Genomic DNA, 72,089 nt, shown 5'->3' on the forward strand with positions numbered 1-72,089 from the left:
TATTTGTCAATCCACAATTCTTAACGAAGAACTATCCATAAATAACATAATAAGTAATGAAAAAAGAAATACAGAATATTTCACAAAAACCCCATATTTCAAACCTACAATCAACATAAATAACTATACAGAGGATCAACAGAAATTTTTAACAATGTTTAACTTCCAACATTCACAAATAACACAAGACGAATTTGATAAGTTAGCCAAACAGCTAATAAAATATTCATCAGTATATGCAACATCCAAATTTGATGTTGGCAAAATCAGTTCATCACTACACCTCCCGTTAAAACCTGACGCAGTTTTCAAAAAACAAAGAGCAAGTAAAGTACCAATTCATTTACACGATAAAGTAAACAGATTACTCGATATTTTAGAGCAATTTAAAATTATCTCACCGGTAAACAAAGAAGAACAACCAAAAGGTAACACATTTATTAACCCTGTTATCATATTAGCAAAAGGAGAATCATTAAAAATAGTTTTAGACGCTAGATATCTTAATTCACTAATAGACGAATCAAAATGCAATTGGCCTATCGAACCAATACAAGTTATTTTAACAAAAATAAACGGAAAATATTTTACAACCGCAGATATGATTAGTGCATACAATCAAATGCCACTAGATGAACAATCACGACGTTTAACACAATTTGTTATTGGAAATCAGCAATATGAATTCAACCGCCTATTCTATGGATTATCCATAGGACCAGCAGCATTTTCAGCTTTTATGAGCAAAATTTTTAGACCACTAATACTCAAGAAAAACGCAATCACCTATTTAGACGATGTTTTTATGCAATCACAGACAAAAGAAGAAAAGTTTACAGTTTTAGAACACTATCACAAAATACTTCAGAACGAAAATTTTTAGGACATAATATAGAAAGAAAGACAATAACTCCATTAAAATCACGCATTGATGCTATTCAAAAACTTCAACCACCAACAAACAAAAAGAAAATCCAAGAATTCCTTGGAAAGTTGAATTTTTTAATCAAATACGTTTATAAGATGCAATTATATTTAAGACCATTCTATAATATCCTCAGACAACAAAATAATTTTGAATGGAATACAGAACATCAAACACGATTTGAAGAAATTAAAAAAATTCTAACTGAACAAATTTCAAATCAAATTCCGGATCCAAATCAACCATTCTATGCAATGTGCGATGCTTCAAAATTTGGCATCGGCGCAGCATTATTACAATCACACAATGGTACAAATAAAATGAACCTTATATCAGCAAATTCTCGATTATTCACTCAAGCAGAGCTACGACTCTCAACTTTAATGAGAGAATGTACAGCTATAATTTATACACTTACAGAATATGAATTTCTGATACTTGGATCAAAACATCCAACAGTTCTATTCACAGATCACAAACCAATCATTTTTCTCTTTACACAAAATTAAACCCAAATCACCGAGTTTATAGATTTCAATTAATTCTAATGAAATTTCCAAACTTACATATAGTTTGGACAGCAGGAAAGAATCTTGCATTACCAGAAACATTAAGTCGAAATACACTACCTGAATTACTTACACGAAAAACTACAGTTGAAATACCCAAAACTATAAAATTTTATCTTGCAGACAACGAAACATCACCCCGACTAGAATGCAAATATGCAGTAAAAACTGACATTGAAAAATCACAGATAAATAACCTACAACACTTCCCACTTTACTTAGATTGCCAAAATTACCACTACGAAGTTGACCTACTTGGAACGTCAACTTTCAAACCAATTCCATACTCACAATGGATAAAAAATAACACCCAACAAAAAAGAGTAAAACAACACTCGCATAAAAAAGACCTTTTTCCGTTAATTGAAAAAGAAAATCTAACTGATCAAATAAATTTATCAGGACCACAAACAAATGATTCAAAATACACAATAAATCAAGTTTTTGACCTCCATGACCCATTTGACACAATTCCTTTATCTAAATTAGAAATTGAAAACATTTTTCTCCCCCCAACAGATAAAATTACAATTAATACCTTGAAACAATATCAAAATCTTGACCCAGTAATTAGACAACTGATATCATGGCATAAATACAAAACTAAACCCGTAAAGCAGATACCACAATTTAAGGAAATAAAACACTCCTCCGATATTTTCGAAAATTTAATAATACAACAATCAATGAAAACACAGACCTTCTAGAATACCAATTAAATGAATCTACAGTTCCCTGTCTCCCTTTAAGTATGATTCTCATAGCTTTTAACATTTCACATACACAAAACATTAAAGGACACTCAGAATCAGAAAAAAATTATTCAAATTTTATACAAAATTTCTATTTCCCAAATGCACCAATTTGGATAAAAGTACTATGCAATGATTATATAGTATGTCAGCTAAACAAACCTTATCCAAATCAAAAACAAATAGCACAAAAACAAGATTTTAAAGGACAAAGTTTATACTTTAACCATCGTATCTCATTTGATACAAAAGGACCAATTTCACCATCATCTGAAGGAAACTCCTACATTATGGTAATTGTTGACGCATTTACACATTATGTAGCACTCAACCCAGTACCACATTGTAACGCTTATTACGCTTACACAACACTTTATGAACACTGGATAGCCAAGTTCGGACTACCCGAAATTTTAGTTACAGACAACGGTACAGAATTCATAAATAATGAAATTATCACACTATGTCATTTATATAACATTAAGCTCAAACCACGTACATCTCATGCACCTTGGACAAACGGCTTAGTCGAAGGTATGAACCGTTCACTACAAGAATATCTTAGATGTATCATCACTGGAAATGATACAAGATACACCGATTGGTCAGCAGATGCAAAAATTATTCCCCTTAGTATAAAATTCACAAATTACGACAACTCTAGGAATGTCACCATATGAAATGGTTTTTAATCAAAAGCCACGTAAACCAATTATGTTTACAGCAAACTCTCATAAAAATGCACAAAGTCATTGTCAACCGAATAAAGACTCAATTTGTTATAACCTACCTTTACACACACATGATGAAGATCATTTTCATCACCCACAAATCCTTAAATTAGCCTCCGGTGCACACACCGAATGGATTTTAAATAGAGATAAAAAACACAATGAAATTTACCAAAAAGTAACAAAAAAGTTGTTACAAAGGCAAAACATTAATGAACAAATAAATTCACGCTTTACACCAGCCTCCGATTTGAAAATTGGAACACTTGATTTAATACCTAATTTTAACACTCAAAAAGGAATTTCTAAAAAATTACAACCCCTTCGTAAAAGACCATACCAAATAATTGCCAAACCCACTGACGTAACATACAAAATCACCGACTCAGACCAAAAAGAAATTGTTCAACATCGAAACAATTTATTACCTTATTACCCAAAAGAATACGCACTACGCGAACTAACTCAATTATATTCTTTCACAGGTTTAAAGGTTATTCCAAATCACCCACATACGGAAAATGAAACAAAAGAGCAAAATGACGTTCACCTCGAAAAACAAAGTAAAAAATCAACTACAACGAAAAGCAATACAAAAAAGCTAGATCAAAAAATACCTCAAAAAGAAAAAAAAATAGAAAAATGACAGAAAAAATTATACCCCAAGAACAATTAGAGAAATCAGAACATAGAGAGTCATCACGACTTAGAAATCAACCACGCAAAAACTACAAAACATTCATTCCACAATCTAAAATATTAAAGAAAGTTGAATTTCAAAAACAACTTTAATTTTACAATTAATAATCTTTGCACCTCTAAAACATTTTAAACTTTCATTTTTCAAAATAACATGCTGACAAACACGCAGCGATTTTAGTTCAAAATTAGCCAATAAGATTCATTCAATCCGTCACCTTCTATAATTCTAACACAAACCAATTAGACGAAAAATATTAAACTCCAGGCATATCTATAACTATAACTTTACGACCTCCAGGTCAAACATAAGCAAACCACTCCAACTTGACAACTAAAATAAATATCACCATAATATCATAACCCTCCCTTATCTAATAACGCAAAGATCAACAATATTTCCCCAACTCAGACCTCAGATACCCCCCAAACAAAAATGTTAAATTAGCCTAAAGTAAAAGAACGACCATATTAAATTAGCCTCAAGTATAAAAATCTCAAAAATACCCCAGATCACTTGACAAATAGAAATAAAGTAAAAGAAGACCTCCCGAACACCATTAAATTCGTCCCCAACAATTTTTCACTAAACCCAACCCACTTGTCAAAAAACCAATAAATAACTCGACCACACTTGAAAATTGCCCCAAACAACAAAAAATATTCGATCAAGAAACCATTTCTTAAATGCTCTTCTCTCGATCAGTCAACATAATACTCAACATTTTCATAAACTTTTTAACAATATTCAAACCTTTATTCATATTTCTTTTTGATATCTTTGAAGCTTTTGTAATATTCTTAATCATTTTTTGCAATATTTTTTTAATTTTCTATTCCATATTTGAACTTTACCTCCAACATTCAAAAGCCATTGACCATATTCACAGGTACGAGACACAAAACTTACCTAAATGATACGAACCATTTTTAGTAGAACAGATATTTTTTTACTATTTGTAATTTTTATAACATTTTTATCATCCCTCATCTTGACAATATGCAAATGTATAAAGAAGGCAGTCATAACATTCGCCTTAGCAACAATCCTTTTAATTCTTTTTCTAGAAGAATACTACAATAAACATAAATTTTTTCACTAAAAATATCAATAAAAAACCCTCAAAAATTGCTAACCAACAATCACACAGTCAGTCTTCACCGACATCATCCCAGGAAAACCCAACACCACCTACAAATACCCAAAACCCCCAAACATCTACACGAATTTCTTTCCAAGATAACCCATATACCTTTGTAGAACGACACGCTCGCTTATCTGAACCACTAGAACCAGTTCAACGACAAGCACCTCTAAGTGAACCAACATATAACTTGTACCCAACACTACCACAAGAATTAAGTAGAATACGAAATCTTAGTCAAAATCAAAATACAGTTGAAATAAATAGACAAATTATACATCCACGACGAAACAGAAATTTTCAACCCCCCCCCCCCCCCGAGTTCATTTTGATATACCCCAATCCCCATCACAAAGTACTCCAGAAAACCCAATTACCGGAAACCCCTACGCTTCTTTCACAACGTAGCACCTCGAGTCTACCCTCAGATTACCTAGGTTCAACACCAACATCTGAACAAATACGTGAAAATCCCTGTAACCCCCCAAACCAAACATCACGACTACCATATTGGACAACACAATCATTCACACAAGGTGAACCCAATTTAATAAATGATCCAATAGATATTTCTACCGATACAACAACATCATCATCACTACCAGAAACATTATCACTACCATCAACACCATCAATAAGCCAAATTTCACCGACACCTTTTCCTTTAAATTTCCCAAATAATCTCGACGCTAGATATCGAGAACAATCATCAACAAATATCCCTCTAAGATTAGACTGGAATACATTCACAGCACCCCCACCATTATTTGGACAGCACCCAGAAAGTAACCGACTACACAACTGGGCACTTAAGAGATTACAATATAGACAAGATATCCACGAATACATTCGTGATCATAACATCCAAATACTCCAACAAAATAGTCTACAATTAAAATTTGAAATCACGGTTAAGCTAAACAACATTGCTCAACATCCTTACCCATTAAACCCACCAAATATAACAGCTCAATCACTACCACTACCATTTATAACAACTGAAGTAATATATAAGTACGACAGATATACCAAAAAGACAATTGGTTGCATCACATTTTATAATTCATACTCAGGATTATCATACACATGTATATTCTAAATATATTAATTTTTCTTCAACTCTTTTTTCTAGTAATCTCCAATCAGAACATAAATCCTTCACCCCGCACAGGACCCCAAGACCTATTAGTATTACATTACGATTGTGAAGAAAATGAACAAAAAACACTACACAAATATGCAATAAATCAAGTATCACAATGCGAAACAGAACCACAAGCTATAGAAACTACAAATGTAATAGCGACACTCTATTCAAAAGCCCGAGCAACAACAGTTATAGGATATAAATTCACAGCAACATTTTCCGAAAAGAAAGTACATTGTTCACAAGTCTCAAACGGAAATAAAAACCGACTTGACCACGAATCATTCTACCAAAGTAATATCGAACGACTTTTACATCTCAATCTCGATGATTGTAAAAGCGAGTTACTCAGACTAAATATCACAAGAAATAAAAACACCGATAGAAAATTAGTATATTTCCAAGTTTTTGCAGATTCTGTACATCAAGCAGAACTTGAAAGATACCAAGGACATATAAAACTAGATAAAAAATACCCATACAACGGCGCACACGGCAGATTAACTTATGACATACACGATAAACACTGGATACCACACATTGGTATAAATAACCCGTCAAACTGCAAAGCAGACACAAAAAATAAAGGATATCAAGAAATAATGTTTTTCGATTGGAAAATACAACTCGAAAAAATACAACTCACACGTGATTTATCTGACAACACAATGATCTATCAAGGAATTAGATTACCTTGTAAAAACGATCAAGGCTATTGTGACCCTACAACACGAACACAAGCAACAATTGTTTGGTTTCCCGAAGATACATGTACAACATTTCAAGTAGCAAAAATACACGCCCGAATGATAAAATTTCACGAGAAATATTTCATACAATCAATCCCATATGAACAAGTAAATCCATCACTAAAACAAAGTACTGATTTTAGAAACATCCACAATATAGAAAATAAATTGACACGTTTTCAAATATATCAAGAAACAGAACTTGCATGCAAATACAGAAACCCACTTTACAAAACACAATATTCTGAAATATTAGTTGAATACGAAAAAGGTTTCGACATGACCACTGGAAAAATAAAAGTTGACCCTTATGCCACAGGTCATCCCCTAAATGAAGGAACATCATATATACCAGTTAATTTTCAAAAAAGTAATGGTCAAACTGGTGGATTTCTACAGCCACATGACACTAGCAGCACACGCTTACAAGAACTATCACTAATGAATAATTCTTATTTTGGTAATATTCACTATGATATTCATTTAGATATGAAACTAGACTACACAATTAGTCGAATTTTTCAGGAAATGTCAATCTCTGAATTAGAAACACTTCACCAACTATGCGAATTAGAACGGACACAAATCCTACAATCACTTGCACTAGCAGTATTAAAAATACCCTACGCAGGATATTTATTATCAGGAAAAAGATCAAATTTTTTAGACTACGAAGGAAATGTTTTATGGTTTTATACCTGTACCAAAAAAGTATCACCACTATATAATTTTGAAGATAAACGATGCTACAAAAGAATGCCTATCTTTTATAAAAATAAAGTACATTTCGTTAACACACTTTCAAGACGAACACATTTCTGGAATACCGCAGTCCCATGTGGATCAGAAATAGCCACAATGTAGTACAACTGAACCCTGATGAAGATAAATATTACCTTCTTACCCCATACCCCACATTAATGCAATCATTCAAAAAATTTTCACCCGAAAGCATTAGAGCTATTGCTCGAAAACCAAATATCGACTTACAATCAATTGGAATATATTCAAAATCCGATATCCAACATCACATTAGAACACAACAATTCCAAGAATTATTAACACAAATGGACACTATACAAAGGCAATCAATTGACCAAAACTTACGCAAACTTGCCGAAACAGCAGGATTTGCAGATATCTAATCACAAGATTATAGCGGATATTTTAAAGACATTAAAGACTATATATATCTAAACGGTGAAAAATACCGACCACAAGATATCTCACCTATAAATATTTTTAGCTTTGTTACACTAAAAAATGAAATTCTTGATTTTCTACGATGGCCCTATTACATCTTAGAAAAATTGACTATGCAATGTTTAACTTTATAGGATTTCTTTTTTCACTTTTAAAAGGAATCTATAATACATGCGCTATACACACACAAGTAAATAGACAAGCAAGTGTAGCACGCATACTATTTGCAGTATTTTTTGGAATTTTTTCATCATCAATAAACAAAATTCTTTTAGACGCACAAATAAAAGAATATAATACAAAAATAGCGACAAGACAGAACACATACGACGAAGAACATAATAATATAGAGGTAACGCCTACAGCACCACAGTTACCACCCCTACCACATAACCATCCATTATCCCTAGTCCCACGAAATTTCCGAAATTTAGCAATAACACATAATCCAAATTTTAGACCAAACATATCACAAAGTCCCATACAACATATAATGACACATCATTCACAAGAGGAAAATACATATGAACAAATTATCGAACAACCCCATACCACAGCTTTTCAGTCTCAAAATAATAATTTTTTTTAGCCCACGATGAGCCGACAACTTGGATCCCTACACCGCTCAAATTCCCATCCAACCAACCTCAACACTCCAATTACAATAATTCCACTTTTTGCTTTCCCGCCACCCGATTTCCCCACTAGTAATATAACATCAGGCATGAATTCAGACACTAATTCAAATATTTCAGTTTTATACTCCATTTCACAACTCAATAACCCTAATATTGAAACCCCTGATGAATTTGCAGACTCCGAACCATCTCCATCCAATAATTTTCAAACCAACTCCTCAGTTTTTTCAAAACCCCCTTTTCAACCAATCCCACCAAATAGCCCACTCCCATCCATTTCTACACCCTCTTATGCTTCACAAGTAACCCCAACCTACTCTTCATTTCATTCAGACCGATCATGCAATTCTCCAGATATTCCCCAAATCTCCCAAGAACTCGATAATTTTATCACCCTACAACAACAACTATTACACCCTAGCACCCCCACTATAAATCAGATTTCTTCCACAATAGAATCCTCAAACCCACCTACCCCTACACCCTCTTCAGCTTATTCTGCATCATTAGCACAATCATCCACATCCACCGAATCCTCAAATAGCACTAATAGAGCTTATCGCACTTTTAAAAGAAAATTCCCAAACCATCCATTCCCAACCAAACCAGGGACAGCCCGTAAATATATTAATCATCCACATCACACTAACACGAAAGATTTTCTAGCAATCACCTTACCTTCATTCCCACAATATACTTTAAACACCCCTCATGACACTAACGACACACGTAGTTTTGTAGATGAACATGTTTTAATGCCTACACTTCATTGGACATCATATTATCATTTTACTAATCCCCTTTGCCTACCATTATCTAATACTCATAACGATATAGAAAGAAATCAAGATATGCTATATCGACTCACCACACCACTAACACACAGACAATCTACTTATATAGGATATAAAAACTCACTAAAAACATTCACTGCACCCCGAGCTAACGAATTTACGCTAGAATATTACGATCATAACATCATCCGAACTAACCAAGACCAATTTTTAGATGATGATCGCTTCGCTAACCCACAACTATGAGAAAAAAAATTTTTCATCAAAACACCATATGTATTAACACTCAATATATTTGATCGAAAATTTGATCACATCATTTCTGAAGCACTAACCGACATGCAAGCTTACGAAAGTTTTAAAGAAAAATTTCAATTATTTACACTAACCTTCCACTTCCTTGCACCACATGAACGCGATTTGCACTGTTCACACGACATTATGTTACGCACTAAACAAACGCACACATATACATATTATCGCTTCATACAAAATCATTTTGATCTACACACTCCATCAAGACAACCACACCACCGTTTTCAGTTTCTTAACTCTAAATACACTTCACCATTTTTTTCTAAATTTCACATATTGCATCAAAGATACTAACCTCCACGGCATCCTCCGCAATTATGACCCAATAACACAGATGTATATATTTTGTCCCATCACGAAGACCCTTAACGCAGAAGAATCCAGACCCTTCCTTATTCCACATGAATTTATCCAACCTATAGAAATCCTTATATTAGAATTCATCCACAATACTAAATACAATCACAAATTATATAACCTCATTCAAAACACACCTTATGAGTTTGCAGTTGGCACTGAAGAACTAAAAACAATTAAAGCACTTCAATTGCTTTGGCCACTGCTTCAAACTAAAAACATCATTCGCATACTAGCAAAATTACTAACAAACTCCGACATAATACACGACATCTTTCCCCACGGTTTTTTACCCGACGACTAACAAGTAAGTATAATTTATACATATTCTTCACTAATAAATTTGAAATAAATACTAACCATTCTTTACTCATGTTTCATTTAGATCTTTAGCCTTCATACCAGAATCATCTGAAGCAACAAAAAAGCAAAATAAAAAATAAACTTGTTAAAATTCTTCATTTCACTAATATTTTCCACAAGATAAACTGATAAAATTTATAATGTAGTAAATTGATTTATAAATTGTTTCCCCAAAAGCAGTAAAATTCATAAAAAATGAAAATTTGTAATTTAATTTTTTCCCAAAACCAGCAGTAAAATTCAAATTCTATGTAGTAAATTGATAAAACGAAAATGCAGTACTAACTTTTTGATATTTCCATTCACTCGCACAAGAATTCTATCCAAACATGCACAGCTCGCCCACGAAGAATTGTTTAAATAATGAATTTCAGTTTCAAGTTTTCACACTCAACAACTCTAACACGCGATAACAAGTTTCAAACTTTCCTTTAACCCGGTTGGAAAGGAATTATATACTAAATAAAACTAACCAACGCAGCTTACTAAACACCACAAATCATAGAATAACAGCATGACTAAGAAAAGAAAACCAAAGGTACCCAAACCGGATTAACCCAGTTTAAAACTGGATAATTTATTCTTTTGAAGACTATTATAAAGTCTAAGAAAGAAATAATAAAACACAAAAAAGTCGAAAGACAAACCCATACCAAAAACAATTTGATTTTTAAAAAAGGACACAACCAACGAAACATAAGAAAAACCACCATAAACCCAACATAAAACGTTATCACATAACAGGACCTCTCACAGAAACCGCACGAAATCATACTCCCATTCCTGGCCTAACCCACCAGAGAGGACGTCCTGAGCATGCTCTATAGCCGGCCTAACCCACCGCGCTACATCCACGCTTTGTGACCACACTTCTATTTTTAATAAGAGGTACTCAAGGGTGAGTAACTCTTCAAAATAACCGAACTAAAACAAAATGCTTTTGTGAAAACAACTAACCAAAATCATAATTAAAACACTGAACTAATAAAAAATTTTATAAAATGTAAACTATACTTTGCAGTATATAGATCAGAACACAACAACAAAGACGAACATCCAAAGACAAAATGACCCCACTACACTTAAAAAAGAATGGCCAACCACAAACCGATATGCCGTCCACAATGACAAACTCAAAGGATTTACAGTACGACTTGACTTCGCAGAAAAGGACTTCATTGAACTAGACCAATGACCACCTCGATGTTCAAGTATACGTACAAGATCCGAGTTACAAGACATCCCCTCCACGCACAATCTCCACGCCATTCCCAGACGAGGTCGAACACAAAAGAAGTTCTCTACATAAAACAGAAAAACCCGTCATAGCAAACCATTCTGAAATCAGATTGATTTCATTGGGAAACACCATCGTTGTCACAAGAAGACACGACGATTGATGCCCCTCACTCCAGCGTCCTGGAACTTCTCTAACAAAGAGAAACCGGACAAAAGTACGATGTTCGCCAAATACCAACGTCCATCATCCATCCTTTGAATTGCAGAAAGATAATTCTAAAAAACTCTGTAAAACCCGGATGGGTGGAACCTGATCTAAACTATATTTTATGATTGGATAAATTAGATATTTTACCACTGTAAAGTATTTACTATTGACCAATCATGATCCATCTAACTAACAACCCACTTATTTGTAAGTGCTGAAATTACTTATAATTTCAGCACCAGAGAGATTTGAATTTAACTTAGAAATTAGTTGCCTCTCCAAGAGAACTTCAGCAGCCGCAATAAACCAGTGTACCCTAGATCTATTGAGCCTAGCAGAGACTAGTTAAACAACCCGAAACTAGATAGTATAAGAGTAAGATTAGGATCGGTATTAGACTAAGAAGTTGCACGAATCTATCCGGCCGAAAATAAGATAGCGTGACGAGCAGACGGTGTACCCTATCCGAAATTACTCTATGAGTTAACCACTCCACACTTAACTCAACTAAGCAGACAAAAATCTCGTCAGTTTGATCAAAAAGTAAAGTCCTTAATTGTTGATAATTTTCAAAAACCAACAGACTGAAGAAATGTTTGCTTTTTTGTTATAAATTCCATCTTTGAGATCTGGTTACAATTTAAAAGCAATACGTTCAGATTAATTCATTGGTGTTTTGTTTGATTTACTGCTTACACTTTTAACTATTTTATCGCTTTTACCTAATTGATTGATTTTCTGCTTACTCTTTTCTGCGAATTGTTTCACCCAATTTGATTTTTTATGTTCGAATTTGACCCAAAATGAACCCCTCAACTGACCAGTTTCGAACTAATTTTTTTTGCATCAAGATTTTTCATACTCCGTTAAAAAACCGGTCAAAAGAAGAAATTTGTTCATAGAAAAAACTCCTAGGCGCAACTTCAACGATCCTTGTCCTAACGAAAATTATCCGAGTCTTTGGTCTTCTGCTCATACAAAGTGACTTCATCACAAACCTTTAAAGACTTCTGTAATTTTGCTGAAAACCGAACAACAGTTTGTTCCCGTGGGTTAAACCAAATTTTTGAAGATAAACCATTTTTTTTTAAATCAGTATCATTCAATCAGATTCCAAGTTGAAAATAGATGCTTTTTATACGTACATAATAAAGTGCCCATACCAGGGCGAAACAATGATTGTTGCTATTGTCATTTGATGACGATGAAAAAAATTTTGTATATTGAAACAAAGTTCATGCATTTTTTTAAATTTTTACATCCCCACAGTCAATTTAGTGACACAATTTGTAACAAATTGGCAATGACACCATTTTTCAGGGTAAAATGATTGCCTTAATGCTCCGACCACTGAAAGTGGGGAGGAACATTCTCTTCGGGTTTTAATTATTGACTCATGTTTTTCAAAGCCGAATCAGGTACCACAAAAATGCATGGAAAAATTTATCAATCTACGTACTTTGCAGTTCAACTTAAAGCTTATTGATGTGTCTTCATCAAAAATTTCTAAAGGTAACGAAAAAAATTGTCAAAAAATTTTTCAGTGTTGATTTGAATTTTTGGATTTTTAGTATAACTTCCAGCGAAACTGGTTTATAATTTTGAGCAAGCAGTTGTTGTGATAGAGGAAAAAGAAGTCAAAACTTATCAGTACTTTAGGAAAAAAATTCTTTTTTGATGTTTGTGTAAGCTCCTTTTTGTCAATAAGTTATTTTCAATTTGTTTTCTTTTTTTCAAAATTACGTTGATTTTTTTGATATTGTTTGTTTATATATTTTTTTTCACTAAAACTGTTATCAATTAGGCTTAATATATCCATACTGTCAATTAACAATAAGTAAAAATGACCTAGACAATTTTCCTAAGTGTTATATTATGATTGATATCGGAACATTTTGTGCTATTTGCACAGCAGCGGGCTACCTTTTTTCTGATTCTAAATAACTTTTTTGGGCACAACAAAATCAATTTATGCGAAACTTTTTAATTGTTTTTCTCAAAATGAGACTTCTATAAAAAATCATAAATGGATATAAAATCTCTCCTAAAATTCTCTAAAAAATTTGGGCTGGAAAATTTTTTAAAAACAAAATAAAGTGTATACTTTTGAAGTTGCACTCCTAAGGACATCAAGCCATACAAAAAACTTTAACTGCGCTCTGATGCTCATCTTATTTTGAGAAAAAAAATTGTGTGTTTTTTGGTTATTTTTATCTCTCTGAGTATATTTTTTGAACCAGTTGTGAAAACGCAATCTGGTATTGGTCTTATTATTAGAGCAAAGCAAAAAAACGTGTGTTTTTGGAGTAGTATAATCTCAATGAGTCTATTTTAAGAACCAGTAGCGTAACCTGTTGTCACCGTCGTAAAAATAAAAAAATTTAATTTAAAAAAATTTGATTTTCAAAGTTTTCTGTTCGAAACAAGCAGAATTTCAACTAGACCGACCAAACGAAAAAATCATCAAATTAATCAGTAAGTTAAGTGATCTTTATTTTTTCTAAGTAAATAGAAACAATTAAAACGGCTTCTGTTAACACAGGTAGAAGAAAAATTTGAAAAGTTTTTTGTGTTTTCTGATCGGTTAACAAAATTAGATTAAGTGACTGCTTACACTTCAAAATCACAAAACTAATCACGAGCGTTACCTAGGCCAATTTGAATGCTTCTTTCCATTTGATTTTGGTCTTTTTTGCGTTTTCCAAGTTTTTTTTATTATTATTTTTTAATTTCTGTGTTTTTTTAATCCGGCAACAATTTATGCCCAGTAAACTCCACTAAGTTCAAGTGGCAATAGTTTTTTCACTGCTTATGATATGACAAAATTATTTAAATATCGCCAGACATCAAATCCAGCTTAAATGAAACAAAGAAGCGTAAATGAAATAATGAAGACTAAAGAGAAAAAATTTGTGTCCCGCAACGTATAAATAAGGCAAATCTATTTTCGCGAATTCAATTAAGAAGGTATATTGAATTTTATTTTTCTAGAACCAAACCAAAACTGAAAAAATTTATAATCTTTGAATTACTATCTTACGCTAGCAAACCCTTGAAAGCATTGAATTGTAAAAAATATCTTCCGAACGGATATTAAACAACCCTCTCGCACAAGCAATACTTTGAAAACTGTAGAACAACTTGTCCACTTTGAACCATTTCAAGCCTATTGCTTTAGTGTTTCTCAAATCAGGATCTTAAAGTAGACTATTTGGACATATAAAGTCTTCCAAATGTCATCTAACCCGCAGTTTGGGCTGAATTTTTTTTCGGAACAACAGCAAAAAATGATTGAGTTAAGGGATGAGGCTCATATCAAAAAACCCCATTGAAAAAATGAAATGAAAATGGATTTTGAAACGTAACCAATATTTTGAGAACAACAAAAACAACTTGTTTTTTGTCGAAATTCATTTTTTCTGCTTCTATTCTAGATCTACAAGAAAAATCATTTTTTCATCCCAATTGAGGTTTTTGAAATTGTTCAATGTTAACAAAAAAAGTTTTAAAGTTTTCTAAGTTTAGGCTTGAGAATACTTTTAAAATAACAAAAATTGTGTGTACTTTTTAAATTGCACTTGAAAATAGGAAACTCTCTCAAGAAATTGAATTGGTGAAATAGAGTCACCCAAAAAGCTTAAATGAAAATTGACAATGCTCTAATTTTCGAGAACAAAAAAGGCGTGTTATTTTTAGCGTAGTTAAACCTCTTTGATGCTTTTTTTAGAACCAGAAGAGAAACCCGTTGCACGCACACATATGAACCCCTCTCAAAAAGTGGAACTGGCGACATAAAATCATCCGGTAAGAACTTACGTGCAATCTGGTACTGGTCTTTTTAAGAGAGCACGACAACAAAAAAAATGTGTGTGTGTGTGTTTGGCGTAGTTCAGTCTCTCTGCGTCTATTTTGAGAACCAGTAGGGAAATCTGTTTTCAACCGGGCCAAAACAATAATTTTCACTCTAAAAAAATTTCACTCGAAGACCAGTTGATTTTCAAATACTTTTAGTCACAACAAGCAATTTCTTCCATCAAAGATCATCAAAATCAAGCAGACGAAAATGTTGTCTATCGCCAAACTTATCAGTGAGTAAATTGCATTTTTTTTCAAGTATACAGTAACAAGTTTTTCTTATCATCGCAAAATAATAGGTGTCCCAGGTGATCTTTAACGCCGAACAAACTGTTTAGAGGAAAAATGTCTTGTTTTTTCGCAATTTTTTTTTCATCGGGTAACAAATTAATACCAAGATGCTCGCTCTGATTCATTTGGATTTGGATCAATTGACTGCATACATTTTGAAATCACAAAACAACGGTTATACCACATTGGCTAGCCCAATTTGATTACTTTTTTCAATTGATTTTTTTTTTAGTTTTCCAATTTTTTTAAAGTTTTTTTGTAATTTATAATGAAATGTTTTTATTCTGGCAACGAAATATGCCCAGCAAACTCTGCTGAACTTATTGGGAATAGTTCGTTCTACTGCCTATGCTTCGGAAGTATTAAGCAAATAGCGCTATTTATCTAATCCAACCTAAAAAAAACGAGTAGTTTGAAAAATAAGCTCTAAATTTAAAAGCCTCTAATAACTTTCAGTTCGCAGATCTCTGCAAACTAAAATTTCGTGAAAAACACTGTCAGGGATTTACAAGGTGATTTTGTCGTGACATTTGTGAGTTTGTTTCGAAGCTGTCCTTATCAGGGCAAAAACTTTTTAAATTTTTTAAACTTCGAATGCCTTTAATTGTCAATGAAAATGTTTCGACTAATTGAAGCAATTGAAACTTTCTAAGTGAGATTAAAAAAAAAATCCTTTTTTTGCATGGACTAAATCAACAAAATGAATTTGCGTCAAAACAAAGTTTATCAGACACAGCAATTTTCATTAGCTCTTTTTGGTATATATATTTATTGACTTTTGTTCTTCTAGAAGAACGAAGTGCTTTGTATGTGACTTTTCAAAGAGCTAAAAGCTGAAAAAACTCAATTGAGTTTCTCGCAGCGGCACTCTCCCCCACCATTCCTCCTATGAGAATCAGTTTTTTGATCTGACGAGTAGTTTTCCTATGTTAATTATGAAGAGCCAATTATTGTCATGGCCTAATTTTTCTGAATATCAGTTTTCATGAGAATCCGGCAATTTGAGCAGAAATTTTAATTAGAAAAACTAGTAAGCGGGAGGTGGGGAGGGGGGAGGTGGGGAGGGGGGAGGGTAAGAGCCCTCGCAGCTTCGGACAACAATTATTTCAACTGATATTGAAAATTACTATAAAAATTGTCTTGATAAAAAGTCAAACTTGTTTGGAAAAAAAACGAGTTCGAATAAACAATCAATTAGTTCTAAAAACGGAACAGGAAATGCAAGCTTTTCCTGGAAACTTTTGAAACATTTGTAAGAGAAAACAAAAAAAATTCAACAAATCTCTGAAAAGCAATGGCAAGAATTCTACTGTTGTAAGAAAAAATAACTCGACATTCGTTGCTTAAGGAATTTCAATTGAATTTTCACATTCAACTGTTTAAATTATGCACTTTCAATTGTTTAAGTTAGGTTCTTGAACTCCTCTTAGTAGAAAAAAGTCTACTCAAGCAATAAAAGCTTTCTAAACTCTTTATAAACTCATGCTACAACGAAGAAAGGACTCGACCTCTGAAAAACTGATCAATTTTGAAATACTACTTCAGCTAGCAAACCCTTGAAGCAGTTGAAATTAAAAAAAAGTCTTTCGAACGGATTTTAAACAACCACCTCGCACAATCATTATTTTAAAAACAATAAGACAACATGTCCACTTTGAACCATTACAAGCCTAATGCACTAGTGTTTCTTAAATGAGGATCTTTAAGTAGTTTATTTGCAGATATAAAGTCTTCCAAATGTCGTATAAACCGCAGTTTGGGCTGAAGACTTTTTTCAGATGAAGAAAAAACATGAATGAGTTAAAGGCTGCAGTTCATATCAAAAAGCCCCATGCAAAAATTGAATAGAAAAATAGAAGCCTTCTAAATGTTTTTTGACTTGCAACCCCAATATTTTGAGAACAGCAAAAACAACTTTTGTTTTTTCGTCGTAGGTCAATTTTTCAGATTCTGTTTGAGAACTACAAAAAAATTCAGTTTTTCATCAAATATGAGTTTTTGAAATTGTTCAATTGTACCGAAAAAGACATTGTCTGTAAACTCAATTTGGGCATGAGAATATTATAAAAACAAAAAAGTGTGTTTACTTTCCAAATTGCTTTCAAAATTAGTAACCCCTCTCGAGAAGTTGAATTGGCGACCAAAAGTCATCCAAACAAAAAATGAATGGAATCTGGTATTGGTCCTATTTTAAGAAGAAAACAAACAATATCATTTTTTGGCTTAGTTTAGTCTCTCTGAGTCGTTTTTAGGAATTAGTAATAAAACAAGTGGCACCTCAAAACAGGAACCCCTCTCTAAAAATTGAATTGGCGATATAAAGTCATCCAAGAGAAATTAAATGCAATCTGGCAATGGTCTAATTTTTGAGAACCAAAAAAAAAATTTGTTTTTCTACTTTAAAAACCAGACGGAAAAACCGTTGCAATTAAAAATAGGAACCCTTCTCAAAAAGTGAATTAGCGACATAAAGTCATCCATGAAGAACTTGAATGCAATCTGACACTGGTCTTTTTAAGAGAGCACAGCTGAAAAATGTGCGTTTTTAGGCAAAATTCAGTCTCTCTGCATCTATTTTAGGAACCAGTAGAGAAATCAGTTGCACTTCAAAATAGGAAACACCTTTCAAAAAATTGAACTGAAGACATAAAGTCATCCAGAAAGTTCTTGAATGCAATCTCATATTGGTCTTTTCAGGAGAACAAAACATAAAATGTGTGTTTTTGGCAAATTCAGTCTCTCTGCGTTGATTTTAGGTAGGGAAACCCGTTTTCAAACGGGCAGAAGAAAAAATAAGTTTCATTTTTAAAAAACCTAAGTGAAATCCAGTTGATTTTCATAAAATTTTGTTCACAACAAGGAACTTTTTCATGAAAATTCATCAAGACCAAGCAGACGAAAATTTTGTCTATGGTCAAACTTATCAGTGAGTAAATCGCAATTTTGCTTTTTTTTTTCAAATAAACAGTAACAAAAATTTCTTATCATCGCAAAATTATGGGTAGCCCAGGTGATCTTTAACGCCGATCAAAGCGTTTTCGCCTAACACATTTAGAGGAAAAATGTCTTGTTTTTTTGTAATTTCGTTTTTTCATCGAGTAACAAATTAATACCAAGATGTTCGCTCTAATTCATTTGGATTTAGATCAATTGACTGCAGACATTTTGAAATCACAAAACAACGGTTATGCCACATTGGCTAGCCCAATTTGATTACTTTTTTCAATTGATTTTTGTTTGTTTTTTAATTTTGCAATTTTGTTTAAGTTTTTTTGTAATTTATAATTAAATGTTTTTAGTCTGGCAACGAAATATACCCACCAAACTCCGCTGAACTTCTTGGGAATAGCTCGTTCCACTGCATATGCTTCGGAAGTATTAAGCAAATAGCGCGAGTTATCTAATCCAACTTTAAAAAAACGAGTAGTTTGAAAAGTAAGCTCTAAATTTACCAGCATCGAATAACTTTCAATTTTTAGATCTATATACACGAAAATTACGTGAAAACTGTCAGGTTCAAACAATGTGATTTTGTCGTGACTTTTGTTAGTTCGTTTCAAAATTTTCCTTATCAGGGTAAGCAATTTTCAAATTTCGAATGCCTTTAAGTGTCAATGAAAATATTTCAATTAATTGAAGCAATTGAAACTTTCTAAGTGAGATTAATAGAAACTTTTTTTTGCATGGACTAATTTAACAAAATGAATTTGCGTCGAAACAAAGTTTATCAGACAGAGCTATTTTCATCACCTCTTCTTGAAATAGAATGATTGATTTTTGTTCTTCTAAAAGAACGAAGTGCTCTGTATGTGACTTTTCAAAGAGCTGAAAGAGCTGAAAAAACTCAATTGGGTTCCTCGCAGCGGCTCTTTTTCTCCAACAATTTTTTCAATTGATATTGAAAACTGCTATCAAAATTCACTTGCTGGAAAGTCAAAATTGTCTGGAAAAAAAATGAACTCAATCAAACTATCAATTAATCACTTAGTTCTAAAAACGGAACAGGAAATGCTATCTTTTCCTGGAATTTTTTGAAAAGTTTGTAATCGAAAACTAGAAGTTTTCACAAAGCTCTGACAAGCAATGGCAAGAATTCTCCTGTTTAAGGAAAAAATGAGTCGACAGAAGTTGCCTCAGGCATTTCAATACACTTTCAACTGTTTAAATTAGGTTCTTGAATTCCTCCTAGTAGAAAAAGTCTACTCAAGCAATGAAAGTTGTAAACTCTTTATAAACTCATGCAACAACGAAGAAAGGACTCGACCTCTGAAAAACTGTTGAATTTTGAATTACTACTTTAGCTAGTAAACCCTTGAAGCAGTTGAAATGAAGATAAAACGTCTTTCGAATGGATTTTAAACAACCATCTCGCACAATCATTATTTTTAAAAACAAAAAGACAACATGTCCACTTTGAACCATTGGAGTTTTTGAAATAGTTCAATTGTATTAAAAAAAAACACTGTCTATAAACTCAAGTCACCTAAAGTCATCCAAAAAAAAATAAATGGAATCTGGTATTGGTCTTATTTTAAGAAGAAAACAAACAATATCTTTTTTCGGCTCAGTTTAGTCTCTCTGAGTCTTTTTTAGGCATTAGTAGAGAAACAAGTCACAGCTCAAAATAGGAACCCCTCTCTAGAAATTGAATTGGCGACATAAAGTCATCCATGACAAACTAAATGCAATCTAAAAAGGTGTGTTTTTCAGCATAGTTCAGTCTCTCTGATTCTATTTTAAGAACCAGACGGAAAAACCGTTGCAATTAAAAAAAAGAACCTTTCTCAAAAAGTGATTTGGCGACATAAGGTCATCCATGAATAACTTGAATGCAATCTGGCACTGGTCTTTTTAAGAGAGCACAGCTAAAAAAAAAGTGCGTTTTTGGCAAAGTTCAGTTTCTCTGCATCGATTTTAGGAACCAGTAGAAAAACCAGTAGCACTTCCAAATAGGAACCCCTCTCTAGAAATTGAATTGGCGATATAAAGTCATCCAAGAGAAATTGAATGCAATCTGGCAATGGTCTAATTTTTGAGAAACAAAAAAAAATTTGTTTTTCTACTTTAAAAACCAGACGGAAAAACCGTTGCAATTAAAAATAGGAACCTTTCTCAAAAAGTGAATTAGCGACATAAAGTCATCCATGAAAAACTTGAATGCAATCTGGCACTGGTCTTTTTAAGAGAGCACAGCTAAAAAAAAATGTGCGTTTTTAGGCAAAATTCAGTCTCTCTGCATCTATTTTAGGAACCAGTAGAGAAATCAGTTGCACTTCAAAATAGGAATCCCTATCGAAAATTGAATTGGCAGCATAAAGTTATCCAGAAAAGTCTTGAATGCAATCTGGCACTGGTCTTTTTAAGAGAGCACAGCTAAAACAAAATGTGCGTTTTTAGGCAAAATTCAGTCTCTCTGCATCTGTTTTAGGAACCAGTAGAGAAATCAGTTGCACTTCAAAATAGGAATCCCTATCGAAAATTGAATTGGCGGCATAAAGTCATCCAGAAAAGTCTTGAATGCAATCTGATATTGGTCTTTGCAGGAGAGCAAAACATAAAATGTATGTTTTTGGCAAACTCAGTCTCTCTGCGTTTATTTTAGGTAGGGAAACCCATTTTCAAACAGGCTGAAGAACAAATAAGTTCACTCTAAAAAAATCTAACGGAAATCCAGTTGATTTTCAAATAATTTAGTTCACAACAAGGAATTTTTTCTATCAAAATTCATCAAGACCAAGCAGACGAAAATGTTCTCTATCGTCAAACTTATCAGAAAATAAAATGCACTTTTATTTCAAGTAAACAGTAACAAGACTTTTCTATCATCATGTGTCACAGGTGCTCTATAACGCCAAACAAAGTGTTTTCGCTTAACAAATGTAGAGAAAAAAAATTGATTTTTTTCGCACTTTTTTGTTTTTCACGTCGGGTAGCAAATAATACCAAATGCTCACTCTAAAAACAATTGTGTATCCTTAAATTGCGCATCGTCAGTTGCGTATCGTCAAATTTATCAGTGAGTACAGTGCTTTTTTTTAAGTAAAACAGTATCAAGAAATCCTCTGAGAAGAAAAACTCTACTCGTGCAGTGAAATTATTATGAGAGCAACGAAATTTTCACTCGTCCTCTTTAAAATATGAAAAAATTTGTGAAAATGATTAACAAAAGAGATTGCTTGATAGATTTGAATATTCGAAACATCGTTTTCCGGACGAAAATTAAACAACTTTCACGCACAAACTTTTTTATAACCAAAAAGACAAAATTTCTACTTTCAACCACCTCAGGTCTTTTGAAGTTGTGTTTCTCAAAATGAGGATATTGAAGTAGTTCATTTGTTGATATTAGTCTGCCAAACGATCGCTAATCTTCCATATGGGCTGATGACTAGAGTAAAAACAACAAAAAATTGTGCCTTTTCACGGTTGCTTTTCAAATTTGACTCGGTGTCATGAAGTCTTCCAAATGGTCTCAAGTACAATTTTGACGTAGATAGTTTAAAGTAACTGAAATGGAAAAATTTGTCAAAATTAATAGCTGTTTTTTTTTTGTATTTAGCTAAGTATTTCACTATGTCTGACCTTGAAAGTGCACACTCCTTTGGAATGAAACTATCACCGTTTTTTAGCTCGCATTTTATAGAAAATTTTAATAATACAGTCTTAGTTCGTATTCTTATATATTAATTTAAATAAGCTTAGTTTTTAGGGGCATACTATTTTAACATTTTAATAAGATAGAATCTGTCTAGGTACGTCTTCCTTTTCTTTTTTTTCAGTCAAACAAATTGATTTAGGTTTTTCTTTAAAAAAACCTAATTGTTTATTTAAAATTTAAAGAGCCCCTGTCATTGTGTAACTGATCTTAGATTAAATTTTTGCAATTTTTTCCCCATAAGTTTTTGGTTTTTTTTGTCAACAGGATCTACTAGAAGCCGAAAAGATAATGAAATGTTTTCAAAAACTTTTTTAAATATTTTTTAGCACAGCATGTTTCTTGCACCGAAGAAACATAAAAAAAATTCCTCAAAGTTTTGTACGTTTTCTCGTGTGTAGGATTCGAAAGTACTATTACTGGCTCTTCAGTAAACTGAATTTTTGCATTTTGTATAACAAAAAACTAGGATTTTAAAAAAAATAAATTCAATTCAATTCAATTATTCGATACAGTGAAGAAATACATACTTAATCACTCACTGCATCAGGATAGCTAGAACAGGCTTTTCAACCTAACAAGTAGCTACCCTCCGGGATAACTATCACAATTAAGTAACGACAACGGGTAAACAAATCAGAAAAAGTTGTCGACCAGCTGTACATTGTCTAAAATGTAATTTCTTTTGAAAACCTTTAAAAATTTTGACAGCTGTTCTTGAGAGTAAATATCAAAAAGAATCATATAGTTTCATTTTTTTAAAATTTTTTCGGTGCAAGGCGGTTTAAGCTAAATGATTGTTTTATAGCTTTTTATTTTGTACGCGTTGCGCTCGCCCCTCTTTCTCCGCCCAAAATTAGACTAAAACATTTAAAAAAAAACCTCGCACCAATTTTTCTCAGCACTGAGAAGCTTAGTTGAAAGTAGTTGTATGGAGTTCGAGTCACGATTACAAGCACATTCCGTAACCGAAACTGAAATTTGAAAACGAAAAAAGTGCATGTTTGATTGAAATGCAGCTACTTAGCTCAGATTGATTGTAAAATGTTGCTTAAATGAACTGAAAAAGGATGTTTAAGGTCGTGTTCTGCTGATGTGTTCATTGGTCTGCATCGGAGGTTTGAAAGGGTGGACTTGGCATTCTCTGACGACAGGATCATGTGGCTATTCTGACTGGATCCTTCTCGAAGGCAAATGTCACTTTATCAGTCCGAATTATTACCAGAAGCAGGAAGAGGCAGCAGCTTACTGTTCGAAATGGCGGTTCGTTCAAAATAATTTAAATAACACCAAGACCCTTTAACTTTTTCCTCGAGATGGCTTATGAACTGTGCGTTTGATCCCTGTGAACATGCTTTTGACTGCTGTTTTTAAGTGTAATCTTCAAATAATTCAAACATTAAAACATACCGAAAACAACAAATCGTATTGAGAATACCTAGTTACTAAAAACAAACCAAGTGGATGAATTAGAAACAATGAACAAAAGGAGAAATTCAACGCCACGAGCAGTTCGAAATTATCACACACTTTGCTAAATTGAAATCACCAATTTTTAAAGATATAAATTGTATGACCATAACTTTTTTTGATGGCGACAACAAATTATTAAGTAATTTTGAAATTGCTCCGAAAAATTTTTTTGTTTTTTTTTCAGCCATTTCATTTTGTACTTACATTAAATTTTTCCAAAAAAAAAAGCAAATTTTAATTTTTTGTGTGCATAATTTAATCCTGGATAGACCAATGTTAGGTTTTTTTTTCGACGTTTGGCTTTTTTCAAAAACGTTTCAAACTCCTATTGCTTCTGTGTGGCATGTTTATGTTTGCCTTGATCAATATCTAGTAATTTAAAACATCAAATTTCAAAAATTATCATCTTCGGAAGTTTTTGACAAAATTTGAAAAAATCATGCTCTCAGGATATCTTTTGTAAAAGGAAACTTTTATAAAATTCAGGTCGCTTCCAATGCATTTTAATGGGAGACTGTCAAATTTTTGATGACTCTAAATTTGAGTAACCAAAGTTTTTGTTACCTCTGATGATTTACGAACACAGCCCAAAAACTTCTAACCTAAAAAACCTTTAATTTTGGTTTTCGGGAAAATGCTAGTCATACATTTTCCATATATGAAAAATCAAAAGTCATGGACTTTTCATGCAACCTTCTCTGTACCTATGGAAAAAAAATCGAAAAGTGCATGCTTAGAATTTTTCTATAATGAAAATTGTTTGATTAGGATTGGTCAACATGGGAAAGTTGCAAAATAAGAGATACACATGAGGTGATGTAACAACCAATTTTGAGCCTCCTGTCGGGTTCGAAAATCGGCGTAGTGCGGTCCATGAGTTTGAGTTCTCGTTGTTTTATGATTTGAGTCCAGAACCAAGGGCCCAATTTTATATCAATTTCAGATCGATTATTTTAAATTGCTTCAATATTTTCATTATGAATCAGGGAGCATACGAAAAAAAGAAAGCGAGAGAAAACTTCATGCATTGTAGATAATCTATGAAAAAATTAGGAGACAGAAAAGCTTACGATTAATGCTTAAAAAAGGTTGACTCTTATTATTTTACGATTGGTGCTAAAGAAAAAAGATGGTTATGATATTTAGTTTACCTTGCAGATGAAAAATTGCTAGTATACTTGAACCTCATTGAAAAATTGTTGTCTAAAAGTTTTTCTAAGGAGGTTTATTAAAAAAATTTTAGTCATCATGAAACTTATGAATAAAAAAACAACAGACATGCAAATACTTTAAAAGATCGTCTGAAAAAAAAATCTAGTCATCAGCTTCAGAAGTGCAGGCATGCAAATACAACAACAGACATGCATATACATTCGAATACCGTATGAAAAAAATTATTGTCATCGATTTCATACATGCAGCTTTTGAAAAAAAAAACTATAGACATGCAAACCCATTCATGGATCGTATAAAAATAAACTAGTCATCGACTTCATACATGAAGCTTATCAAAAAAACCACAGATTTGCAAACATACTCATGAATCCAATAAAAACAATCTAGTCAACGTCTTAAAACATGAAGCTTATGAAAAAACAACAGACATGCAAACACATTAATTGATCGTGAGAAAAAAATGTAGTCATCGACTTCATAGATGCACTTTACGAAAAAAAAAAGACATGCAAAATCATTCATGGATCGTATGAACAAAAATCTAGACATCGAGTTCATACATGTAGTTTTGAAGAAAAAAAACAAACATGTATATAAATTCATAGATCGTAAGAAGAAAATAAATCTAGTTATCGACTCCATATATGAAGCTAATAAAAAAAGTAGCAGACTTGCGAGTACATTCACGGATCGTTTGAAAAAAAGTTTAGTCACCGACATCATACATGAAGCTTATGAAAAAAACCACAGATATGCAAATATATTCATGATTCTTATGCAAACAATGTAGTCATCGTCCTAATACATGAAGCTTATGAAAAAACAACAGACCATCAAACACATTCATAGACCGTATGAAAAAAAAACAGGCATCAATTTTTTACATAAAGCGTAAGACAAAAAACCACACACATGCAAAGACGTTTATGGATCATATGATAAAACATCTAGTCATCACTTCATACCAAAAGCTAAAGAAAAAAAAACAAAAGACATGCGAGAACAATCATAGATGGTATGAAAAAAATTTAGTCATCGACTTCATCAATGAATCTGATGAAAAAAAAACAACTGATATGCAAATGCATTCATGATCATATGAAAAAAAAACCGAAAAAAATCTTCTCATTGACTTCATACATGAAACTAATAAAAAACAACAGACTCGCAAATATATTCATTGATAGTGTTAACAAAAACATTTGGTCATTGACTTCATACATGGACTAAGAACAAAACAACATATGCAAATACATTCATGAAACCTTTGAAAAAAATCTAGTAATCGACTGCATATATGAAGCTATTGAAAAAAATCAAGAGCCCTGCAAAAGAATTCATGTGTAACAGATTAAATGGAAAAAAATAGTCATCAAGAAATTTTTTTTACATGAAGCTAAAAACAAAAATGTATGCAAATACATTTATGGATGGTTTGATAAAAACATCTAGTTATCGACTTCATACCAGAAGCTAATGAAAAAAAAACAAAAGACATGCAGGTGCATTCATTGGTGGTATGAAAAAAATGTAGTAATCGACTTCATACTTGAAGCTAATGAAAAAAAAACAACTGATATGCAAATGCAATCATGATCATATGAAAAAACGAAAAAAATCTAATCATCGACTTACATGAAGCTAATAAAAAAAACAACAGACATGCAAAAGAATCCATGGATCGTAAGAACAAAATTTCTAGATAGCAACTTCATACATAAAATTTTTGAAAAAAAAGACATGCAAACACATTGGTGAATTGTATAAAAATTTCTCACCATAATTTTCATACTTGCAGCTTATGAAAAAAAAACAGATATGCAAATAATTTCATTGATTGTGTTAACAAATACATCTGGTCATTGAATTCATTCATGCAGCTAAAAACAGAACAACAGATATGTAATTACATTCATGAATCCTATGAAAAAATGTAGTCATCGACTTCATACATGATGCTAATGAAAAAATCAACAGCCATTCAAAAGAATTCATGGTTCGTAAAAACAAAAAAATCTAGACATCGACTTCATACTTGTAGTTTATGAAAAAAAAACAACAGACATGCAAACACGTTCGTGAATCATATGAAAAACTCTAACCATCCTTTTCTTACATGCAGCTTATGAAAAAAACAACAGACATGCAAATGTATTCGTTGACTGTGTTAACAAAAACATCTGGTCATTGATTTCATATATGGAGCTAAAAGCAAAACAACAGATATGCGAAAACATTCATGAATCCCATGAAAAAATCTAGTCATCGACTTCAGACATGAAGATAATGAAAAAATCAACAGACATGCAAAAAAATTCATGGATCGTATTAACAAAAAATCTAGACATCAATTTCATACATGCAGCTTATGAAAAAAAAAGAGACATAAATACAAACACATTCACGCAAACACATAGATGCAGCTAAACACAAAACAACAGATAGGTAAATACATTCATGAATCCTGTGAAAAAATCATGAAGCTTATGAAAAAAAAACAGACATGAAAAATTTTCATGGATCGTATGAAAAAATCTAGTCAACGACTTCATCCATGAGGCTTATGAAAAACAGCAGACTTGCAAAGACCTTTTTGATCGCATGAAAAAAAATTCTAGTCGTCGACTTCATACATAAAGCTTACGAAAAAGAACAGACATAAAAAAAACTTTCGTGGATTGTGTGAAAAAATGTTAGACAATGTATGACATATCAAATAAAACGACTAGACAACGACTTCATACAAGAAGCGTATGAGAAAAAAACAAGAGACGTGCAAATACATTTATGGATCGTCTGAAAAAAAATCTAGTCAACGACTTCATACATGAAGCTAAAAACAACAACAGACATGCAAACACTTTCATAGATCTTATCAAAAAAATCTAGTCATCGGCTTCATACATGAAGCTAATGGAAAAACAAAACACATGCAAATATCTTCATAGATCGTATGAAAAAAAAATCTAGTCAACGACTCATGCATGAAGCTTATGGAAAAAAACCAACCTGAAAAAACATTCAAAGATCGTATGAGAAAAACATCTAGTCAACGACTTCATACATGGAGCTTATGAAAAAATCAACAGATATGCAAATGCAATTCTGGATCAATTGAAAAAATATCTAGTCATCGACTTCGTATATGAAGCTAATGAAAAACAAGCAAAGACATGCAAACAAATTCATAGATCGTAAGGAAAAAGATTTGGTCAGCGACTTTATTCATGAAGCTTATAAAGAAAAACAACAGACATGCAAACACTTTCATAGATCTTATCAAAAAAATCTAGTCATCGGCTTCATACATGAAGCTAATGGAAAAACAAAAGACATGCAATACATTCATAGATAGTATAAGAAACTAGTCATCGACTTCATACATGAAGCTTAGGAGAAAAGCAACAGACATAATAATACATTTATTAATCGTATGAAAAAGCATCCAGTCAGCGACTTCATACATGAAGCTAATGAAAAAAAAGCTAATATGCAAACTCATTCATGATCATATGAAAAAAAAAGAAAAAAAATATAATCATTGACTTCATACATGAAGCTTATGAAAAAGACAAGAGACATGCAAAAGATTTCATGGATTCTATGAACAAAAAATCTAGAAAATGACTTCATACTTCTAGTTTTTGAAAAAAAAACACACAAGCGAACATATTCATGGATCGTATGAAAAAAAATCTTGTCATCGAATTCATCCATGAGGCTTATGAAGAAAAATTTTTCATGCAAATACCTTCATAGACCGTATGAAAAAAAATCTAATCATTTACTTCACACATAACTCTTAAAAAAACAGACATGAAAAAAAAAATCCTGAATCGTCTGAAAAAAGGTCTAGTCAACGACTTCATACATGAAACTCATGAGAAAAAAACATGCAAATACAATTACGGTTCGTATGAAAAAAAAAACAAGTCAACGACTTCATACAGGGAGCTTATGAAAAAAAAAAACAGACAGGAAAAAACATTCATGGATCGTTGAAAAAAATATCTAGTCAACGGCTTCATACATGAAACTAAGGAAAAAACAACAGATATAGCAAATGCATTCAAGGATCAAATGAAAAAAAAAACATCTAGTCATCGACTTCATACATGCAGTTTATGAAAAAAAACAGATATGTATACACATTCGTTGGTCGTATTAAATAAGTTCTAGTCATTCACTCCATACTTAAACCTTATGAATAAACAACAAGCACGCAAAACTTATTTGGATCGTATGAAAAAAAAACATATAGTCAACGATTTCATACATGAAGCTAAACAAAATACAACAGACATGCAAATACCTTCATCGGCTATATAAAAAAAATATAGTCATCGACTTCATACATGAATTTTAAAAAAAAACTAGAAATGAAAACAGATTCATGGATCGTTTGAAAAAAGTATCTAACCAACGACTTCATACATGAAGCGAATGAAAAAACAACAGACATGCATACACCTTCATAAATTGTGTGAAAAAAATCTGGTCAACGACTTGATAGATGAAGCTTATGGAAAAAAACAGACATGAAAAAACATTCAGGGATTGTATAAAGAACTAGTCAACGAATTCAAACATGAGGCTTATGAAACAAAAACAACAGATATGCACAGATATGAAAATGCATTCATGATTATATGAAAAAAAAACATCTAATCATTGTCTTCATATATGAAGCTAATGAAAAAATCAAATAAACTCAAATAAATTCATGGATCGTATGAAAAAATCTAGTCACTGACTTCATACATATTGTTTATGAAAAGAAACAACAGACAAGTAAACATATTCGTGGATCGTATGAAAAAAAGATCTAGTCAACGACTTCAGACTAGAAGCTAAAGAGAAAACAACAGGCATGCATATACATTCACGGATCATATTAGAAATACACAGTCATCTATGTTATGCATGAAGCTAATGAAAAAAGCAACAGACATTCAAATACAATTATGGATCGTATAAAAGACTTATCTGGTCATCGACGTCATACATGAAGCTAATGAGAAACCACCATATATGCATATACATTCACGGATCGTGTGAAAAATATACTTAGTCAACGACGTCATACTTGAAGCTGAGGAAAAAAGCAACAGACATGCATATACACTTATGGATCTAATGAAAAATCATCTAGTCATCGAATTCATACATTAAGCTAATGAAACAAGCAACAGACTTGCATATACTTTCACAGACCGTATGAAAAAAATACTTAGTCATCGACGTCATACATGCAGCTGATAAAAAGCAACAGACATGCATTTACATCCATGGATTGTATGATACAAACATCTAGTCATCGATGTCATACATGAAACTTATGAAAAAAGCAACAGAAATGCATATACATTCATGGATCGTATGAAACAAATATCTAGTCATCGACTTCATACATGAAGCTAAAGAAAAAAAACAACAGACTTGCATGTACATTCATGGATTGTATGATACACATACCTAGTTTTTGAAGTCTTACTTGAAGCTACTGAAAAACCAACATACATGCGTATACATTATTGAATCGTAAGAAAAAGAAACATCTAGTCATCGATTTCAAACTTGAGGCTTATAAAAAAATCAACAGATATGCATATGCATTTATGGATCATTTAAAAAAAATTATCTAGTCATCGACTTCGTATATGAAGCTAATGAAAAAAAAACAACATACATGCAAACAAATTCATAGATCGTATGGGAAAATAATTGGTCGGCGACTTTATTCATGAAGCTTAAAAGGAAAAGCTACAGACATTCATATACATTTATGGATTGTATGAAAGACTTATCTAGTCATCGACTTCGTACATGAAGCTCATGAAAAAAGTAACAAACATGCTTATACATTGTTTGGTCATATAAAAAACATCTAGTTATCGACCTCATGCATCAAGCCAAAGAAAAAATGCAACAAATATGCATATACATTCATGGATCGTATGAAAAAAAAACATCCAGTCATTGACCTCATACATGAGGCTAATGAAAAAACAAGAAACATGCATATTTTTTCATGGATCGTATGAAATAACATCTAGTCTTCGACGTTATACATGAAGCTACTGTAAAAAAAATCAACATACATGCATATAAGTTCAAGGATCGTATGAAACAAATATCTAGTCATCGAAGTCATGCATGAAGCTAATGAAAAAAAAAGAAACAGACCTGCATATGCATTTACGGATCGTTTGAGAAAAAACATCTAGTCATCGAAGTCATACATGAAGCTGAAGAAAACAGCAGAAGACATGCATATACATTCATGGATCGTATGAAACAACAATTGTCATCAACATCACACTTGGAGCTAATGAAAAAAATAACAGACATGCATAAACATTCATGGATCGTATGAAACAAATACCTAGTCATGGAAGTCATACATTAAGCTATTGTAAAAGACAACAGGCATGCATATACTTTCATGGATCGTATGAAAAAAATATTTAGTCATGGAAGTCATACATAAAGCTATTGTAAAAGACAACAGGCATGCATAAACATTCATGGATCGTATGAAACAAATATCTAGTCATGGAAGTCATACATTAAGCTAATGAAAAAAGCAACAGACATGCATATACACTTACGGATCGTATGAGAAAAAACATCTAGTCATCGAAGTCATACATGAAGCTAAAGAAAAAATGTAGATATATATGCATATACATTCAAAGATCGTATGAAACAAATATCTAGTCATCAACTTCATACATGGAGCTAATGAAAAATTATATATATAAATGCATATACTTTCATGGATCTTATGAAACAAATATCTAGTCATCGAAGTCATACACGAAGCTAATGAAAAAATTTACAGACATGCATAAACATTCATGGATCGTATGAAACAAATATCTAGTCATGGAAGTCTTACATTAAGCTATTGTAAAAAACAATAGGCATGCATATACATTCATGGATCGTATGAAACAAATATCTAGTCATGGAAGTCATACATTAAGCTATTGTAAAAAGCAACTGGCATGCATATACATTCATGGATCGTATGAAAAAAATATCTAGTCATCGAAGTCATTTATGAAGCTGATGAAAAAAAGAAACAGATATGCATATACATTTAAAGATCGTATGAAAAAAAAACATCTAGTCATCGACTTCGTACACGAAGCTAAGGAAAAAAGCAACAGTCATAACTATACAATCATGGATTGTAAGAAAAAAAATCTGGAAGTCTAAGTTCAGACTTCTATCCTGACAAAATCAAGTGAAACATAAAATCAATCTATTTAAGTCATGCCGCAATTTAGTACATGTAAACGCTCAAAATTCGTAGTTTTTTTATCCAAATGAAAGAACTTTTTTGGTCACTAAAGGGTTCTGTGTGAAAAAATAAGCTAATTTAGATGGAATTTATCCATAAACAGTTTATATGTGAAATTAAATTCAATTAACAATTGAGTTTTCTACATGTGGGAAAACTTTTAAGTTTGGGGCTGTAGAACACAATCTTCTAAGTGGAACTCCAGAACAACTGACTTGCATTAAGGGAAAAAAGTGTTGGAAAATTAGAATTTGTTGGAAAATTAGAATATTCAGAGCCAAAATGTTCACGCCCAAAGAAAAAGAGACGGGGCGCTTTGCAGTTGACTTCGTGAAAATGCAAAAAACAAACAAAGCGCAATATGTTTGGACAAGCTGGAAAATAGAACCCGAGTCTGTCAACAATGGAAAAGGACTCGTGATCAAAAGTTCTTCCCGCTCCGACTGGGTGTGGCCCGAGAATATGTGGATGCCTAAAACAGGAGAGCCACACTCTTTAAACGGAGGAATAATACAGGATGATTATCATCGAGAGCTGTGTGTCGTAATGGGGAAACACGGGGCTGCTGATATCATGTGTGGAGACGCATTGGTGTGGTGGCGACAACATGTGTATGCCCTCTGCACATACGACTGAGAATTAAGCAGCAATGATGCAGCCCACAATATCAAGCAAAAAGTAAACAAGCAACACAAACCCTAAAAACATATTAAGCGTAGACGAGGGGAAGTTATAAGTTATAACTGGACTCGATGACAACACTTGCTCACATTTTATGCTATCAATTTGACAGGATATGGGTAAACAGAGTTCAATTTTGGGTTTAAAAGCGCCTAAGCTTTGTTGTTGAAAAAGGTATAGTCTGGGTATAAGAAATAACTTTCATCCAGGTCTGTTTTTTAGTAGTTTTCTAGCATATTTTATACACAAAAGCATTGCAAGCTAGCAGAAAAGAAATAAAAGGAGAGTCACTAAAACCAAAAAAAAAAGAATAAAAAGGAAAAATGACTAAAATTTTGGCTCTATATGAGAATTAAAAAAAGTAAATTGTGCGACAACTAGGCCGACAAACCTTAAGAACATTCCCGTAGAACCAAAAACAAAATTGTTGTGATGAAAAAGTTTGAATTTTAATTGTATTCCAGGACTTTTAGCACTAATTGCGTTCTATAAAAGGTATGTTTCCTAAAAACAAATCCAAATAGATCATCAGGCCGATAAAATAGAAGCCGAATTTTTTTGCGCAGAATAAACTTTTTAAGCGAGAAAAAAAGAAGAAATTATACGAACCCAAGCACAGTAAAAATACCAATTGCAGCAGTGATTCAAAACGCTAAAAATAACTGAGAAGAAAACTGCCTACATAAGAAAACACATTTCTTAGACATGGCAATTAAGCGGACAAAACATAAGAATTGAATAATCGTCAAAAAATTTTTTGAAACGGCTATATTCCGTTTGAACAAAAACAGGACTTGATCAGATTTCAACATAGAACTTCGACGTTCTAGGCGTATTCATTATAAACCAAGATGTTATATGATTCAAGTGATTCTGTTGAAAAAGTGATTAACCAGAAAAATATGACTAAATAACAATTTGATATCGCTTGCGATTAGCTGGTTATTTTACATTGTATGATTTTTTGTGGTTGTTCAAATCGTTGAATTGATCAGCAATAGTCTTTCTTGTTGCCACGATATAATATCTGACTACCAGTGGTCCTAACGTAAAAACACTGGTAAAAATTATTTCCCAAGTTTTTGCAAGGGTGGTGTGATGTAAATGGAAAAGTGTTGAATTTCGTTAGATCGGCCGTTGCTTTCCGTTTGTGACAGACGACATTTTAAATCTCATTGCAGCCGAGACTGTTTCAATCTGTAGGTTTTTTTGCGTTCTGGTTGGTAGTTCGTAGCGTTGGTTTAGTGCTAGGTTGCGTCTCTTTCAGCGGTTCCTGAGCTGAACGTTGTTAGAACTTCAGGGAAGAGTAATTTAGCATAGTTGACTACTGATTAACATAGTAGCGGAGTTTGGATTGAGTCAGTTGTTGAGTTATGTTTTTCTTTTTCAGAGAGCACAACCTTTTCTTCTGAGTTTTGACGGAAGATCGGCTCAGTTTTCAGACTCGACAAGCTTTGTGTACTATCTAAGTTTTCGGTTTGAAATAATTGAGCTAGAAAAATTTACAATCATCGTCATCTGACAGCGATGTACTATTTTGAGATCCCCCTTTGTACTATTTTGAGATATCCATTTTTGGTGACGGACCATAAAATTTTTCTAAAAGCGCCCTTGGCGCCAATATATTTTAATTTTGAGGGGGGGGGGGGGGGGGGAGAGCTCGCGCCGAAAAAACGCGATTTTTTCGTAAAAATTTTCCAAAAAGTGCCTAAAAACGCCTTTTTTGACCTTTTTTTTCAAAATTTTGCCTGCGGCGTTGAAATTTTTGCCAAAACAGTGTCTTTGTAGTGCTTTAAGAGAGCTCAATAAATCAATTCGGTCGACCTAAAAAAAAAAGGTCGACCTAACTTTTTTTTGAAATTATACCCACACCCCCCCCCCCCCCCCCTCGGGAAAATCCTAGATCCGCGCCTGTTCAGAGGGATTTGCATGTGGGTTCTAAGTTTTTGTTCTTCTTCTCTCAGCAATGATTCTTGAAAGAGAAAATCAGCGATTTTTTTACTTGTAACAACTAACTATTCAGATCTGCCCTACATGTTTTGCTTGTGTTGGTGAGATGCCCAACTATTGAAATTAACGTTTCTGGACATTTTTAAGTGCTCTGTGTGCTCTTTTTGCAGTGCTCTTTACTGTTATTTGTCGTATATTTTATGGTTTTAGGAAAATGTGATATTTCGGTTTTTGAATATCTTTTATTTCGACAATGTGGTCTTAAGTTTAAAAGCGTTTAAGCATTGAAGAAGGTATTTAGGATTTTATATGGCTCCATCATTCGTGATTTTTTTTCAATTTTTAAAATCGATGAACCCATTTGACTTTTAATGCCAAGTCAACATAGTGGTGCAGAAGTAGCTTGCACTTCAAAAATGAAAAAAAATTTCGCATGGGGTTTGACGGAGTTTCTGTTTATCTTTGTTGCTTTTTTTTGTGTTTGTACATGGGTGTGTTTGGTAAATTTTCCTGATTTTTGCGCAGCAATTCCGACAACACAAGTGCATTAATAGGTGCCAGTGGAAAAATTAGGTGATGCTAGCGAAGATTATCAGAAAGTTCGATATTCACTACAAACAAATACCCAACTTGCGAGTTTGTGGCTGCGGATAAAACAGTTTTCCACGTTGAACGTGTCATTTAGCTCCACAGATTCGTTGTTTTTTTCCGATTCAGAACGTTTTATTCTATGCTGTTCTATCGTAATAGTTTTTAGCGTCAACCATAAACATACTAGTCTCTGGTTGACTTTTGTCGTAGTTCTGAAGCGCCGGGCATTGGCTTTACTGTGGCAACAGTCGAAAATGTTTCACGGTGAAATATAATAAAAAATTAATCCCTAAAAAACTAACAAAAACTAATCCATTAAAATGACAGATTTAAATTATCCTTTTTTCCTCATAGCACCTTTTTAATCATTGAATGGTAATTTGAACTAATAGCTCTATTGTAATCTAACCTCATCTGATAATTTAAAACCACCGCCAATTATAAGCTCGAACACCACTTTTGAAAGTTGCAGTTTCTAAAAAACTGATAATAAAAAAGAAACTTTTTCTTAGGGTCCATAAATTGAAATAGCAGCGAAAGATTTAATTGAATGAATTAGTTTCCCATTTTTAGTATCAAGAGATTAAAGATCATGACTTCAGAGATTATTCACATCGGTATGAACGAATTATTACTTCAGATGAAAGTCAATTGGTTTTAATTAGACAGTGTGCTAAATATATATAATGCACAGTTGAAACCCCCACTCAATTGGCGAACATCTGAAGCCCAAAACGTTTGCACTTTGTCTTGCCCAAATTCTTAGTGAGAATATCAGCCACCATATTGTCAGTCCCAATATAGTTCAAATCCAACTGTTTCTTTTGAATTAAGTCCCTGATGAAATGTAGATGAATAGCAAAATGTTTTACGACTCCCTTGTTAACGTCGTTTTTCACAAGAGAAATACATGCTTGGTTGTCCACAAACATTTTGAAATCAATTAAATCGAGTTTGATTTCGATCAGTAAATTCAACAGGAATAATCCTTCATTACAGGCTAACGAAAGAGCTGTAGCCTCTGATTCAGCTGTAGATTTTGCAACAGTAGTTTGGAGTTTGCTAGCCCACGATATTGCACCGCTGTTTTCAAACAGGAAAAAGCAATATCCACTAGTACTGCGTCTAGTGTCACTGTCACCTCCCCAATCAGAATCAGAATAGCCATACAAGATTGGCGTAGCAGTACATCGTCTGTAGATAAGTTTATACGATCTAGTTCCTTTCAAATATCGTAGAACTCGTTTTGCAGCAATCCAGTGTACTTCAGTAGGGTCGTTCACATATCTACTCAAGCAATGAGCGATGAATGAAATATCAGGCCTTGTAGTAATTGACAAGTAACTTAGACTGCCGATAAGTCCTCTATAATCTTTGTCGTTTGCTAATTTCACCTCATTTGGTAGCCGTTTACAAAGTTTTAAACCATCAGCTGCAGGTGTAGACACTGGTTTACACTCAATCAAACCAAATTTTGACAGTAGCTTGTCAATATACGCTTCCTGAGAAATTTCTAACCCATCCCCACAAAAGTTGAATTTCATCCCCAAAAACCAATAAAGTTTTGCTGTTTCGCTGATTTTGAATTGACTAGATATTTGTTGTTCAAATGATATAAACTTGTTAGCATCATTGCAAGCGTAAATTATATCATCCACCCAAATGCATACGTATTCCAAAACATCTTTTGAAATTCTCATGAAAAGACAGGGATCACTTTTTGACGCTGTAAAATCTATTGACTTAAGGAACATCTGTAAGGTATAGTACCAATTTCTTCCTGACTGCTTTAATCCATAAATAGATTTATTTAGCTTACAAACAAGTTGATTACCCCCACTGTCTTTCTGCTCAAAACCTTCAGGTTGTTGCAGGAAGACATTCTCTTCCAAATTAGCGTTTAGATAGGCTGTTTTTACGTCCCATTGTCTTACATCAAAACCCTTAGCTGTTGAAATTGCTAAAATAAGTCGTAATGTTGTCATTTTTACTGTAGGACAAAAGGTTTCCTTGAAATCAACGCCTTTGATTTGATTGTAGCCTTTAGCCACATATCTTGCCTTGTATCTTGAAATTCCCCCCTCATTATTGTATTTCAAAGTAAAATGCCACCTTCCCCCAAAATAGTTTGATCCGTTTGTGGAACTAATTCCCAGACATTATTGTTGATCAGAGAATTATATTCATCCTGCATTGCTTTTTTCCAATTGGGGTTAGAAAGTGCATCGTTAGCATTTTTTGGCAAATTATCAACATAAAAAGTTGCATCAGCTAGCCAACACTCATCAAAAATTGTCTCATTTCTAAAAAATGAAATCTCAGGCGCATTTAATTGTTTGATCCGTTCGCTGCGGCGTAATTGATCATTTTCAAGGTTTCCGCCATTAACATTATCCGCAGAATTTTTCTCAGAAATCTCAGAATAGTTTTCAACGCTTATTTCCAATTCCCGTCCAGAATCATTTTCATCGTCATTTTTGAAAGGAAAAACTTTTTCATCAAAAGTAACATTTCTACTCTCCAAAAATTCAAAGTTTCCATCAAGCTCAGTTCCTACTATATAACATTTACTGTTCAGACTATATCCAAGCAGAAATCCTTTCACGGCCCTTGAATCAATTTTTTTCATGTTTACTTTTTCGACAAACATATATGCAGCACAACCAAAAAATTTTACGTGTTTCAAATCAGGTTTGCTTTGGAAAAATTTTTCGTATGGGGTTACCCCAATTGCAGAATGATAAACTCGGTTTTTCAAGTAGAAAGCTGTCTTCAATGCAAAAGACCAAAATTTCTTTTCCATGCTGGCAGTTTGTAAAAGACATCTAGTTATTGCCATTACACTACCCCAAGTTCGCTCTATTTTACCATTTTCCTCTGGTGTATAAGGCGCAGAAAATTCAGTTCTTATGGCATTATCAAGACAAAACTGTTTAAACTTTCCAAATTTGAACTCTTTTGGATTATCACTAGCTATTGTTTTTGGTTTACCATAATCCGCTATGAACTGTTTGAGCATCTGAGTGCTATCACTTTTATTTTTCAATAAGTAAACCGCAGAAAATCTTGTGTAGGAATCAATAAAACCTATTGCGTACTTAAAATTGTCTACAGATATCGTATCAATTGGTCCCAAAATATCCGTATGAACAATTTCTAGTTTTTCTGTAGCTCTAGTCCCCCAAACTTTTGGTATCGCTTTCCGCTTAGCTTTTTCAGTTTGACAATCAACACAGTTATTATGTTTCTTTTGGCTAAATTTAACTCCCTCCGTTAGATTTTCTAATTTCTTGATGTCATCAAAATTATTATGACCAAGCCGTTTATGCCAAATTTCTATGTCCGAAACAACCATTGCAACATTTTCCACAGAGTGTTCATTTGCCAGTTCAATTTTCATTTTGAAAAGATCTCGTTGATTTTGAAGCAAAATTTCAGAACTATCTGGTAAAATTATTCTGGGACAAACATCATCAAACATTACATCAGCTTTATTTCTGTTAAGTTTAGATACAGAAACTAAATTTGCCGTATACGTAGGTACAAACAGAGTATCTTTCAGTTCTATAGTTATCAATCGACCATCACTTGTTTGAACTTTAAACGTTACTTTTCCCTTTCCCACAATTTTTGAATTACTTCCATTTGCACAGCCAACATTTCCATTAATATTCGTATCAAGTTCCGTAAAAAATTCGCGTGTTTTAAACATATGCGCAGAGCAACCGCTATCAATCAAGCAAAATTTGTCGGAATTTACGCCAAAATCATTGTCATTAGAATGAAAACTGAAAAAGTCGACAGTGTTTTCATTTTCTGAAGTAAAATGGCTTTTGTTTTGTTGATTTTTTGATGTAAACTGTTTTTGATGGCTGCTATTTGAATGGTTATTTTGGGTATTTTTCCTACAATCTCTAGCAAAATGTCCCATTTGATTGCAATTGTAGCATTTTATGTCTTTCTTGCAATCCTGTTTTCTATGACCTTGCTTTCCGCAACTGTAGCATTTAATAGTTTTATTACTAAAAAACGTTTCATTTGTTGAATTTTTCTGCAAAAAAGTCTTGCTTGTTTCGGCAAAATTTGACAAATCTCTTTTAATCTCGTCCAAGCTTTTTGCATCTTTCGAAAAATTCACCACAGTTGTAAAATTATCAAATTCTTTTGGTAGTCCTTTTAAAAGCATTGCAATCATCATTTTTTCAGAAATACCCTCTCCCGCTTCTTGTAGATTCATTTGCAAATTTTCCGATCTAAGTATGTAGTCCTTAATCGATTCGCTCGCCTCTAATTTCAAATTAGAAATTTCATTTAACATTCTTTGAACACGTGGTCGTTCCGTACTTTTAAAGTAGCTTTGCAGCCGATTCCATGCCGCTGAACCATCTGGTTTATCGCGTTTTATTAGCATTACAGACTTTCGATCAAGGCATTGTATTAATTCACACCACAATTGTTCGTTTCTATCATTAACATTAGTCTCATTTTCACTACTTCCTGGAACATCTGTTCCCTTCAACGTTTTCTTTAAATTCAAAAGAACTATACGAGCTTCAAATTGCTCAGCAAAATACTCCCAATCATTTTCATTTCCCGAAAAAGTCAATTTTTCCAATCTTGTTTGAATACTTCGTGCCATGGTTAAATGTCACTTCAAATTTCGAATTGTAAAACTTCTCTTTCAAAACTTCTCTTTTCTTTCAAAACTTCTATTTTCAAAGTTGTAATTCATACAACCAATTCTTTTCTTTCTCTTGAAATCCTATTCATACAAACCACCGTAGAATTTTACTCTCTGATGCTGTCAGGCGTAGAGTCTCAATTCTTCACGAAATCTCCCATAACCTCTTAGGGTCCATAAATTGAAATAGCAGCGAAAGATTTAATTGAATGAATTAGTTTCCCATTTTTAGTATCAAGAGATTAAAGATCATGACTTCAGAGATTATTCACATCGGTATGAACGAATTATTACTTCAGATGAAAGTCAATTGGTTTTAATTAGACAGTGTGCTAAATATATATAATGCACAGTTGAAACTTTTCGAAGAAAGTCATTTTAACATGCCGGAATCAACAACAAAACATTTTTTCAGATATATGTAATTTATGGGACGGCTGATTTTTAACGGCTTCGTCGTCGGAAAAAGTTTTTCATCCTGCTCGAACTATACTTTCCAGCAACTCTTCAATCCTCTCGAACTGTGGTCTTCAACCTTCTTGTTTTCCTTCACATGAAACTTTTTGGGCCACTTTCGAATTTTTGTTTGGTAAACTTTGGGCTATTCAAAGATTTGCGAGCTATGGAAGAATTGTTCAAATCTTTATCGTGATTTCAATTTATCGTGATTTCAACTTCTGGCGTGTTTCGATAAGTTGAAATTGTTTTGGAAAGTGCTTTTGTACTCCTCAAGTGATAGACTTTCTCTCAGTAGTCTTTTGGCGATTTTAACTGCAATTTCGGCGCGCCTGTTGGAGTGCGGGTTGCCAACAGACGTTTTCCTGTGATGTTTATAGCAACTCCTGCAGGTGTCGCTTGTTTTTGCGATATCTTTTGTCATTCCTGGCCGGAAGGAAAACTGACTCTTCTGCTCTGAGGGTCTTCCTGGTTACACCTTGGTGTGCACTGTGTAGCAGTCGTAAGACGGTTGTTGAAGTGACTTTGGGTTGACAGTACGCCCTCTGACAAACAGGCCGTCATCGTTTACGCTCAAGTAACTGCGGTGCTTCCAAGGGGTTAGAATATCATCTGTTTGGTCCACTGGGGCTGTTTTATCAGCAATCTGATGAATAAATGTTCTGATAGTCGAATCTTTTGCGGAAGCGTCATTGATTTTGGGAGCATCGAGTGGACCTTCGCTGTCTTTAATCTCGCGCAGTGACTAATCCCACGTTCCGTAGTTGTCGTTGATTGACAGATATGAAAGCGAGCGTGTTCCCAAGCGTCGCGTTTTCTTTGAGATCATCAGTACCATATCTTGATAAGGAGTCTGGTTCTCCGTGCTAGCGGCCTGGTATTTTGACCAGTTTGAACTTCCACGATAGCGTTTTGTCTTTAAGCCTAGTGACATTTGCCAAAATTTTAAGGACAAAACTTGGTTGTTCGTAATAGTGAGTTGATAAATTAGTTGTTTAGATACTTGGTTCCAATTTAATATTTATTAGTCAAGCTCCGACTAAGAGGAAACATAGAATAAGATTCAGAATAAATTTACATCTAGCAACCGATGTATCAAAACAACAGAGTGACCACGCACAGCGTAACACTCAATATAGGGCAAGCCAGTGACCTTGAACACAACTGGTAGTGAAATCAGCAGCATAGCTGCAAAAAGGCAATGAGTAAGCAAGGTACCGAAGGTCACCTCATGACATTCCCCGCGGAAAGGAAAATTTTTGAAATAGAAATCAAAAATTTTGTAATCAACAAACTGCACCCAGATAAAGTTTTGCAAAAGTTTTGGATAGTTTGATAGATAAACGATAGTCAATTTTCATCTCGAGTTTTATTGATCAATGAGGAGCATGACGCCTCCGGCGGAACCAGTTGAGGTCTGTCCCGAATAAGCGGTCTTCTAGGTGAATGCGAGGACGGTAAAATGCTCTGAGAGGGTAAGTCACAAGCCTCCTCCCCCAATAATGTATCCTCTTCCACAATTTTACCGGAGTGCCGTAAAGGATCCCCAAAGAATTTCGTAGCCTTCTTGCTACGTGATGAGGTCCTGACAGCTTCCGAGTCATCCACTACAGGCTGAGCGGGGAGAGAATAAGAAGGATATGACAAGTGTGATTCTGAAGGTACATGTTGTGCAGGTTGAACAAAACCCTCGGAAGAGACATCAGTGGGTGACAAAAACTCAGATCGGGCATTCACTACTGTAGGATTAACAGACTGTGTGATAGGCGTGGAAGAGACAATAGTATCCATTGTAGACTGGTTCGGAGTAAAAGTCGAGTCAGCAAACATTAAAGGCGGCAAACCTCACTGTTGTCTTAGTCGCATCTCCACTGGGGTAGGTTCCCGAACCACCTGCAGAGTATTCGGACCAGATGAGCCCTCACTAGACGACTCGGCCGTGAGATCCACCACCATTGGCTGTGATACGCTAGGGTCATCCGGGCGTTTCTCTAACAGAGTTGGTTGAGAGGAGCGAGTAACTGGCCTTTTCCCCACACTACGTGAAGTCGGTCCTGGTGTTTGGAGGCGATCACCTAATGTGCTTTGAGTTGCTGAAACATTATTACGGAAGTTGGGCTTAAGAATAACTTGGTTTTTACGATAAACTTTTCCTTTGTCAGTAACATAATTGTGATCGGTAATGTGAGTAATCTTGAGTTTTGCAGGCTTAAAAAGAGGTTTGCCGTCCTGGCGATCTATAACTTTCCTAAATACTCTAACACGGCTAGGATCGGATAATAGAAGGGTTTCCAATTTTATTTGTTTTTGACAGGTGTCGGGTTTGCAGAGTCGGTAAACGACGGGAACTAGCCTGAGCCCCTGGGGGCGTAGTACCTGATCGATCCTCCGCAAAACAGAGTGTTTTGCGGGTAAGGCCTGTTTTGAGCGAATGAGCCAAATCTGAGTGACGACTCGACAACTCTTGAAAGACTCGTTTGCCCCCATCCGGCGGAAGGTTTCTCTTATATTGTGTCCATTTATTGGCCGCCCGAGCAAGATCAGCTAGCGCTTTGTAAGGCTCACTCTCAGCAACATTACCCTGCAGAGAAAACATGGGTTTGAATCGTGGGGCCATTGGAGGGCTGGCACTTCCTCTTGGCACCACCTTGGCACGATCCCGACTGTAGTCCTGGCTAGTAATTTGATCCGGCGTTAAGAGGTTGCGCTCAAGTCTTTGTGCTGAAGTATCAGAATTAACGACATTATGAAAAGCCTGTGACCATTCAGTATTATGCTTACGTCCAAAATGCAACTCAAAATGCGACTTCTTAAGTATAGAATGATTACTCTTGCGAATGTCTTCAATTATCCGATGGAGTATCTGTTTAAAATTATCAAAGTTAGGATCAAGTTTCGCCGTGCCCAATTTGCGTTTTATAGTCTGTATCATACGTTCAACTAGACCAGAACCTCTATGATCTCCAACGGGTGAAATGATATGTTTAATACCTCTAATAGAACAAAATTTTTGTACTAAATTGTTTTTAAACCCAGAGCCATGATCAGTCCTGATATAATGAGGTAAGCCATGAATACGGATGTAAGATTCAAGGAATTTAGTAACCTTCTTAGCCCCAGTAGTTTTCGTAAGAAGAACGGAAGGAAATTTCGAGAACCGATCAATAGCTACTAAAAGGAATATCTTCGCACCTTTGACATACAATACAGGACCAGCAAAATCTAACTGTAGTTCCTGATTTGGCCCCGTTAAATTAGGCAAGGGTTGAGCGGTATGAAAAGTTTTAACAGGCTTAAGGTTCTTACCATAAAACGTGCTTTCGCGGCATTTCTCACCAGTTTTGACACTCTGTCAGTTTAAAAACGGCCATCAAATGTACTCTGAGGCTGACATCATGGCCTCTTGTCCGGGATGAGACCGATGAAGACGAGCGAGGACAGCTTGTCTCAAAGCTTCAGGGATTGCCAACTTGTTGTCAATTATCACACAATTAATGACGACCGCTGCCTTGGGCCAGAATTGAGCCATGTAGGCCCCGAGTTTGTTGAAGTTGGTAACATACTTAGTGATAATGGCCCGTTTCATCGGGCCCAGGAAACGATCTTCCTCCATGAGCTCTGCTAAAAAATCGGCGTCGAACAAACCTGGTAGTCCCACAATATCTTTCTTGGACTTTTAGAGGATAGGTTTACCTCCGTTAACAGCAAACACGCCAACTTTGGCAGCAGTATGAATTTTCCCCGGTCGCGATAAGCGGCACCTCCTCATAGCCTCCAAAAGTTGGCTGTGTCCCTCTTTTCTGGAGATGGTCCTGGCGGCAACAAAACGAGTTTTCGCTGCACGCTCCCGGGTCCGATTATGCTGTCGTACCTGATCCAGACGAGAGATTCGTCCTACCTGACGAGATCTCATTGTGGGACGCGGGCTCGGTCGTCTGAAGTACGGGGAACTCAAAAGAAAGTTTTCCACAAATGAGAGGAGGTCAGTTTGTTCCGCCGTCGAGTTGAGTAGTGTTTGTGAGTCAGGGGGTTGAACAAGTGTAGAATGTAGATCGTCGGCAGTAGGTTGGGGGAAAGTATCTGGTGGTAGAATAGGATTCGAGGAGTTCATGATGTGACTATGAGATGTTATATAAGAAAAAGATGAGAAGAGAGAGTTATGACTGTTTCTTAGCAACTCAGGTCGGAGACAATGATTTAGAGCGAGCGAAACCGTTCAACGATTTTTAATTTGCATACCCTTTTCTGATTGGTCGACACTTGAAGAGCATAACGCAACGCCCTCTTTCGGTGAGATACTTGAAGCGCGTATTTGCATAACGTGATCTGATTGGTTGACAGGACGAGTTGATTTCAAGACACCCCCTACCGGAGAAAATTTTGATGAGGACAAGGAAAATTTCAGAGTGTGAGAAGCAACACCCTCTTGCGACGAAGACCCTAAACCGTCTCCTGAATTAATGACGTTAAATGAATTTATAAATGTCAAGGCCGAATTAAAAGCCTCAATGGACTTAACAACAAAAAGTTCATCATAAATCGAAGGTGCTGGAGCTGAAAAAGTAGGATAGCGGGATAAATAGTCCACAATACCCAATGTAACCCCAGGGACATGAATAACTTCAAAATCAAAGGGTAACAAACGATCCGCCCAACGCGAAAGGCGCGACTGAAAAGACTTGTTTTTATCATTTTCACTCAATGCCGAAATAATGGCTTTATGTTCCGTCAACACTTGAAAACGATTACCCAACAAATACTTACAAAGTGTTCACACGCCCAAATGATTGCCAACAACTCTAATTCCTTTGTACTATACTTCGTTTCTGCATTATTGACAGAACGCGAGGCAAACGCAGTTGGAGCCCAAACTCCCCGTTCAATGTCCTGCTGAAGACATGCTCCTAGTCCGCTATGACTAGCGTCAAATTTTACTCGAGACTTTTTCGAAGAATCATAATGGAACAAACTGGGGATTTTAGCCACCAGGTTGATTATACTCTTGAAGGCATTATCTTGTTCCTCACCCCTGAGTTACATGCCTTTAAGGATTGCCGAAAATGAACTGTATAAGTATGTAAGTCAGGTATAAACCGTTTTAGATGATTTATCGTTCCCATAAATGAATGAAGCTGTTTCAAAGTTTTTGGGGGTTTAAGTGATTGGATCGCGTCAATCTTTGAAAAATTGGGAGAATAACCGTCCTCATTTATAACGTAACCTAACCAAGTTAACTGGTTTACCGAAAATTCACACTTACTAAGCTTCAGTGCCCAGCCTTCTGCATCGAGCCTCTGCGTCAATTTCTCGACCAAGTTGTTATGTTCCTGAATGTCTCGCTTCGTGACTACTAAGATATCGTCCAAATAACAAATGACACCCTCCAATTCTTGTAAGGTACAGTCCATCGCCTTCTGGAACTCGGTTGGCATATCTATTAAAGCATAGAACCCAATCTTGAACCTATAGGTCCCCGTAGTATCCCCACACAAAGTATTGAAATTACAGTGACTACTGGTAACTGACGATAGTTGCAGTTGACTGAAAGCGTACTTCATATCTAGTGAGGTAAACCAAACCTTTCCAGGTACATCCTTGGTGATTATCTGAGCCGCCGAATCAATAAGCTCATGAATGTTTGGCATCTGGTATTTGTTCTTCCAGATCTTTGCATTCATTGGCTTAGCATTTAAGGCAAGTTTGATCGAGCGATCCTTCTTGGCTGACAATACAATGGGCGCTATGAAATAATCGGTCGTACATTTGTCCAGTTTCTCAATATGACCCTGCTTCACCAACTGTCTGATCTCACTAGCAACTCTGTCCTGGATATGAACCGGGACTGTACGTCCTTTAACTTGACGCGGTACCAGAGGGTACTTAAAATTTGTGAATACTTTGTGGTTCTTGGATCTTCCTAATCGACTAAACACATGAGCATATTTCTTGGCAAAGAAAGAACTCCAATAGTCGGAAATCGGGTCTTGATCCTTAACTTCAAGCTGCTGTCGGGCTCTGCCCTCAGTTGAGTAGTCACCACACCTAATTGATCTTGCAAATCTAAGCCCAACAGATTTCGGGTTCTATTCTCGGAGACAAGGAAACAAGCTTCCTCTACTTTCCAACCACTACAAGAGATCGGAAGACAAACTGAGCCAAGAAGACGAATCAGTTTCTTATTATAATCCTTATACAGAGTATCTATAGGGTATCGTGTGTTATCTCGGAATTGGATGGACGGATTACGCTGAAGTATTAAGTCGCAAGTTTGTTTGTTGAGGAACGAAACCGGACCTCCTGTGTCTACAGTTGAGTAAAAGAAACTCTGCCCAGTACGCAATTGGATACTGAGGCTTCTTGGTTTCCCTTTGTTTGACTTTAGGAGCTCGATACTATCAATCGTGACGGCACTTTCTAATTGCAAAACACCGTACTCCGGTTCACTATCGTAATCAGCGTCTATAAAATTGCAATCGATGAGGGGGTCTGTCACCTCCTCATTAACGTCAACAAAATTTACACGCCGTTTTGATGAGTTACAACATTTGGCAAAGTGACCTCGTTTCTTACAAAGTTTACATGTAACCTCTCAAGCTGGACACGACCTTCTATGTTCCGGGCTAAAAGGATTGCCACAGAAATAGCATGCTTTGTTGCCTTTGTTACTTTGCGCGTTTTGTCGATTGAATTGGTTCTGAGGAGAATTACGTTTTCCTCGAGACGACTGGATTGAGAAAGTAGGCTCTTGTTTAACCTTAATAGTGCTGGAGAACTGATTGTGCGGGAGTAGTTTTTGGAACTGAGCCGACGTACTGCCCCCTTTTTCACACTCCAGAGCGAGTTTAAAAGTGTCATCCAAGTCTACGTTTGCCGTAATTAGTTGTTGCTAAACATCCATATCACGGATTCGTCCGATGAAGATATCTTTCAAAGTATCCCTCTCATGAGCATTGGGCCAACTACACAAAGCAATCTGAGCGCTGAGACGAGCGTAAAAAGAAGAGAAGGTATCGTTTTCCAACATGAAATGAATATAGTGTTATACAGTTTGATACGTTTAACAGTATAATCGCGTTCTATCTTGAACAGTGTCTCACAAGCATTGTGAAAGTCACGAAAAGGAGTAACGCTAATGTCCGTGTGCGGGTCAAAATTTGCGAAACGTCGCTTTCCTTCATTTCCCAAAGCGAAAAACAATCGTGACTTCAGGCGGGCTTCAAATTTGTGATAAAACCAGTTCTGACCAATTCGAGGGCCTTTTCTTCTGCGCTCGATATTCAATTCATTGATTCTACGAACCGCCGCTTGATCTCGGAGGATTCGAGCATTCGCCTCCCCAGCGACTTCCGTGGCACCTACGGCCTCTGCTCTCGGAGGGGGTTCGTCGATGACCTACGCGGGTTCCACTAAAGGGTCCTGAGGATTTATATTATCCTTCAGCCCCACTGCCAGGAAGAATTGCTCAATCCAAGATTCCCAAAGGAACGGCGGGTTGAACGAAGGTTTCGCCCAAAAAGGAAGAATACCTAACAGGTCAGTCCTGTCTTCATTCACAGGAGCTGCTGGCTGCGCCGAGATTTAAAGGACAACAGCGTGACACTCAATATAGGCCAAGCCGGTGACCTTGAACACAACTGGTAGTGAAATCAGCAGCATAGCTGCAAAAAGGCAATGAGTAAGCGAGGTACCGAAGGTCACCTCATGACACCTAGCAATATGCGGGTTGAATATCTGCTCGAATTGTTTGATGTTCAAAATACTAAGCAGTCGTTTTTGATCTGTGGAAATACCTAAATTTTCACAAGCAATGGTGTAGTACCTTGTTCTGTGGAAACTGTCGACGACGGCGAGGCGTTCTTCTTCTGTAGGCGCGTAATTGCTCTCGGATGTTGTTGTAAATCTTGATCCACCCATATTAACTTTCCAACCACCATGGCGGCGGTTAGGGATGAGCGACTCGCAATTACAGTGTTTCTCCATGAGTAGATAACCTATACCGGATTTGCACCAGTCGTTCAATAACGCTGTCGGTTTTGTAGGATCAAAAGATGTGACTGCATTCCTTATCTCGAAGGAAATTACGTTCTTCGCTTCATCAAATTGTGCTTGCAGTTTGTCATCCCAGTACCAGGAAGCGCCTTTTTTCAGAAAGTCCCTGAAAGGAAGTAGTTTAGGCTGGGTCGCGAAATAATGTGCTACTTGCTGATTGACAAGTGCAGAGAATGATCCTAGGTCAGTTGCCTTTAGTAGTAATAGACTCGTTAATGGACTCAATTTAGGCTTGGTCGCGAAATAATGTGCTACTTGATGATTGAAAAGTGCAGAGAATGATCCTAGGTCAGTTGCGTTTAGTAGTAATAGACTCGTTAATGGACTCGTTAATGGAGCGGGTAGTGATCCCATCTAGTCTGGACCGATCCGCATGCCTGCCCAGTCAACTGTTTTTCGGCAAAATGTGAACTTGTCCGGATTCTGAAGTATTCCATTCTGCCCTAGCAGCGATAAGTATTCGGTTACATGTTTGAAGGACTCTTCGATGGAGTTTGCGAACAGTAGAGAGCCGTCAACAACTCGTTTTACGTTCTCAAGATGCAAAGTGACCTTGTCGAAGTGATGTGTGTGTATGCGTCACCTGAAGATAAGTATCCTTGCGGGGCAGGGCAATACCGAAGTCGTCTCCATGGGGTGATGAACGTTGTAAGGTGGCGATCCTCTTGTTTGATTGCAATAGAGTGATATCCATTCCAAGCATCTGTGACTGTTTTATATGTGTCAAGCGAAACTATCGACGCTTGTTGAAAAGGCCACTGTGTATGATAAGGCCACTGGGGTATGGTTGGTTGGATCAGTGGTAAGTTCCAGTGGTGGACCGTGGAAGAGCGGCAATGGTTGATGGGAACATGTGTTAAACGTTGATGAACGTATGAAGCGTTCTAGTTCATCGATATTCGAGTCCTCCAAGCTCATTGGGCCATCTGGGGGCTCTGGTGCTGCGCAGCGCTTAGGGCAGCCGCAAGGTGCTGACTCAGAAATGTTGTTAACGTGGTCTGCTTATGTCTTCCTCGTGGTAGCGGGAAACTAGCGTCAATGCATCCAAGATCGACAAGACATGTTCTACTCAAAAACAGTTTGTCACGACCTTGTACCACATGAATGGTTTGCACTGTGGTTGTAGAATTGCTTGCTCCGTTGAATTGAACGTTCATCGGGATAGTTCCAATGACTGATAGCTCACGATTATCAGCGCTTTTTAGCACGCTATTTCGGCGGTTGATCTTTCTTGACGAAAGGTTGAGCTGCTTCATCAATCTTGGACCACAACACACCACCGATGCCCCTGTATCGGCAATTCCCTGGACAACAACAGAACTTGGCTTTGATCGTTCCGATGCTTTATGAACTTTGAGAGACACTGTCAGCGTAACGTTATGGATACTGTTTACGCCATTGACTTGTTGCTCAAGGGCAAAAGTATGGGTTAACCTTAGTGTTATCATGCTGATGAGCGATGCAATTAATGTTGTCTTGCTGAGGGACACCATTTCGTCTACACATGCTCTCAAAGTGATTTCTCTTCCGAAAGTACACGTATTTCCGTATGCCGGGCAATTTGCACGCCATTCACTCGGAGTTCCTGGGTGAGCTGCATTACCGCAGTTGTTGCATTTTTCCGGTTTTATGTTTCGTAGTTTTTTCAGAATCTTATTGTAGGTTCATACAGAATTCATACAAAATTACCTAGTATATCAAATGATAACAAAATTTCCAATGATTTACACATGAGAAAAAATCCAACATAAAAAATCTCGAAGGTTTATTTTTATGCGTAAGATATAATTAATTAGCTAACTTTTAGGAAAAAAATCTCAAAAAATCTTAATGAAATAAAATGAGTTTCTATCTCAATGTTTTGTTTTCTCAGTTACTGCTTCATCTACTGTCATCCAATTTAATCCAATTTGAACAAAATTTTACTTGAAAATTGAACTTTAGTTTGAAAAATGTATCTTTTCAACGACCGTTTATTAATCCAAAGCAGAATTACTACCATAAATCCTTTGCTGTAAAACTTTTCAAATGATTTTTCAACCTGATAAATCTATGATGCTGTTTCAACTTTGAATTTCTATATTAAATTAAATTTTTGGTTGAGAATGATGTATATTATTATCCTGAAATTTTCCAAGGTTAGCAAAAACATACATTTTTTTTGTCTTTTCTAGGTCAGTTATCGATTTCTTTTCTGAAAGTGTCAAAATAACTGTAGAAAATCACAATTCTGAATAAATCAACCCCATTATCTGCTAAATATTGCACTACACCCTGAACATTTTTACAAGCACTAAAGAAGGAAAAGTTTAAAATAGTAACTAAGCAAAACTTTTCAATTTGTCAATGTTATAAAAATATCCAGTTTTGTACAGTTCTTGAAGAAATATTTGACCACTCATTAGCGTATATTATGCCTTTTTAATACAAAGTTATCGCAATCAAAATCTCCTCAAGCTTGCAACCAATGGAGTTTTTACTGTAAACTAAAGTCTTTTGCATCGATTTCTATTGAAAATTTCACGACCTTTTGAACTCGATTGTTGCTGGTTTTATCATCAAATAAAAAAATAAAAATAGCAAATCAAAAATTATGATGAAAAAATAGCATAATTTTTACTAGAACTTTTCAAATTTATCACAATTGTATAGAATTTCCAGATTCAGTAAAAAATTTTACTCATAGTAACTTTTCCTCTTTTTTTAACAAAACAAAATTATTATTACCTTTTCTTGGAGTTTGGAGACTGCTGAGAGTCTTTTCCATTTTTAACTTTATATTCACAAAAAGAATGCTTCTTCTTGATATGGTTAGTGAGTTTCCCGCTGCTATATGTATAAAAGATACAGCTCGAACACTTCAAAACATCCCAGGTTCTAGGATGTCTTGATGCATCTTTACGTGTATATTCTTTCACACATTCAAGACATGAACTCTTTCGTTTGACTTCAGTGGCTGCATCTCCAAAAAAAATGACGAACTTGAGAATAAAAATTTTTAGCTAAGGAGAGTTGAATAGCCTCAAGAATGAAAAAAAAAGTGAATGAATATTTGTATGTAAATCTCTTAACCAATTGTTTTTAACGTGAAAGAAACTCAGAATGGATATCATCCTATTTGGCCCAGCTGTCCAAAAATCATCCAATCCAGCCAGGGAATTTTCAAAAGTTTTGATATCAACCAATTAGAACCGATCATTACTTCAGTTTTCAACAGTTCAACAATCAAAATTCCTCCACAGGTAATATTTGTGGTATTAATCAATCAGAATGAAGTATTCACAGATTTTGAAATAATTCTTAGATCAGATTGAAATTATGATTATGAAACTTCATAATCAATCAATTTTATTGATTTTTTCTATCATTACTAACACATACATTTGACACCAAAGTAATATATAAATGAGATTTCTTGTCTGGTTTATAATTTTTTGATACTCATTTCAATTTTTGAAATTTGGAACAATTTTTTTTGAATTATTTATTTCTAACCAGTGCAAAAAAGAAACTAAAAAAAATATACTATTTTATCGGTTTTCTGGTATATTGTAAGATAAACAACCGGAAAACTTTTAAATTTGGATAATCGGTTGAAAGTTACTCTGACAAATTTACAATTTTTTATTTGGATCAAATTCAAAACTAAATCAAAATGATGTTCCTTATCTGCATTTCTTGTTTCCATTGTACTGTTTTTTACTGATCGACCACTCAATCTGAGTTAAATCTTTTAAAAAAACTGCTTCCATTCAGATTGTAATAATAAATAGTTATTTATTTGTTTCCAACAATTTTTGCGAAAATAACCTAGTAATCCAAGACTATTGCGTGTTTACTTACGATTACTTCTGTTCCTTGGAGAGTTGCAAGTTTCATTTTTTTGAAAGGAACATCTCTTAGCCAAATTCTTCAGAGATTAGACAAATATCAATATTTATATCAAGAATTGATTGTTTTTACACTTTGTACAAACACTGAATCTATTCAAGTTTTGCCACATCAATTTGGATGTATTCAATCAGCTAAGTTGCGGTGTTCAAGGTGGAAAAGATATTTACGATGGAAAGGAGCTAAAAAACAACAAGATTGTCGACTCGTTCGGAAAAAATTCAAAACAAATTATCTAAATTCTATTCAAAAACTTGCATCTACGCAAACTCTGGAATCAGCATTTTAGACAGAAATCAAAAAGTTGCAAACTTAAAAAAAGATTCTGATTTGTTCAAAATAAATAATGGTTTTCGTGAAGGTTATGATTCTGTAATTGGTGAGCGTGTCAATTTTTCTAATAATTTTTGAATCTTTCTTCATAAAAATCTTGTCAAAGTTAATTTTAATTTAACTTAAAAGCTTTTTCAACAAACAAACTTATCTTATTGTTTTTACAAAATGCAAAAACTATAATCACATTTTAACAAAAATGCGTATTTTTTGACAAATTTTTTTTTCAAGACGTATTTTTTTTTTTTTGATTTTTTCGAAAAATTTCAGATAAAACGTAATTTTTTTGTTATGCAAAAGCCAAAAACGCTATAATTTGGTTCATTAAAACATGTTTAATTATTGCTAAAAAATTTTAATATTGGTGTCCTTGAGTGGTATTCCCTATCTTAAAATCTTAATTCATTGATTTTTGATGTTTTAGAACCAAAGACGTGCAAAAAGTAAAATTCTTAATGATAAAAACCAGAACAAAGAATTTCATACATATTTTATTAACAATGCAAGAAAAACTTTCAAGCCTATTGAACCTTTTATTGAAACGCAGTAATTGAAAGTACATTATAATATGAGTATAGACGCATCTAATAAGCGGGACTACCAGCAAGTAAGAAAATTGGAATTTTTATGGTTTTTGTGTGGAAATTTCGAGTTTTAAGTTAAAATTTCGGGCGCATTATTTAGTTGGTGAATATCCTATTTGTATTAGGTGTATCTTTAACGGGTTATATGATAAAAACTAACACTCTATCTGGCTATGCTGGAATTTACTGAAAAATTGAAAAAAAAGTAAGGTTTTTTTTGTAAAAATTGCAAAAATCTCAAGGTTTTTGGCTGATTTTTTGTTGCTTCTGATCTAATTGAAAAAGCATACTTTTGTGCAGATTTTAAAGTTAACCTCAAATTGTATTAATCTCAAATTGTAGACGATAAAGTTTTCCCTTATTTGAGCTAAGAAGCGTGTTATAAAATGCTCTGTACACTAAAAGGAAAGCTCATATTAGCTTATTCAATATTGAAACGTCCAAGTTCTTGGCAAAAATAGTGAAATTAATCGTAATTTTTGAGAAATTTAAGTAAAAGTTAATCAAGTCTATACAAATATTTCCAATTTTGAAATTTTATTTCTGTAATTAACTGGTTTTTTGTCCAGTTCATGGAGAACTTACCTAAAAATCTCAATTCAACTGAGCAATAAAAGCAATTTTTATTGAAACTTCTAGGTCAAACTCAATGATTCAACTCCTCCTCAGTTTTTTGTCTATGAATAACCCAAATATGTCAAAATTTTCAATTTGGAGAAGTTTTCCCACGTTGATAAAAATAAAATTGAGATCATGATGAAAAATGAACTGTTTTCTGCAAAAACTGACTAGAAAAATGGAGTTAAATTTTTTCTCAAAAGAATATCAGATTTTGGATGAAGTTCAATTTTCTCCAAAACTGATAATTATCTCTCTGTTGCTTCTACAACAAATTTTTCTTAATTTTTCTGTAGAAATGTTCTAGGATTTAGAGTTTTTCTTTCTTTCTGCTTAATACGTGTTTTCTTTATTGATTTCACTTTGCAAGAAGAAAATTTAGTCAGTACTGGGGAATTTAGGAGGAAACTATTATCAGTTTTGTACAATTCTTGAAGAAATATTTGACCACTCTTTAGCGTATATTATGCCTTTTTAATACAAAATTATTGCAACCAAAATCTCCTCAAGCTTCCAACTAATGGAGTTTTTATTGTAAGCCAAAGACTTTTGCATCGATTTCTAGTGAAAATTTCTCGACCCTTTGAACTCGATTGTTGCTGGTTTTATCATCAGTCAGAAATTTCAAATAAAAAAGTAAAAATGACAAATCAAGATTTGTGATGAAAAAACTGCATAGTTTTTACTAGAACTTTTTAAATTTATCACAATTGTATAGACTTTCCAGATTCAGTGAAAAAAATAATTCATTGTAATTTTTCCTCTTTTTTTAATAAAACAATATTAGTATTACCTTTTCTTGGAGTTTGGAGACTGCTGAGTTTTTTTTCCATATTTAACTTTATATTCACAGAGAGAATGCTTCTTCTTGATATGGTTAGTGAGTTTCCCGCTGCTATTTGTATAAAAGATACAGCTCAAACACTTCAAAACATCACGGGTTCTAGAATGTCTTGATGCATCTTTACGTGTATATTCTCTCACACATTCAAGACATGAACTCTTTCGTTTGACTTCAGTGGCTGCATCTCCAAAAAAAAATGACGAACTTGAGAATAAAAATTTGAAGAGTTGAATAGCCTCAAAAATGAAAAAAAAAATGAATGAATATTTGTATGTAAATCTCCTAACCAACTGTTTTTAACGTGAAAGAAAATCAGCATGGATATCATCCTATTTGGCCAAGCTCTCCAAAAATCATCCAATCTAGCCATGGAGTTTTCAAAAGTTTTGATATCAACCAATTAGACCCGATCATTACTTCAGTTTTCAACAATTCAACAATCAGAATTCCTTCACAGGTAATAATTGTGGTATTAACCAATCAGAATGAAGTCTTCACAGATTTTAAAATAATTTTTAGATCAGATTAACACTATGTTTATGAAAATTCCCAATCAATCAATTTTATTGAATTTTTCTATCATAACTAGCACATAAATTTGACACCAAAGTAATATATAATGGGATTTCTTGTCTGGTTTACACTTTTTTGATACTCATTTCAATTTTTGAAATTTTGATCAAAATTTTTTGACTTATTTTTTTCTAATCAGTGCAAAAAGGAAATTACAAAAATATACAATTTTATCGCTTTTCTGGTATATTGTAAGGTAAACAACCGGAAAACTTTTAAATTTGGATAATCGGTTGCAAGATACTCTGACAAATTTACATTTTGTGTTTGTATCAAATTCAAAACTGTAATCGAAATGATGTTCCTTATCTGCATTTCTTGTTTCCATTGTTCTGTTTTTTACTGATCGACCACTCAATCTGAGTTAACTCTTCTAAAGAAAACTGCTTTCATTAGGATTGTAAAAATAAATAGTTATTTGTTTCCAACAAAATTTGCGAAAACTACATAAAAAGCCAATACTATTGCGTGTCTACTTACAATTCCTTCTGTTCCATTGATTGTCTTTACACTCTATACAAACACTAAATCTATTCAAATTTTGCCACATCAATTTGGGAAATATTCAATCAACTTAGTTGCGGTGTTCAAGGTGGAAAAGATATTTACGATGGAAAGGAGCTAAAAAACAACAAGATTGTCGACTCGTTCGGAAAAAAATCAAAAAATTATCTAAATTCTATTCAAAAAATTGCATCTACGTAAACTCTGGGATCAGCATTTTAGACAGAGTTCAAAAAATTCCAAACTTAAAAAATGACCCTAATTTGTTCAAAATAAATAATGGTTTTCGTGAAGGTTATGATTCTGTAATTAGTGAGCGTGTCAATTTTTCTAATATTTTTTGAATCTTTCTTCATAAAAGTCTTGTCAAAGTTAATTTTATTTCATCTTAAAAGCTTTTTCAACAAACAAACTTATCTATTTCTTTTTACAAAATGCAAAATGTATAATCAAATTTTAACAAGAATGCGTATCTTTTGAGAAAATTTTTTTCAAGACGCATTTTTTTTGAGTTTTTCGAAAAATTTCTGATTAAACCTAATTTTTTTTGTTATGCAAATGCCAAAAACGCAATAACTTGGTTCATAAAAACTTTTTAATTATTGCTAAAAAAATTTAATATTGGTGTCTTCGAGTGGTATTCCTTATCTTAAAATCTTAATTCATTGATTTTTGATGTTTTAGAACCAAAGACGTGCAAAAAGTAAAAATTCTTAATGATAAAAACCAGAACAAAGCATTTCATACCTTTTTTTTTAACAATGCAAGAAAAACTTTTATGCTTTTTGAACCATTTATTGAAACGCAGTAATTGAAAGTACATTATATATTGAGTATAGACGCATCTAATAAGCGGGAATACCAGCAGGTAAGAAAATTGGAGTTTTTATGGTTTTTGTGTGGAAATTTCGAGTTTTTAGTTAAAATTTCGGGCGCATTATTTAGTTGGTGAATATCCTATTTGTATTAGGTGTATCTTTAACGGGTTATATGATAAAAACTAACGCTCTATCTGGCTATGCTGGAATTTACTGAAAAATTGAAAAAAAAGTAAGGTTTTTTTGTAAAAATTGCAAAAATCTCAAGGTTTTTGGCTGATTTTTTGTTGCTTCTGATCTAATTGAAAAAGCATACTTTTGTGCAGATTTTAAAGTTAACCTCAAATTGTATTAATCTCAAATTGTAGACGATAAAGTTTTCCCTTATTTGAGCTAAGAAGCGTGTTATAAAATGCTCTGTACACTAAAAGGAAAGCTCATATTAGCTTATTCAATATTGAAACGTCCAAGTTCTTGGCAAAAATAGTGAAATTAATCGTAATTTTTGAGAAACTAAAGTAAAAGTTAATCAAGTCTATACAAATATTTCCAATTTTGAAATTTTATTTCTGTAATTAACTGGTTTTTTGTCCAGTTCATGGAGAACTTACCTAAAAATCTCAATTCAACTGAGCAATAAAAGCAATTTTTATTGAAACTTCTAGGTCAAACTCAATGATTCAACTCCTCCTCAGTTTTTTGTCTATGAATAACCCAAATATGTCAAAAATTACAATTTGGAGAAGTTTTCCCACGTTGATAACAAAAAAATTGAGATCATGATGAAAAATGAACTGTTTTCTGCAAAAACTGACTAGAAAAATGGAGTTAAATTTTTTCTCAAAAAAATATCAGATTTTGGATGAAGTTCAATTTTCTCCAAAACTGAGAATTATCTCTCTGTTGCTTCTACAACAAATTTTTCTTAATTTTTCTGTAGAAATGTTCTAGGATTTAGTATTTTTCTTTCTTTCTGCTTAATACGTGTTTTCTTCATTGATTTCACTTTGCAAGAAGAAAATTTAGTCAGTACTGGGGAATTTAGGAGAAAACTATTATCATTCACAAACAATTTGCTGGCAGAAATAAAATTAGAACTGATAACATCTGATTGTTACTATGTGTGTTGTACATGTTTTCTTTAAGGTTTCCTTGTTCAGTTGCTACGGTAAAAGATTCAAGCCAAAATACATTTTTTTGGGATGATTAATTGTCACTTTTATTGCAAAATAGTTATTAAATCGTTTTTTGTTCTTGAGTTTCGTCGGAAATTTTCTCACAAATGGCTAGATGAGAAAAAATCACTGCTAATTAAAGCATTCAAAAGCACATAAAAAAATGAGAGGATAAAGTTGTGTTTTTAAAACAAATTAAGAGCAGCTCTCATGGTTATAATCTAAAAATTTTCAGAAGTAGAAATACGCAAGGGTATCTAGTTTCCTACTTCTGCTACATCTAAAAACTTTCAAGAAAACGCTTCTGAAAAAATATCAATTTAGAAAAAGAAATCAAGGTGCAAACAATTGAAAAAACTCTATAGCTCTACCTAATTTTCTTATTGAAAAAAAAATGAAGCTAACCAGAAGAAAACTTAACTTGAAACCCTTCATGATAAATTTCATATAATTAAGAGATCCTACATCTGGTTCTGCTAAAGTATCAGTTTGCTTAGAAATTTGCAGCAATCTCCATTTTTTTCTCTAAAAATCTTTCTATATCAATTTTTTTGTGTCCAAAATAGTGAAATGTAAATCTTGAAAGTATGTTTTTGATTTATGCTTCAAGTATCATCTTCCAAAAGATGTTGGAGTTGGGTTTGATTCAAAAAAGTTATCCTCAAAACATCAGATTTTTCATACAAAATTACCTAATATATCAAATGATAACAAAATTTCCAATGATTTACTCATGAGAAAAAATCCAACATAAAAAGTCTCGACGATTTGTTTTTATGCGTAAGATATAATAAATAAGCTGACTTTTAGGAAAAAAAATATCAAAACCCTTAATGAATTAAAATGAGTTTCTCTCTCAATATTTTGTTTTCTCAGTTACAGCTTCATCTACTATCATCCAGTTTCATCCAATTTGAACAAAATATTACTTGAAAATTGAGTTTTAGCTCAAAACATGTATCATTTCAACGAACGTTCACTAATCCAAAGCAGAATTATTGCCATAAATCCTTTGCTGTAAACATCTTCAAATGATTTTTTTTTCAACTTGATAACCTTATGTTGGTGTTTCAGCTTTGAATTTCTATATTAAATTAAAATTTTGGTTGAGAATGATGTATGTTCTTATGAAAGTGTCAAAAAAACTGTAGAAAATCACATTTTTGAATAAATCAACTCCTATTAACTGCTTAAAATTGCACTACTCCTTGAACACTTTTACAAGCACTAAACAAGGAAAAGTTTAAAATAGTAACTAGGCAAAACTTTTCGATTTGTCAATGTTTTAAAAATATCCAGTTTTGTACAATTCTGGAAGAAATATTCGACCACTCATTAGCGTATTTTATGCCTTTTTAATACAAAATTATCGCAACCAAAATCTCCTCAAGCTTGCAACCAATGGAATTTTCACTGTGAACTAAAGACTTTTGCATCGATTTCTATTGAAAATTTCACGACGCTTTGAACTCGATTGTTGCTGGTTTTATCATCAGTCAGAACTTTCAAATAAAAAAGTAAAAAGGACAAATCAAGAATTGTGATGAAAAAACTGCATAGTTTTTACTAGAACTTTTCTAATTTATCACATTTGTATAAATTTTCAGATTCAGTAAAAAGATTTTTTTTTCATTGTAATTTTTCCTGTGTTTTATTCATAGTAATTTTCCATACGTTTCTTGGAGTGTGTTTGGATACTACTGAGCATCCTTTCCATATTTAACATTATATTAAGAAGAAAATTGCGTGAATGCAAGTAGTGAGTTCCTCGCTGCTATATGTATAAAATTTATAGTTCGAACACTTCAAAACACCACAGCTTCTACGATGTCTTGACGCATCTCCACGTGTATATTCTTGGACGCATTCAAGACATGCCACTCTTTCGTTTCATTTCAGTGGCGGCACCTCGATATAAAAACGAGCTTGAGAATGAATGGGAAGTTAGAATATCCCTAGTTTTTAGAAAAGAAGAGTTGAATAGCCTCAAAAAATGAAGAAAAAAAGTGAATGAAAATTTTTATGTAAAACGTTTAACCAATTGTTTTTGACGTGCAAGAAAATCAATATGGATATCATCCTATTTGGCCAAGCTGTCCAACAATCATCCAATCTAACCATGGAGTTTTCAAAAGTTTTGATATCAACCAATTAGAATCGAGCATTACAAGGAAGATTTTATCTTTTTTGATACCAGAATCGAGCTTTTACCCAAAAACGAGTTTTTAACAGTTCAAAAATCAGAATCGAGCATTCCTTCACAGTTAATGTTTGTGGTATTAACCAATCAGAATGAAGTATTCACATATTTTAAAATAATTTTTAGATCAGATTAAAAGTATAATTATGAAACTTCCTAATCAATCAATTTTCTTGAATTTTTCCATCATAACTAACGTATACATTTGACACCAAAAAATATATAAATCAGATTTCTAGTCTGATTTATTTTATTTTTTCGATAGTGATTTCAATTTTGATGTGCAAAAAGGATTTCTTAATGATAAAAAACAGGACAAAGAATTTCATACATTTTTCTATAAACAATGCAAGAAAAACTTGCATTGTTAGGGTGTGTGTCTTAGGGGGTGTGTGATTTCTTAAAAATTTACATGTGGAGGTTGTGTGTCTTGACTGTGACATACTCCCTCCTCATGTTGTTTGTTGCTCTTTCATATACTCTATTATAGATGTTGAGCTCCTGATCTATAGTTGATTCTTTTCCAGATTTGGCTTCAAATATAGGTACGAGTCCAAAGTTTTCAGCATCGTGAAAAACAGTATTCCGGGTTGCCTACATTGCTTCTTCTTCTTTTTCACATAGATAGACATGTTGCGACTTTTCAAATTGTCAACTTTTCTGTAGTACATTTTTCAAGAGCAAACTGATCAGATGAGTAGAAAAGAGAAAATAATTTTGAGATTAAATGAAAAAGGAAGTCAGCAGTATGAATCATTGCGACTTCCATAAATGGAAGTAGTAAAAAAAATGGAAAGTTTTGTATGAATTTTCCCCAAATGGAAAATGTCTAGGTGTTACTACTACTATATAAATCCACATTTTTCTGCAAAAGTTGTTCTTCCCAACGGCAGCTGCTTTGTGTCAAGCTCTTCCCAGCTTTTATTCAGATGGTAATAAAAAATCATTAATTATTTGTTTCTAACGAATTTTACGAAACCTTTTGTTCCTTGGAAAGTTGCAAGTTTCATTTAATTTTAATAGCAACATCTCTTAGCCAAACTCTTCAGAGATTAGACAAATATGAATAATTATATCAAGAATTAATTGTCTTTACACTGTGTACAAACACAGATTCTATTCAAATTTTGTCACATCAATTGGGGAAGTATTTAATCAGCTTAGTTGCGATGTTCAAGATAATTTACGATGGAAAAGAGCTGAAAAAAAACCAAGCGTGTCAAGGACACGACTCGTTTGTGAAAAGTTCAAAAAACATTATCTAAATTCTAATCGAAAACTTGCATCTACGCAAACTCTGAGCTCAGCATTTTTGGACCGAATTCAAAAATTGCAAAACTCAAAAAAAGAATCTGATTTGTTTAGAATAATTGATTGTTTCTTTGATGGTTATGTTTCTGTAATTAGTGAGCGTGTCAATTTTTCTAAAAAGTTTTGGAAATTTCGGCATAAAAATTTCGTGAAAGCTAGTTTTTTTCAACAAACAGTTTTATGTTATTTCCTTACAAAATGCAAAAGTATAACCACATTTTAACAGGTATGTGTGTTTTTCGAGAAATTTTTTTTCAAGACGCAATTTTTTTTCATGATTTTTTAAATAATTTTTGACAAAACCGAATTTTTTTTTGTTATGCAATTGCGAAAAACGCTGTGAAATTGTTGGGTAGAAAAATTTGATTAATATCGCTCAAAATTCTAAATACAGGTGTCGTTGAGTGGTCTTCTCTATTTTAAAATCTTAATACATTGTTTTTTGATGTTTTAGAACCAAAGACGGGCAAAAAGTGATTTTCCTTATGATAAAAAGCAGAACAAAGTGTATGATACATCTTTTTTTTAACAATGCAAGAAAAAATTCTTTTATCATTTTTTTCAAAATGCAAAAAAATTTTTATTTTGTATCAAGTATGCAAAATTTTAAGTAAACTTTTTTAAAAGATGTCAAAAATCTTTCGATTTTCTTAAAATTTTACAAAAAAATTGAGAAAATTGTTGCAAATTGCAAAATTTGCAATGACTTTTTAACAAGTATGCAAAAATTTTAAAAATAAATTGGCAAAAACTTAACATAATTTTTGTTATGAACATGCAAAAAATCACAGTTTTCAATGTAAAAAATTGTTAAATTTTTGTTTAGAAAATATCAATATTGTTGACTTCGAATGCTATGCCTTTCTTAATACATTTGTTTTCAGATGTTTTTGATCAATATACAACCAAAAAATAATTTTCTGCATTATCAAAATCAAAACAATGAATTCCATTTACTTTAATTATAACAGTGCGAAAAAAAGTTGTAAAACCTTTTTTAAAAATGTGGAAACAATTAAGGAAATTTTTCTTAATTTGCAAGTTTTTTTTTGATTTTTTCAACAAATGTACAAAAAATGTTATGAAATTTTTCGCCAGTTGCAAAATATGTAATGAATTTTTCAACAAGTATGATAATTTTTTTGAGAATAAAATTTTTGCATGATGCAAATTTTTTTTTGATTTTTTGAAAAACATGCAAAAATCCAATTATCTTTTCCTTAGGAACATGCAAAAAATCAAAAATTTCATTGTAAAAACTTGTTAAATTATTGTTTCGAATATATCAATATTGATGACTTCGAGTGCTGTTGACTATCTGAATACAAAGTTTTTCTGATGATTTTAATGAAAATTTCCCAATTTAAGAGATTTACTTCGCTTTCTTTAACAAGTGTGCGAAAAATATTATGAAAAATTTCGCCAGTTGCAAAAACTGTTATGATTTTTTCCACAAGTATGCAAAATTTTTCGAGAAAAATTTTTGCTTGATGAAAATTTTTTCATGATTTAACGAAATGCAAAAATCCAATTTTCTTTTCCTTATAAAGATGCGAAAAATCAAAGTTTTTATTGTAAAAATTTGTTATTTTTTGTTTAGAAAAACCAAATTTGATGACTTCGAGTATAATTCATCATCCTAAAAAACTGTTTTTATGATGTTTTTGAACAACAGACATGCAAAAAAGAGATTTCTTCATGATCAAAACTGAAACAAATAAATTTATTTACTTTTATTATTAAAAGTGCAAAAAAATGTATATATTTTTTAAAATGAAAATTTGTTCAATGAAACTTTCCTAAAATTGCAAAGTTTTCATCGATTTTTTAAATAAATTTGCAAAACACATTATGAAAACTGTGCAAGTTGCAAAAACTGTGATGATTTTTTTGAACAAGTATGCGAATTTTTCGAGAAAAAACTTTTGTATGACGCAATTTTTTTCATGATTTTTTGAAAAACATATTGCAAAAACTAACTCTATTTTTTCTTATGCAGATGCAAAAAGGCAAAACTTTATTGTGAAAAACTTGTTGAATCATTGGAAAAAAACTTCAACATGTTTGACTTCGAGTGCTATTCCCTATCTTAATACAAAGTTTTTCTGATGTTTTTGATTAACAACCATGCAAAAAAAAAACTAGATTTCTTTATGATCAAAACTAAAACAAAGAAACTCAATCTCTTTGATTATTAACAGTACGAGAAAAAAAAATTCATTTTTTTTAAATGCGAAACTTTTTACGAATATTTTTTCTTAATATGCGAGATTTTGTTTGATTTTTGTAAACAATTGTGCAATAAATTTAATGAACAATTTCGCCAGTTGCAAAATATGTGATGATTTTTTCAACAAGTACGCAAAACTTTTCGAGAAAAGTTTTTGCATGCTGCAAATTTTTTTATGATTTTTTGAAAAACAAAAATGCAATTTTTTTTTCCTTAGGAACATGCAAAAAATCAAAAGTATCATTGTAAAACTTGTTAAATTATTGTTTAGAATATATCAATATTGATGACTTCGAGTGCTATTGACTATCTGAATACAATAATTTTTCTAATGTGTTCAAGCAATATACATGCAAGAAAAAAAATTTCTGCAAGATCAAAGTTAAAACAAAGAATTTCATTTTTTTTAATTGTTAACAGTGCTAGAAAAAGCTGTATAACGTTTTTTTAAAATGCGAAAACTTATAATGAAATTTTTCTCATTTTACGAGATTAACTTCGATTTTTTTAAACAATTGTGCGAAAAATATTATGAAAGTTTTCGCCAGTTGCAAAAACTGTTATGATTTTTTCCACAAGTATGCAAAACTTTTCGAGAAAAATTTTCGCTTGATGAAACTTTTTTCATGATTTAACGAAATGCAAAAATCCAATTTTCTTTTCCTTATAAAGATGCGAAAAATCAAAGTTTTTATTGTAAAAATTTGTTATTTATTGTTTAGAAAAACCAAATTTGATGACTTCGAGTATAATTCATCATCCTAAAAAACTGTTTTTATGATGTTTTTGAACAACATACAAGCTAAAAAGAGATTTCTTCATGATCAAAACTGAAACAAATATATTTATTTACTTTTATTATTAAAAGTGCAAAAAAATGTATATATTTTTTAAAATAAAAATTTGTTCAATGAAACTTTCCTAAAATTGCAAAGTTTTCAATGATTTTTTAAATAAATTTGCAAAACACATTATGAAAACTGTGCAAGTTGCAAAAACTGTAATGATTTTTTTGAACAAGTATGCGAATTTTTCGAGAAAAAACTTTTGTATGACGCAATTTTTTTCATGATTTTTTGAAAAACATATTGCAAAAACTAACTCTATTTTTTCTTATGCAGATGCAAAAAGGCAAAACTTTATTGTGAAAAACTTGTTGAATCATTGGCAAAAAAATTCAACATGTTTGACTTTGAGTGCTATTCCCTATCTTAATACAAAGTTTTTCTCATGTTTTTGATTAACAACCATGCAAAAAAAATAGATTTCTTTATGATCAAAACTAAAAAAAAAGAAACTCATTCACTTTAATTATTAACAGTACAAGAAAAAAATTTTAATGTTTTTAAATGCGAAAATTTTTACGAATGTTTTTTCTTAATATGCAAGATTTTCTTTGATTTTCTTAACAAGTATGCAAAAAATATTACGAAAATTTTCGCCAGTTGCAACTTATGTAATGATTTTTTGAACAAGTATGCAAAACTTTTCGAGAAAACTTCTTGCATGATGCAAATTTTTGTAATGATTTTTCTGAAAAACATATACAAAAATTGAATTTACTTTTCTTTAGGAACATGCGAAAAATCGAAAATTTCATTGTAAGATCTTGTTAAATTATTGTTTAGAATATATCAATATTGATGACTTTGAGTGCTATTGAATGCAAAGTTTTTCTGATGTTTTTAATGAAAATTTTCCCAAGTTAAGAGATTTACTTCGCTTTCTTTAACAAGTGTGCGAAAAATATTATGAAATATTTCGCCAGTTGGAAAAACTGTTATGATTTTTTCCACAAGTATGAAAAACTTTTCGAGAAACTATCTGAATGCAAAGTTTTTCTGATGTTTTTAATGAAAATTTTCCCAAGTTAAGAGATTTACTTCGCTTTCTTTAACAAGTGTGCGAAAAATATTATGAAAATTTTCGCCAGTTGGAAAAACTGTTATGATTTTTTCCACAAGTATGAAAAACTTTTCGAGAAAAATTTTCGCTTGATGAAAATTTTTTCTTGATTTAACGAAATGCAAAAATCCAATTTTCTTTTCCTTATGAAGATGCAAAAAATCAAAGTTTTTATTGTAAAAATTTGTTATTTTTTGTTTAGAAAAATCAAATTTGATGACTTCGAGTATAATTCATCATCCTAAAAAACTGTTTTTAAAATGTTTTTGAACAACAGACATGCAAAAAAGAGATTTCTTCATGATCAAAACTGAAACAAATAAATTTATTTACTTTTATTATTAAAAGTGCAAAAAAATGTATATAATTTTTAAAATGAAAATTTGTTCAATGAAACTTTCCTAAAATTGCAAAGTTTTCATTGATTTTTTAAATAAATTTGCAAACCACATTATGAAAACTGTGCAAGTTGCAAAAACTGTAATGATTTTTTTGAACAAGTATGCGAATTTTTTCGAGAAAAAACTTTTGTATGACGCAATTTTTTTCATGATTTTTTGAAAAACATATTGCAAAAACTAACTCTATTTTTTCTTATGCAGATGCAAAAAGGCAAAACTTTATTGTGAAAAACTTGTTGAATCATTGGAAAAAAACTTCAACATGTTTGACTTCGAGTGCTATTCCCTATCTTAATACAAAGTTTTTCTGATGTTTTTGATTAACAACCATGCAAAAAAAATAGATTTTTTTATGATCAAAACTAAAACAAAGAAACTCATTCACTTTGATTATTAACAGTACAAGAAAAAAATTTTAATTTTTTTAAATGCGAAAATTTTTACGAATGTTTTTTCTTAATATGCAAGATTTTCTTTGATTTTCTTAACAAGTATGCAAAAAATATTAAGAAAATTTTCGCCAGTTGCAAATTATGTAATGCTTTTTTGAACAAGTATGCAAAACTTTTCGAGAAAACTTTTTGCATGATGCAAATTTTTGTAATGATTTTTTGAAAAACATATACAAAATTGAATTTACTTTTCTTTAGGAACATGCGAAAAATCGAAAATTTCATTGTAAGAACTTATTGTTTAGAATATATCAATATTGATGACTTCGAGTGCTAATGACTATCTGAATACAATAATTTTTCTAATGTGTTCAAGCAATATACATGCAAGAAAAAAAATTTCTGCAAGATCAAAGTTAAAACAAAGAATTTCATTTTTTTTAATTGTTAACAGTGCTAGAAAAAGTTGTATAAAGTTTTTTTAAAATGCGAAAACTTTTAATGAAATTTTTCTCATTTTACGAGATTAACTTCGATTTTTTTAAACAATTGTGCGAAAAATATTATGAAAGTTTTCGCCAGTTGCAAAAACTGTTATGATTTTTTCCACAAGTATGCAAAACTTTTCGAGAAAAATTTTCGCTTGATGAAACTTTTTTCATGATTTAACGAAATGCAAAAATCCAATTTTCTTTTCCTTATGAAGATGCGAAAAATCAAAGTTTTTATAGTAAAAATTTGTTATTTTTATGTTGAAAAAAATCAATATTGATGACTTTGAGTATAATTCCTCATCTTAAAAAACTGTTCTTCTGATGTTTTTGACCAACATACATGCAAAAAAGAGATTTCTTTATGATCAAAACTGAAACAAACAAATTTTTTTCCTTTTATTAACAACATTGCAAAAAAATGTAATATTTTTTTAATGAAAATATGTTCAATGAAACTTTCCTAAGTTTGCAAAATTTTCTTTGATTTTTAAATAAAGATGCAAAACATATTATGAAAACTCTGCAAGTTGCAAAAACTGTATTAATTTTTTGAACAAGTATGCGAATTTTTCGAGAAAAAACTTTTGTATGACGCAATTTTTTTCATGATTTTTTGAAAAACATATTGCAAAAACTAACTCTATTTTTTCTTATGCAGATGCAAAAAGGCAAAACTTTATTGTGAAAAACTTGTTGAATCATTGGAAAAAAACTTCAACATGTTTGACTTCGAGTGCTATTCCCTATCTTAATACAAAGTTTTTCTGATGTTTTTGATTAACAACCATGCAAAAAAAAAACTAGATTTCTTTATGATCAAAACTAAAACAAAGAAACTCAATCTCTTTGATTATTAACAGTACGAGAAAAAAAAATTCATTTTTTTTAAATGCGAAACTTTTTACGAATATTTTTTCTTAATATGCGAGATTTTGTTTGATTTTTTTAAACAATTGTGCAATAAATTTAATGAACAATTTCGCCAGTTGCAAAATATGTGATGATTTTTTCAACAAGTACGCAAAACTTTTCGAGAAAAGTTTTTGCATGCTGCAAATTTTTTTATGATTTTTTGAAAAACATAAATGCAATTTTCTTTTCCTTAGGAACATGCAAAAAATCAAAAGTATCATTGTAAAACTTGTTAAATTATTGTTTAGAAATATTGATGACTTCGAGTGCTATTGACTATCTGAATACAATAATTTTTCTAATGTGTTCAAGCAATATACATGCAAGAAAAAAAATTTCTGCAAGATCAAAGTTAAAACAAAGAATTTCATTTTTTTTAATTGTTAACAGTGCTAGAAAAAGCTGTATAACGTTTTTTTAAAATGCGAAAACTTATAATGAAATTTTTCTCATTTTACGAGATTAACTTCGATTTTTTTAAACAATTGTGCGAAAAATATTATCAAAGTTTTCGCCAGTTGCAAAAACTGTTATGATTTTTTCCACAACTATGCAAAACTTTTCGAGAAAAATTTTCGCTTGATGAAATTTTTTTCATGATTTAACGAAATGCAAAAATCCAATTTTCTTTTCCTTATAAAGATGCGAAAAATCAAAGTTTTTTTTTGTAAAAATTTGTTATTTATTGTTTAGAAAAACCAAATTTGATGACTTCGAGTATAATTCATCATCCTAAAAAACTGTTTTTATGATGTTTTTGAACAACATACAAGCTAAATAGAGATTTCTTCATGATCAAAACTGAAACAAATATATTTATTTACTTTTATTATTAAAAGTGCAAAAAAATGTATATATTTTTTTAAATAAAAATTTGTTCAATGAAACTTTCCTAAAATTGCAAAGTTTTCAATGATTTTTTAAATAAATTTGCAAAACACATTATGAAAACTGTGCAAGTTGCAAAAACTGTAATGATTTTTTTGAACAAGTATGCGAATTTTTCGAGAAAAAACTTTTGTATGACGCAATTTTTTTCATGATTTTTTGAAAAACATATTGCAAAAACTAACTCTATTTTTCTTATGCAGATGCAAAAAGGCAAAACTTTATTGTGAAAAACTTGTTGAATCATTGGCAAAAAATTTCAACATGTTTGACTTTGAGTGCTATTCCCTATCTTAATACAAAGTTTTTCTCATGTTTTTGATTAACAACCATGCAAAAAAAATAGATTTCTTTATGATCAAAACTAAAAAAAAGAAACTCATTCACTTTAATTATTAACAGTACAAGAAAAAAATTTTAATGTTTTTAAATGCGAAAATTTTTACGAATGTTTTTTCTTAATATGCAAGATTTTCTTTGATTTTCTTAACAAGTATGCAAAAAATATTACGAAAATTTTCGCCAGTTGCAACTTATGTAATGATTTTTTGAACAAGTATGCAAAACTTTTCGAGAAAACTTCTTGCATGATGCAAATTTTTGTAATGATTTTTCTGAAAAACATATACAAAAATTGAATTTACTTTTCTTTAGGAACATGCGAAAAATCGAAAATTTCATTGTAAGAACTTGTTAAATTATTGTTTAGAATATATCAATATTGATGACTTTGAGTGCTATTGAATGCAAAGTTTTTCTGATGTTTTTAATGAAAATTTTCCCAAGTTAAGAGATTTACTTCGCTTTCTTTAACAAGTGTGCGAAAAATATTATGAAATATTTCGCCAGTTGGAAAAACTGTTATGATTTTTTCCACAAGTATGAAAAACTTTTCGAGAAACTATCTGAATGCAAAGTTTTTCTGATGTTTTTAATGAAAATTTTCCCAAGTTAAGAGATTTACTTCGCTTTCTTTAACAAGTGTGCGAAAAATATTATGAAAATTTTCGCCAGTTGGAAAAACTGTTATGATTTTTTCCACAAGTATGAAAAACTTTTCGAGAAAAATTTTCGCTTGATGAAAATTTTTTCTTGATTTAACGAAATGCAAAAATCCAATTTTCTTTTCCTTATGAAGATGCAAAAAATCAAAGTTTTTATTGTAAAAATTTGTTATTTTTTGTTTAGAAAAATCAAATTTGATGACTTCGAGTATAATTCATCATCCTAAAAAACTGTTTTTAAAATGTTTTTGAACAACAGACATGCAAAAAAGAGATTTCTTCATGATCAAAACTGAAACAAATAAATTTATTTACTTTTATTATTAAAAGTGCAAAAAAATGTATATATTTTTTAAAATGAAAATTTGTTCAATGAAGATTTCCTAAAATTGCAAAGTTTTCATTGATTTTTTAAATAAATTTGCAAAACACATTATGAAAACTGTGCAAGTTGCAAAAACTGTAATGATTTTTTTGAACAAGTATGCGAATTTTTTCGAGAAAAAACTTTTGTATGACGCAATTTTTTTCATGATTTTTTGAAAAACATATTGCAAAAACTAACTCTATTTTTTCTTATGCAGATGCAAAAGGCAAAACTTTATTGTGAAAAACTTGTTGAATCATTGGAAAAAAACTTCAACATGTTTGACTTCGAGTGCTATTCCCTATCTTAATACAAAGTTTTTCTGATGTTTTTGATTAACAACCATGCAAAAAAAATAGATTTCTTTATGATCAAAACTAAAACAAAGAAACTCATTCACTTTAATTATTAACAGTACAAGAAAAAAATTTTAATTTTTTTAAATGCGAAAATTTTTACGAATGTTTTTTCTTAATATGCAAGATTTTTTTTGATTTTCTTAACAAGTATGCAAAAAATATTAAGAAAATTTTCGCCAGTTGCAAATTATGTAATGATTTTTTGAACAAGTATGCAAAACTTTTCGAGAAAACTTTTTGCATGATGCAAATTTTTGTAATGATTTTTTGAAAAACATATACAAAAATTGAATTTACTTTTCTTTAGGAACATGCGAAAAATCGAAAATTTCATTGTAAGAACTTATTGTTTAGAATATATCAATATTGATGACTTCGAGTGCTATTGACTATCTGAATACAATAATTTTTCTAATGTGTTCAAGCAATATACATGCAAGAAAAAAAATTTCTGCAAGATCAAAGTTAAAACAAAGAATTTCATTTTTTTTAATTGTTAACAGTGCTAGAAAAAGTTGTATAAAGTTTTTTTAAAATGCGAAAACTTTTAATGAAATTTTTCTCATTTTACGAGATTAACTTCGATTTTTTTAAACAATTGTGCGAAAAATATTATGAAAGTTTTCGCCAGTTGCAAAAACTGTTATGATTTTTTCCACAAGTATGCAAAACTTTTCGAGAAAAATTTTCGCTTGATGAAACTTTTTTCATGATTTAACGAAATGCAAAAATCCAATTTTCTTTTCCTTATGAAGATGCAAAAAATCAAAGTTTTTATTGTAAAAATTTGTTATTTTTTGTTTAGAAAAATCAAATTTGATGACTTCGAGTATAATTCATCATCCTAAAAAACTGTTTTTAAAATGTTTTTGAACAACAGACATGCAAAAAAGAGATTTCTTCATGATCAAAACTGAAACAAATAAATTTATTTACTTTTATTATTAAAAGTGCAAAAAAATGTATATATTTTTTAAAATGAAAATTTGTTCAATGAAACTTTCCTAAAATTGCAAAGTTTTCATTGATTTTTTAAATAAATTTGCAAAACACATTATGAAAACTGTGCAAGTTGCAAAAACTGTAATGATTTTTTTGAACAAGTATGCGAATTTTTTCGAGAAAAAACTTTTGTATGACGCAATTTTTTTCATGATTTTTTGAAAAACATATTGCAAAAACTAACTCTATTTTTTCTTATGCAGATGCAAAAAGGCAAAACTTTATTGTGAAAAACTTGTTGAATCATTGGAAAAAAACTTCAACATGTTTGACTTCGAGTGCT

General features: G+C 32.5%; 1 protein-coding gene across 1 annotated transcript; it reads left to right on the forward strand.

Moving 5' to 3' along the window:
* The first annotated feature begins 15,727 nt into the window (after nucleotides 1-15,727).
* LOC134848860 (uncharacterized) lies at nucleotides 15,728-33,397 on the forward strand. The gene is made up of 3 exons (XM_063866369.1): nucleotides 15,728-15,922; nucleotides 23,715-23,898; nucleotides 32,869-33,397. The coding sequence occupies exons 1-3, from the start codon at nucleotides 15,898-15,900 to the stop codon at nucleotides 33,227-33,229; spliced, it is 570 nt and encodes a 189-aa protein (XP_063722439.1). The 5' UTR covers nucleotides 15,728-15,897; the 3' UTR covers nucleotides 33,230-33,397.
* The last annotated feature ends 38,692 nt before the right edge of the window (nucleotides 33,398-72,089 follow it).

The sequence above is a fragment of the Symsagittifera roscoffensis genome, chromosome 6 (assembly GCF_963678635.1).
Source record: "Symsagittifera roscoffensis chromosome 6, txSymRosc1.1, whole genome shotgun sequence".
In the NCBI taxonomy this organism is placed as follows: domain Eukaryota; kingdom Metazoa; phylum Xenacoelomorpha; order Acoela; family Convolutidae; genus Symsagittifera; species Symsagittifera roscoffensis.

Bases quoted from the DNA above. Each gene is read 5' to 3' on its own strand.
- LOC134848860 (XM_063866369.1), top strand. From the start codon at position 15,898: ATGTTGTCTATCGCCAAACTTATCA. The intron at 15,923-23,714 runs GTGAGTAAATTG...AGGATGTTTAAG, and splicing joins GTCTATCGCCAAACTTATCA to GTCGTGTTCTGCTGATGTGT. The intron at 23,899-32,868 runs GTTCGTTCAAAA...TAGAATATTCAG, and splicing joins GCTTACTGTTCGAAATGGCG to AGCCAAAATGTTCACGCCCA.